Source organism: Gadus morhua, chromosome 4 (assembly GCF_902167405.1).
Source record: "Gadus morhua chromosome 4, gadMor3.0, whole genome shotgun sequence".
NCBI classification, from domain to species: Eukaryota; Metazoa; Chordata; class Actinopteri; order Gadiformes; family Gadidae; genus Gadus; species Gadus morhua.
In genome coordinates, this window is record NC_044051.1 from 29231270 (window position 1) to 29302927 (window position 71658).

Genomic DNA, 71658 nt, shown 5'->3' on the forward strand with positions numbered 1-71658 from the left:
TTTAGTGGTCATTAAACGATGGATGCCTTTATTATGAAGGAACACCTTCACTTGAGTGCAAAGTTCACTTTTACTTTCTACTTAAATCATAGCACTGTTTTCTAAAAGGGCTCGGAAGGAATGTATACTTTTACTTTGGTAAAGGATTCATTATCCTCTGTTACAAGGTTCAGTGATTTGGTAAGACAAGGACAGAATAGGAAAGAAATAGATAGGTGGAGAAGCGTTGTTCGACTGACATATGACAATGATTCACGGCCTGGCTGATTTAATGCCATAAAGCTTCACAGTTCACCTCACTCCACTCAAGTCAATAAGTACACCAAACAAGGAGAAACTGTTAAAAACAATGAGATAGCTATACACCTATGGATGCAGACTCATAGTAGTGTACAAACTTTGTAGTGCGCCGTTTCCTCTGCAACAGATAATTACAATAACATCATAGACAAGTGAATATCAAGTATTTCATTCATTGTGGCAGGGTCTGAATTAGCAGCGATGTCCCCCCGCGGCTCCCATGGCAACCAAGGAGACCGCCCCCACAGCGCAGGTGACCCAATTCCTGGTGCACTTCCTGTTTGGACTCAAACCTGTTAAAAAATGCAGGCACTGTGTTAAGCAGAACACATAGGCCATATTCCCCCGTTTCAGAGAGAAACTACTTTCCAAAGTAGCTTCCCAGAAAAGGAGACGTGGTTCGCTTCGGCCAGCGGCTCCTGAACCCGATCCCTCAGGGCCCTGGCGGTGCTCCGCCCGGCTCGGCCCACCCACGACCTTTGACCTCCTGCTAGCGCAGCGTCTTGTGCCAGAGGTCAAAGCAGGGCACCACGTGGAGCCGTACGTACTTCTGCCCGCCTGAGGAGCACTCCAGGCAACCGTACACCGTCTCCCGCCGCTGGCTGCCCATGCCACACAGGGAGCAGGGCCCCTTGGCGATGTTGTGGTTGAGGAGGTTGATGCGCGTGTGCGAGCCCTCGCGCAGGTACGCAGAGGAGAGGTCCGTCATGCTGGCGGCCTTTTCATAGTCGTCTGTCGCCCCGTCGTCCATGTACGGCTCCGGGTATGTCAGCCCCTCAAACGCCCTGTCGTCTGACCCACACGTGCGAAAAGACGGCACGAGGGGGGGTTAACGATGTGCAGGGTTAACAAGGTTCAAGGCGAACGAGGTGCAAAGTTAACAAGGTGCAAGGTTAACGAGGTACAAAGTTAATGAGGTACAACGTTCACGAGTTGAGCTGATAATTGCCTGGAGTTGATAATGTGGGGTGGGGGGAGGGGGAGGACACTCAATCAACTTTGCCTGTACCACCGAGAAAGGCATTTAAGTCACATCTTACGGTCAGGCGGCAGATGCACGTCTCCACAGCAACTGTTAGCAAACAAATGTGTTAAAATAGATCCTAAGCGAGTCGATTGGTTTCGAGGGGTCCTCCACCGTTTGCTATTGGTTGCTCACCTGCCCTGAAGGGGTTTCCGTAGACGATGCCGGACAGAAAGCGGCGCAGGCGGCCCATGGAGAAGCGACCCAGGAATCCCCCGAGCTGCTCTCGCATCTGCTCGCGCTCAAAGCCCCCCGGAGACTCCGTCGCCACGCAGATATCTGTAAACACTGGACTATGTAAAGGGCCGTAGTGTAGCGTCCTGATCTTTGAAGATGGATCCACTGATCCCCCGAACAAAGAAGTAGAAAGTCAAAAAGGGAACTCGTTGGTGAAGGGTTAAGGTCTATGCACACCAGATTGGATTTATTCAGAGCGATAAATGGGATCGGATACCCTCTGATCTGAGGACAAACGCGCAGGTTTAAAAGTCCCCGGCTATTGGTGTCCGGTCAAAACACTGACATAAATACCTGGCTTTACAAAATTGCGCTTATACCCACTTTCCAGCTGATCAAAAAGAACGTCAAAGCAAGTATAGTAGAGCCAAGTAATGATCTCATCAGCTATGTCAGCTACAGCAAGGTCACTTGGTGATCTGTAGGCCTTTCCTATTGGTCGCCTGTTTTTAAACCAGCTCAGAAATTGACACCGCTCTGGTAGAAGTAATGACGGATCATCGCAGCACAATTGTTTCTGGGTTCAGATTGCAAGAGTCCATTGATATTAGTGTTTTGAATTATTCATCATTATTCAATCAGTAATTCCGGTCCGTACCGAGGCGTCCGTCCAGTCGGATGTAGAGCTCGCAGATGCTGAAGGCGATGGTGGTGTGGGCGGGGATGACGATGGCCTTGTCCCGACCCTTTGGGTTACGACCGTCGTCAATCTGGAACTGGACCGAACAATGGCAGACCAGGCCAAGAGACATGGGCAATATGGAGGGAGGGGGGGGGGGGAAGAGAGAGAGAGAGAGAGAGAGAGAGAGACACAGAGACATGGAGGAAGAGAGAGAGAGAGACATGGATAAATGACTGTGTGTGTGTGTGTGTGTGTGTGTGTGTGTGTGTGTGTGTGTGTGTGTGTGTGTGTGTGTGTGTGTGTCCCTTCCTGGGTGTGTGTGTGCGTGTGCGTGTGTGTGTGTGTGTACCCTCATGGTGGTCCCTCGCATCCCAGCGTGGACAGTCAGGGAGCACTGGCGCGTGGTGCGGATGCTCTCCATGACGACACAAAGCACGCTGCGCCCACTGTCCCTGGACTGGCGGACCAGACAGTGGTCCAGGTCCACCTTCCTGGAACCAACAGCAAGTCAGCTCACCTGTTAAGGCTGCTTGGGAACTCAACGTAGCCACCACTCATGGGATCCACCCCACCCCTCTACTTATCGTATGGTGTACGTCCTGAACTGACGAATTGCTGTTTCATCTTCTTCTGACAAATGTACTCATTGTAAGTCGCTTTGGCTAAAAGCGTCTGCTAAATGCCCTATATGTATCATGGCATGATGAAAACATTTCAGGTGACTTTTATACTGTCCAACTGGGATTCCCAGAAATCATGAAATCATCAACATTTGGTTAAAACTATTAAAAGGGCACTTGACATATTGTAAAATCAATTAGCCTTGAATTTTTTTACGAAAAATCCTTTACTGAGTCAATCAGTGCCTCAGAAGACTGTAAGATAACGAGCAGCTGTTAAAAGTCGTCCACCATGTGAAGATATTCACGATTATCTCGATTCATGACAATAACAATAATGGAAATTCACCAGAAGTTTTAGTTTTACAATGTCCAATACATTTTTGTATATTCCTATCCCAATTGGCCACTACATTTTCATGAAAAAGGTTGGACCAATGCACTCAGCAGTTCAACTATTACAAATGTTTTCTGGATTTTTCCTGGAAAGAGAGGTACAAAGCAGTGCTCTCTTATGCTGGAAAATTGTTGAGCGTTACGGTTCACAAATGACCATAGAAAACACAAACACAATCCTTGTGTTTGTGATCCCATCGCAAATCCCATGTTTTAGTCTGTCAGCACAATCAATGTCCAAATTACGGTCTGGTCAAATAACGGCCCTATTTAGGGCTAAATCAAGTTGGATTTGGACCAATCCGGAATCAAAACCCCATTCAAATTAATTACTAAGGTAAAAAAATTAAAAGTACAGCATTTAACATGATGTGTAAGCACCATCAAAGACGGAACTTAACTAGTCAAATAAGATAAATACGGTGCGATAATATGCAGCAGACCTGCTAAGTGAATAGGGAAGGTCTCGCAGGCCTCAGTTGGGATGTTTAGCTACCTGGAGTTGAGCTCCCGCAGTAGTGTGGGCACCTCCACCTCGTGTTTGGTCACGATCCCGAAGGACGCCTTGACCGCCACTGAGTCGGAGCCGCGGATGTTGAAGCCCACGTCGTTGATCAGGTGGTTCCCTAGCTTGCCGGTCAGAGCCACGTCCGACTTGTCCTCGTAGTTGAGTAGCTGGTAAGACGAGACACCTGCGGAGGGAGATGGATGATTTAGAGGGCAGTATGTCCCTAGGTGGGTTGCCTCAGGGGACGGGCACATTTGTATCTTGGGAAAGTTGTTATGTTTTAAAGCTGCAGTATAAGAGTAACGTGGTGCAGGTTTGAAAACGTAAATCAATAGGCTAAACGAAAACATAAATTGTCCTAAATTAATACATATACAAATAAATAAATGCATATAACATAGGCAACATCCTGTTGAATAAAATAAAGGCTATCACTCCAGTCAATTAAAGATGATATGATCTGCCATTCTGTCAAAATGAAGTCAAAACTACCGACCAAACCAAACATAATTCCAAAAAATAACTACATAGATAGGGGTCCCAAAACGGAGACTTCCGGTATTTGCAGGAGTCAAGTCAAGTTTATATAGCACATTTCATATGGTATACACAGACTTGATGCACTTTAAGGAGAAACATAGAAAAACACGAACAACCTTAGGGTGGTTAAATTGACATTAAGAGTCAATTCAATTGAAAGAATGTATGCGTTGAAGTTAAAATGATAGTTAGTTAGTAAGTTAAAGAAAAAAGCAAACACACCAATTTGGAAAGGCCTTACATGTAACTAAAAGCTGAGGCAAACAAATAGATTTTTTAGTCTGCTTTTAAATGAGTTCACTGATTCAGAAGATCTTAATTCAGACGGTAGGGATTAAGGGAATCACAGGAGCACCCTGCTCGCTACCTGCCGTGATCTCCTTCTCCCCGACCAGGATGTCCTTCAGGGAGAACGCCGTGGAGGCGAACTTGGTCTTCTTCCAGAAGTGTCTTTTCTTCCGCTTGGCAACAAGGCCGAGCGGCTGGTAGCGGTCCGCCTCGCTAAGGCTGGGCACCGGGATCAGCCTCCCGGTGTCCCCCACCTGCTTCACAAAGTTCTTGGTGGCCGCGGCGAACATGTTCAGCGCGGACGGAGAGCTGTCACCGTGTCGAGTGGGCCGTCATGTGAGAGCGGCAGTCCCCCCGTCGGTACGCTGAGCCTCGAGACGAGGCGCACGGCAACCGGTGGCTTCCTACCTCACCTCTAGTTGGGCTTTTAGGACTTAAACACATTCAATTATGCAGGTACTCTGTAAGGTAATACAGGAAAACTTGGCACGAGTGAACCTGATATGTCCCGGGCCTTGCAATCACGTGACACACAGAGTTTGAACCCAGCATCTTGACTGATGTCCCCAAACCATTTGGTATAAGCCAATGTAAACATAATTCACACTTATTATTATAACCTAAATATAATATAGGCCTAGAATTAATTAGCTATGCAAAAGAAAAGCTTATGACGCTGTGTGTGTGTGTGTGTGTGTGTGTGTGTGTGTGTGTGTGTGTGTGTGTGTGTGTGTGTGTGTGTGTGTTTCCAATTTCTCATGGGCTGTTTGAGGTCTATTATTGAATCTTACGAAGTCACTCTGATTGAAAGAGACTTACAGTGCATGTGATTAGGGTACAGGTAGGGGTTAGTTAGGGGGTATCTTGCTCAATAGGTTGCCTACAGGTTAGACGGTGGACACCGGGGATCGAACACAGCCCCTTTCAAGAGGTAATACACGGTTCCCCTACACATTTCAGAGGAACGTCTCTTTTTAAAGAACACCCTTGTGGTTTTAGTCCATACTGTGCTTTTGCATTTAGATCTCTGCGTTTATTTTAGTTTTGGTTAATGTCCGGCTCGGCGTAGCAGCAGCAAAAGAGAAAGTACAAATAAAAGGGACTGGCCGACCAGTATAGCGGCCTCCTCGCTCTGTAATCACTGCTGTGTGTCGCCCCGCTGGAATCAAACCACATCTTATGTTTCCATGGATTCCAGGCCCGGTCCGTTCTGCTTTAGTCCTGGGAAATTGCTGTGTAGCTATTTGCAGCATGGTTGAAAATGTAGGCCTACAGTAGATAAATATAAAATGGTATTTTCATTTGTAATTGTACCACACATTATTGTGTACAGGCATTCATTCATTATAAATCTCATAAATCTTATTATAAATCATATATCACTGTTTTATACATTGCTGAGAATTAAGGCAAAACTTTTTGGAGTCTTTACATTACATATTACATTATATAACATTCCATGCAGTTACATTTTTGAAATACCTCCACATCCATTTTCTTGGTCTCTGAGGCCTTCACGTGCTGGCGGCCATGTTGTTTGCGAATTCAGATAGACACCGACTGCGTTGAGGGCTCCAGTTGCCACTTAGGGGGACTGTGGTTTATGTTTTGATCATTCAATTTCAAAGCCTTTTATTTTATTACCACATGAGTTTTGACCACAGGCATCCATCTTAATTACTTTTTCGATAAGTATATATATATATATCTTCTTATCGAATATATAATAATAATTAAAAGGTACTAGAAAGTAAAAAAGTACTTAGTTGTGTAACATCTTATCCTAGCTATCTTTGTTGTATACGGGGAATAGGTTAACCTAGCGATTGTTTGTGCTTGGCACTTGGTTCTATGAACATCCTTACTGTACCTACTGCGATGTATTGTTTCTCCTTTTTCTGACAAATGTATTTATTGCGGGTCATTTTTGATAAAAGGTCTGCTAAATGCGCTAAATGTACCGTAAATGTAGATGTAAAATCTAGGGACCCTGACATTGGCCCCTGCATATCCATTCATTACTTTTCTATCACCAGGGGCTCCCTGTCAGTATCTGGGGATACTGACAGGGATCCCCTGACAATCTTGTTGCTGTTCAAACCACGATTATCCACGGATATCCGAGAGAGATTGTTATTCAATGCAAGCACACCAAAAACAAGGTTTTATCAGGTCATCGGGGGTCCCTGAGTTAATTCTGGATACTGGCCCCAAAAGTGTGTTTCATTCAAGCACATGTCTGTATGTTTATGTGTTTCTGAAGGCAGTTGTAGCCCTCCACTACTACAGGAACTCTGGGGTCTCCTGGGACCGGCTGTACGTTCTCTGATGGATCAACGAGAAACCCTTCTGTTGTCCTATTTGGCACAGAGGAACACACACACACACACGCGCGCGCACACACACACACACACACACACACACACACACACACACACACACACACACACACACACACACACACACACACACCACATGAACACACCACATGAACATGAGCAAGCAAACACACACACACACACACACGCGGAAGCACACACACACACACACGCACAAGCAAGCACACACACACACACACGCTCGCAAGCAAACACACTTGCAAGCACACAAACATATGCACGCAAGCACACACACACAAACACGCAAGCACACATGCAAGCACACACACAAACACACACGCCCAGGCACGCACACACACACACACACACACACTTGAGCAAGCACATACACACACACACGTACACACACACGCAAGCACATGTAAGCACACATGTATGCATGTACACTCATACATGCATATACTGACAAACACACAAGGAAAACAAACTCCATACATGTATGTCTAAACTTGGATCTTCATTGAATACGACATGGACCCTAAGTAAAGTCTCTTTGCATTGTTGTGTTAGAAGGTAAAGTTGCCTTCCTCAAGGAAATGTTTTAAGGTACTGTTGGTTCTGCAAAGTTCATCATCTGAGCTCCTTGTTACACGCAGGCTGTAAACCAATCAGAAGCCACAGCTTGACAAATGTCGGCCAGTAAAAGAAAATGGGGACGAAGAGTATGGAGGTAGGCTGAGAAGGATTCTATCCAATGCATCCGTTCTACCTTATTTCCCTGCTCCCCAGAGCAAGACGAACTGATGTGACTCCAAGTAGAAGTATGGAAACTACACCCAAACAATATCGGGAACCTGTGAAGTCCATGATATTTAATACACTGAAGTTGCCCCTGCAGTTGCTTTCCCCATTCCTGAAGTTAACCGTGGTTTCCTGAATTTACTGCAAGACCAGGATGATGTAGACCGGAAGTCCCGCCCTGTCTCGGCAGCACGCGTCCACCCCTGGAACCATCTTGCTGCAGCCATTCCGTCCTCAGACAACAGTGCCAGGGGCGAGGCTATCTGGAGGTGTTAGAAATTCTAGGGGGCGTGGTTATGCCTGTAGGTGGCGTGGTCATGTTTATGGGAGAGATAAAGGGGGAGTGGCTATGTCTTCCTGGCTCTGTATGTAGGAGCTATATAGATGGATGTGGCTATGTCTGTAGGGAGATATAGGAGGGGGCGTGGCTATGTATATAGGGGGCGTGGCTCTGTGTGTAGGAAGGATATGAGGGAGTGTGCTGATGTGTGCGTGGAGAGATAGGAGGGGGCGTGGCTATGTCTGTAGGGGGCGTGGCTCTCGGGACCCTATTAGAAGGCAGATGAGTTAGCGGGAGGTGCTGTCGATTAGCGATCACCTCAGCATCTTCTCTGACCTGCAGGCGGAAGGAGGAAAAATTTGGCTGGCCAAGATGACTGGTTACAGTCACTTTCTATTCTACAAAGTGTTGTGTTTGGTGATATTTCAACCCAGTTAGCGACCGCAGGTTTGATTCCCACCTGTACTCCTGTGCTAAATGTCCTTCTCTCACTCTCCTTCTCAACGCTTTCATCCTGTCTTATGTCGCTCTCCTGCTCATCAAGTCTGTAATATATAATGAGAGGAAAGAAAGAAGATATATGGTTCTTCTTTTGACTTCGTCAAAATCTGAAGAAAGAATTTTCGATGAGGTAACTCTTGACATTGCGGGGGTGACAAATGGCAGATGTGTGTTTGTTTTGGATGGATTTATCTATTTCTAGAAGCCTGCCATACAATTATTTTTCTTTCAGGTAAATTAAGCCGATCCCATCGCTTATCTTTATGTTTTTGTTTTCCTTCTGTCGAGCAGTGTGGCAGAACATGTAGTTAAAAGCCTTTATGTGGATGAAATAAGCCAATCTAAGCAGCCTTACCTGGCTGAGTCTAATTGGACCTTGGTGCTTGGTGAGGCTGCACACCTGTTGCACATTGAGTTATCAGTTTGCACAGGTTCAACCAGCCATCGCCACACACACTCAGCGAGGTCTCCTGCAACATCAGCATCACATATAATTATCCGCAGCTGTACAATAAACCAGATTTTAACACCACCACCACCCTGTTACACACCAACTAGGTGCATTGTAACATTGTCTTGTTGCACTGGCGCCGAATGTGCAGCCTTTCCAGACAAGGACACAGAATGGTGATCTTGGAAAACCGGCTTATTGTAAACGTTTGTAGACCATGATACATGACCTGGTGCTACATGTTGTAATGCAGGAGATCTCTCTTAATGTGTGTGATTATGGCTGGTTTAACCTGTGCTGGTGCAGGTGTGCAGCCTTACCAAGCCCCAGAGTCCCATCAGTCAGACTCAGGCCAGGTGAGGCTGCTTAGACCAACCACCATCCACACCCATGTTTGTGGTTTCCTTCCTGCACTTGATATATAAAGGCGGGGTCTTTCAAGTATTCTTCATATGGGGTAGGGCTGCCGGTTAACCTGTAAACAGTGCTTCAATTCACATTCTGTAAGCAGTGTTACATGAACGCTTAATGAGAGAGAGAGAGAGAGAGAGAGAGAGAGAGAGAGAGAGAGAGAGAGAGAGAGAGAGAGAGAGAGAACAGGGATTAAAATTAACGACATGACATCTTTATGTTTTGTGGTGTGATAAGGCACTTTATTGCATGCAATGGTTACATTTAGTGAGGTTGAATGAGACCTGTACTAAATTCTACTGCTGGAACACACTTTTAGACTTTTACGACGTTGAAGGACATAATCATTTTAAGGCCATAAATGCCATGTAACGGTTTTGAAGATGAAACTTTGGGCCCATTTGCTAATGTTCTCTCCTCGGCCTGTAATTAGAAACGTCTCTCTAGGCAGCAGTGGGCCCAAAGAGGAGGAGAAGGAGGAGGAGGAGCAGGAAGGTCTAAAAACCACTGACATGATGAGAGAGGAGACAGTGAAAAAAATGAGAAATAGAGTAAGGAAAAGAGTGAGAGTTGAGGGTGTGTGGACGAGAGAGGGAGAGGAGAGAGAGAGAAAGAGAGAGAGGTGGTAAAGCAAAGGCCAGCGCAAGAGAGAGAGAGAGAAAAGTGGGAGAGTCTGGGGTGAAAGATCAAGGGGAGAGAGAGAGTAGGGAGAGCAAGAGAGAGTTGGTAAAGCATAGGCCAGCGAGAGAGAGAGAGAGAGAGAGAAAAGTGGGAGAGTAAAGGGCCACTTGAGCGAGAGAGAGGGAGGGAGAAAAAGAGAGAGAGGTGAGAGTGAAGGAAGCTGAAGGGGAAGAGACCACAGAGAGTCCGGAGCGAGGGAGAGAGAGAGGACCTGCTGCACTGTGTCTGGTAATCACTCGCCCAGACGTCCGTTCCTCTGTGGGAAACTGTTTTAGATCCGGATGCTGTGACTTGGTCCATCATCTCTCTCTCCTCTCTACATTCTGCTGTCAGCCCCCCGAGTCGGACATGGGGCCCCCTCCGTGCGCTAGGATTACCTGTTATCTGGTGGCGCTCACCTTTGCCCAGGTGGTCACCGGCCAAGACACCAAGACAGGTAGGAGAGTGGTCATTTGTACTTTATTTGAGCCACACACAGGTCTGTCTCAGTGAGGAGGAAAGCACTTCTTTCCAAGACTTGATTACAGCCTCACACATTTATAAACAACGCAAAACAATAAGAACAATACAGGCATACACATACACATAGTACAATGCCATTTACAATGAACTGGGTTTAAAACAGGTGAGAACTATGCAGCGAAAAACCTCCTCATCAATGTGGGATTTGACCAATGCTTTAAACATGTTCAGAGGCACGAGCCCCTTCAGAAGATGATGATGATTGGCTGGTTGGTCGGAGCCCACTGTTGCTGTTATGTTCATCCATCGTTTCCTTCCTGCCATGCCTACCCATGTCATTTTCTGGCAGTTCATAAGTTACGCTCCGCTGGTCAGCAACCCAACAATGGAGGATTTTTGGTCATGTGGTTGGGAAACCCTCTGCACTCCGGGGACGCTTTGATTCCAAAGACTCGGGTTGACAAGAATCTTATCTTGTCTGTAAAGGTGGGGGGCCTGAGTCCTTTTATATTGTCAGCATTAATATTACAATAGAAGGATTATTTATTTCACTAGTTAAAGGTCAATGTAGCACCTTAGAATAGAGAATATGTTACCTTTGAATAGTAACTAATAGAAACATTCAGAAGTGAATGATGTCACTAAAACTCTGCAGTTCCCTCGTAGGGGGGGAACCGACCCAAAAGCCATGGCCCACAATGTTCTCCGACCTCCCCATCGCCATCGCCAACGCTGTGCCAGCGTGTTGTATATGCGTGGGCATGCACTCGCGGCCAGCTGGTGTATTTCAGCACCGGTTTCTGAAGGCCAGAGCTGTAATGATGTGGGTGCACAGAGGGGAGCAGAGGCTAAAAACAACCCCGTAATTTTGGTCAGCTTGCAGGCCAGCGGCAGAACGGGCACGCCCTAGCCAGATTCCCCTGGATAACATATATAGAGGTATACTCAGTATATATGGATGTGTTGAGGGGCAGAGTAGTGGTGTGCCAACTCCCAGCTAAAAGGCACTGGGTTTGATCCCCAACGTCTGCAATCTACATGTAGGCCTCCTTGAGTGAGATGTCTAGCCCCCCCCCCCCCCCCCCCCAGTCCCGGTACCATTGCCAGGGAGTCGTACACCTTAACCACTACTGAAAGGCCACTAGTATGCGGAAAGGTACTAGGGTCGATATCTTGTCCACCTGTAGGCATCCTTGAGCTAGATACCCCCTGTAACTATACCAGCTTGTAATTGACTAATGAATCCACTGTATGTCAATTTGGACTTACAGTGGAGCACTGCTAAAGTGACAAACTATTGTATCCATCTATACTCCATTGGCTATACCTGATTTCCTTCTGCTGAGCAGTGTGGCAGAACATGTAGTTAAAAGCCTTTATCCTTGTCTAAAAGCTGTTTTGTATCCACTTAATCAAAAAACAATCGCTACAGAAGCTCAGGCGGTTGAGTCGGGTTGCGGGTTCCATCCTCATCTCATCCTGGCCCATGTGTCATTGAGCAGGACAGTGACTCTATGGATAACTAGTTTGTATTTCTCCATGTCCGTTATCTGTGTTGGTACAGAAAGTCTTGGAAGAATGGGTTATCAATTGAGTCCCGTGGAGAAGAGAAGTGAGGGTTCCTCTCTTGTTAATTGTTGTCAGCTGGCCTGTGTGGATGAAATAAGCCAATCTAAGCAGCCTTACCTGGCTGAGTCTAATTTGACCTTGGTGCTTGGTGAGGCTGCACACCTGTTGCACATTGAGTTATCAGTTTGCACAGGTTCAACCAGCCATCGCCACACACACTCAGCGAGGTCTCCTGCAACATCAGCATCACATACAATTATCCGCAGCTGTACAATAAACCAGATTTTAACACCACCACCACCCTGTTACACGCCACCTAGGTGCATTGTAACATTGTCTTGTTGCACTGGCGCCGAATGTGCAGCCTTTCCAGACAAGGACACAGAATGGTGATCTTGGAAAACCGGCTTATTGTAAACGTTTGTAGACCATGATACATGACCTGGTGCTACATATAGCAATGCAGGAGATCTCTCTTAATGTGTGTGATTATGGCTGGTTTAACCTCTGCTGGTGCAGGTGTGCAGCCTTACCAAGCCCCAGAGTCCCATCAGTCAGACTCAGGCCAGGTGAGGCTGCTTAGACCAACCACCATCAACACCCATGTTTGTGGTTTCCTTCCTGCACTTGATATATAAAGGCGGGGTCTTTCAAGTATTCTTCATATGGGGCAGGGCTGCCGGTTAACCTGTAAACAGTGCTTCAATTCACATTCTGTAAGCGATGTTGCATGAACGCTTAATGAGAGAGAGAGAGAGAGAGAGAGAGAGAGAGAGAGAGAGAGAGAGAGAGAGAGAGAGAGAGAGAGAGAGAGAGAGAGAGAGAGAGAGAGAGAGAGAGAGAGAGAGAGAGAGAGAGAGAGAGAGAGAGAGAGAGAGAGAGAGAGAGAGAACAGGGATTAAAATTAACGACATGACGTCGTCCCGGGGATGTAATTAATTGTCATCGGGAGGATCAATATTCTACCTCGGGACGAGAATTTTGTGGGCACTGACTTCATTTTTCGGTTTAAGTTTTCAACACTTTCTGCGAACCCTGGAAAAGACTTATGTGAAAAGGTAAATGGAAAAATGACTGAGCTTCGTTCAATTGGCTGGCGTGCTTGCGTTTGTGTTGATCCATGTGGCGCAGAGACTGCTTGCAACAATGGTGACGGCCTTTTTACACTGCCAAGCCGGCGATTTCACCTTCTTATGTCAAGTTTCCTGTGTAAAACCAAGGGGGTAAAATCCCGTGTTCGTCATGGCGCGGGCTTTCTTGGTTCACTAGATAAGTTAGGGCTGTGCACGGAGTCTAGACTAGAGACGCGCGGATGAGCTGTATTGTCATCCGTACCCGCTGCCTAATATCAATATCCAGCTGAAGCAATGTTTTTCCCGATCATCGGGTGACCAGACGTCCCACTGTTGAGTTGCGTGTTCCGCGTCCCAACAAAAGGCATGCTAAAATGTCCAACCACTATGAAATGTCCCCTTTTGTCAGCGATTACATAGCCAACGTGGTCTTATTATAGCCCGATCATTAACTAAAAGCCACATAGAAAGAATAAAGCATCCAGCATATTTCAACAATGTGTGTGAGGTTATACGCAGCAGGGATGATCGCACAGTGGAATGCTAATGGGAAACCAGCGGACGAGCGCTGGGCGGAGAGGTTTGCACATTTCAGACGCAAGGAGATGATAAAAAAAGATATATTTCATATATATATGTCAGTTTGCCATTTGTCTAGTTAATATGTTAACCCACTTAATATTTATTTATTTAAACCGCGACCCGCCCGCAATTCCTCCAAGTAGGCTATTACTTTTTTTACGCAATCCACCCAACCCGTGGCGTGGATTATCCACGGTGTCCGCGGGTATGACCGCCAACCGCGCATCTCTAGTCTAGACCTCTTTAGAATAATTTGTTTTTATTTTTTTATGAATGAAGACACCTGCATGCCCCCCCCCCCCCCCCCCGGAACTGCGGAGCCATCACATTTACATCAGAATGAAACCCAATAAACTGCCAATGTGTGTAAGCTCCGGGAGGGTAAATTGGGGTGCTAGCTCAAGCAGGCAATTTACCAACATAATGCATTGTGTTTTTATTATATTATCAGTAAGTAGCCTAAAAACTCAAAATGTAATAAAGATTCTTGGGAAAATTCGGGACGATTCGTGACGGTTCAAAATGTTTTTCGGGACGTTTCTGGGACGGTGGTGAAAAAAGTTAGTATTAACCCCTGAGAGAGAGAGAGAGAGAGAGAGAGAGAGAGAGAGAGAGAGAGAGAGAGAGAGAGAGATATTTTATTAGATATTGTTGTTATGGATAAGTCTTGTTGTTATGGATAAGTCACCATCCATAACTTATCCAATTGTTGTTATGGATAAGTCACCCTGTGATCACTTCTTTATATCAGTCTTTCTTTTTGACATTAGCTTGTAAACGTTCCCAAAACATTCCTAAACCTGAAAGCAATAAAATCGTAATACAACATCATAAAAATAAACAATTAGACAGTGAGATTGGTATATATGTGTAGTCTTGCAATGTATCCCATTATAGTCTATACTATAGACTATAGACTAGTAATGATTGTAATGGGTGATACTTAGTCTCAGACAGTATCACACAGCCCCCCTGGAACATGGAGCCCAGCATCCGCTAGGAGCCTAGTGTACCATAGTGTAGCATAAAGCATAGAACCACAAGTGCACCTTAGCATGTCAACAGGAGCAGCATATAGCATACACCTGGAAGTGTGCCGTAGCCACAGCCTAGAACCAGGAGTAAAGCATAGAACAAATTATTAGCCTCCTAGCATAGATGCCTTACAGTATGTTCACACCAAAATAGAGTGGGTGACGCGACTCCATACAAAGTCAATGCAAAGACGCGTTTGTAGGCGAATTTGTCGCCAGAAAAACCTGAGGCGCGAATTGAGGAATGGCGCGGCACAAACGCCCTCTTAGTCATATTTTACGGTTCAACTTGTATTTAGGCTAAAAAACTAGTCTGATAGATGACTTAGGCAGACAGGGATTATAGAAGCACTCTGATTGGAATAGGAAATAGCCAATGTTTTTGCCAAAAAAGGACACGGGCATTTAGGCTATGATGGTAACGAAATGGTAGACTAGGTTGGAAAGTACCACGAGCGCACCGGGACAATACGGGACTATACGATAATAGTATAGTAAAGTATAGCATAGCACCCACCCAGGAGTGTACCATACTATATTATAGGATAGTATAGATATGCACCCAGGAGTAGGGATGTCCGATATTGGCTTTTTTGCCGATATCCGATATGCGATATTGTCCAACTCTAAATTTTCGATTCCGATATCAGCCGATACCGATGTCGATATTTGGGTTATTTTTCCTCAAACCTAATTTAGGTAACATTACATATCTCCTGTTGTGGAATTAACACAACATGCTTAATGTTATTGTGATGCCCCACTGGATGCATTCTTGAATGCAACAAGGCTTTCCAAATGTTAACATTGTCTGTGCAAAATAAGAAAAATACTTCAACTTAATTTAAGGGAAAAGTGCCATGTTTATTTTTATTTTTTTAATGGTCTCAGACAACAGTTTGGATTACACTCTCCCTGAGATAATCTTGACAATGCCCACAACAAATAGGGCAAACTTGACTTCACAAATGATAAAACACTGTACCTGAACAACTATGTGCAACATAGCAGTATGTTTCTTTAACTAAAACTCAATAACCTTAATTGAATAAATGCACAAATATGAGTCAATTACAATGTGCACTGTACTGCACAATTTTGAAAACATTTATTTGAGCTATAAAAAAAAAAAAATCGGTTTTAATGCAAAAAAAATCCGATACCGATATTGACCGATATTACATTTTTATGCTAATATCGGGCCGATAATATCGGTGGGCCGATAATATCGGACATCTCTACCCAGGAGTGTACCATACCCCAATAGTATGGCATACTATAGATATACACCCAGGAGTTTACCATACTATATTCTAGAATAGTATAGATATACACCCAGGAGTGTACCATACCATAATAGTATAACATAGTATAGATATTCACCAAGGTGTGTACCATACCATAATAGTATAGCATAGTGTAGTATGAATATACACCCAGGGGTGTACCATACATAATAGTATAGCATAGTATAGACATACACCCAGAAGTGTACCATACCATAATAGTATAGCATGGTATAGTATTGATATACACCCAGCCACCCAGCTGTGTGTTTATGTGTCAGTGTGTGCGTGCAAGAGAGAAAGAGAAAGATACATAAAAAATAAATACATAGAATGTGTGTGCATGAAAGAGAGAGAGAGTGTGCTCGCGTGCATGTCCGCGTGCGTCTACGTGTGCCTGCGTTTGTGTGGCGGCTGGGTGTGGCTTTCCTGTGCTCACTGCCATGAAGGCCGAGGAAGCCACAGGCACTAGGAGACTCCCCAGCTATAATCCAGTGCTTGTGGTTCCCCTGAAATAACTCACAGGGCTGTGATCCAGGCCCCGGGGAGAGGCCCTTGCCACATGATGAGTACCTAGAGAAACGACACACATTTAAACCCCGTCTGAATGCCTCACAGCAGGTGGGCACATGTCGGTCGGTCGCCCTTTTTGCTTTCCCTTTTTTTGTCTTTATTGTTGTGTCTGTCTTTCTCCGACGGTCGGCCTGTCTGTCTGTCTTTCTTTCTTGCCCCCTTGGTGTCTGTCCACCCTCCAGTCTCTCTGTCTGTCTTCATGTCTGTCTGTCTGTCTCTCTCCCTCTCTTCTTGTTCTGTCTGTCTGTCTGTCTGTCTGTCTGTCTGTCTGTCTGTCTGTCTGTCTGTCTGTCTGTCTGTCTGTCTGTCCCTCTATTCTTGGTCTGTCTGTCTGGCTCTCTTTCTGTCTCTCTTCTTTTCTGTTTGCCTGTCTGTCTCTCTCTCCCTTTCTTCTTTGACTCTCTTTCTGCCCATCTCTCTTTTTCCCTCTCTCTCTCTCTCTCTCTCTCTCTCTCTCTCTCTCTCTCTCTCTCTCTCTCTCTCTCTCTCTCTCTCTCTCTCTCTCTCCCTTCTTGTTTTGTCTGTCTGTCTGTCTGTCTGTCTGTCTGTCTGTCTGTCTGTCTGTCTGTCTGTCTGTCTGTCTGTCTGGACATTTCTCATCTTTCTCTCTCTTCTTTTCATTCTGTCTGACTTCATTGTTTTGAATAAATTGAAGAGAAACATCAGTTTCATCAATGTATATGTAAACGGCTATGATTGTTTACTGTTCATACAGGAATTTACATAAACTAATTTCAATGCATTTGGATTTATGTAGTCTCGTTAACCTTTAACCTACTTAAACCTTTACCATACAGCCCCCCTCACGTTTTAATTGGGCCATTACGATGGATTTGATCTCAGACAGGGGGGGGTTCCTATATACACATGCTATATAAAGTAAATTATAGAAAACCATCTATAATAACATGACAGTAAGCAGTATAAAGACAGCCGAGGTGTATATTTGAGTTCTTAGGGTAAGACGCCTGCCCATGTGAATTAGTCTGGCGTGTAAAGTATAGTTTAGGTTCAGGTGCTGTGAAATAAACGTAGCAGGGTGTTAAATGCATGCCTGAGCAACCCACACATATTTAAGTAATAAGATAAAAAGGTATAGTTAAGATGTACAGAGATTGTTTAATCTCACGGCTATGCTTCAGTACGTCTTTAGAACGTTATGTTATCGCCCACACTAAATGGCTGATTATTGTTATTGTTATTATGGATTACTGACGCAACAGCAAGGGCTTTCATTGGTCAGCTCACTAAAACCCTATGCAGAACCGAAACAGGTTCACACCCATGTCAGCCCTTGACTCACTGACACACTGACTCACTGACTCACTCACTCAATCACACACTCACTCACTAACTCAAACAAACACCACACATATTTTCACAGCATATTCATTCATTTAATTATTTCCTCCTTTTTTTGTGAAGAGTTAATCTAGTGTCATGGGTGTATATCTACAACCTGGGTTCAACAAAGGTTGAACCCAGGTTGTAGATATACAACTAGAACAAAATAGTAAACAGCGCAAAGATATCTGAAAACCAAGCATGGACACACAGAAATAACAGGTGAATACCATGTCTGCATCAGATACCACCAACATATTATTGTGGGTTCTGCAGATCATGCCTGGCAATAAACACATTTTATTATTATAAGCCCTGCTGCGCTAATACAAACTCGCTTAGCATGACTCAAGCCGAATGGACTCCCTCAACAACAGATGGTTGTTGGCATGGCACTTTATATTCCCTTAGCCATTAAAATCCACAAGCCACTAAGGGGGAATTTGAATTAAGACCCCTAAGTCAGTCTGAAGCATTCAATCCCTTAAGAGCAATTTGAACAATTCAACGCTTCACGACTGCTTCACAGAAAGTTGCTAATACATGCCAATTTTTTTGGGTGAAACCAAAGGCATGCCGAACAAAAGGGGATGACCCAAGCTGTCTGTAGTGCAGTACATGGTGCAGTATTAATGAGGTTATTTTCATAAATACAGTCGGATAACACTTATATTTACTGCCCATGAATGGGCCCCCCATGGAGGGAATTGCGAATAAGAGGTGGTAATGAGAAGTACTCTTAGTTGCTCACGGCTAATCTTGATTTAGCACATTTAGGGCCGTAGGCGAGCGTCCCCTGATGCACCTACCTTCTGAAAGGGTTAGTGTGAGGTAGTGGTAAAGTAGCATTACTAGCTGAGCTGAGCTAATGCTAACCTTATATGACACTTGCTAAATATCGCTACACTACACCAAAACGATTCAAATGTTGTTTGAAATTCAAATTTCATGAGAACCATAATCACACGAATGACTGTTGCATATCATATGCATATCTTGCATATCATATGTTATCTGCTCTATATAAGGCTTTTGCCTTTGCATTTTCTTGCACTCCACATACGCTCAACTACACATCATGAACTTGCATGATCTGAATGTGATTATCTCTGGTACGTATTTGTATCTTAGGGCACATTGGGGCACTTTAGGCTCCCCCCAGGGTGCTGCCTAAGCTAACTGTCTGTGGTTATTCAGGTAGAAGTGATTTGTGGCTGAACAGACCATAGTGTAGGATATTAAAGAGTACATTTTTTTGTGGGGCAGGAGAAATTGATACATTTACTCCAGAAGTTGAAATGCTTAATGGTGGGGTGAACACAAAATCGTTTTTGTGTGTTTAAATTTGTGTTCATCTATGCCATCTGGTTTGGGAACATTTCCATTAGATACTAGATTAGGGTAAAAAATGTATTTGTAACACTTGGGATGGGTACAATAAGACAAAAACAGAAAAAGGTTTCATTAATTAACTGTTAGGGGAGCGATAGCTGCTGGACCGAAGAGCAGAACACAGAGACAGTACAGGAGTTGGAGTGAAGGTGAACAGGTTTATTTGGTGTAACCAGGAGTGAGGCAGGAGGCAGGTAGGAGAGTGGGGCGCATCTGGCTGGAGGGAGTGAAGCAGGCAGGCTGGAGGTGTAGATCCACAAACTATAAGCAAAGAGAACAAAGGTGAGGCACAAGATTTCAACAGGAGAACTACTGGAAATTGTATATACTGGAGACAAGGTATGAATAACTACCACGATGTATCCGAGTATGATCTGGGGTCTCATTTATAAAACTGTGCGTGGGATCGCTACTAAAAGTGTACGTACGCCCAAAAGCCAAGTTTTGCGTGCGCCAAAAAATATTCAGATTTATAAAACCCTGCGTACGCACACCGTACGCAATCTTTTCTTTATAAATCACAGATTGCCTACAAGTGTGCGCAGCTGAATCAGCTTCACGTTCCGCCCTGTACACGCCCCTTTTTAACCATAAATGGTCAATGCAAATGACCTCATGAATTCGATCTGCATACAAAAACAGACTCAGATGCAAGTATTATGTCTTGTCGGAAATAACGGCAGAAGTACTGAGAAAAGCAAAAAAGCAAAATTTCAAGGAGGTTGAAGTGGAGACACTTGCGGGTGAGATGGAGGCCCGAAAAGTAGTTTTGTTCGGCGGTCACGGGATTGGGATCACCAACAACAAAAAGCAGAGAGAGTGGCAACATGTTGCTGCAGCAGTGAACTCTGTCAGTAGCACGGAGCGCACAGTCCCAGAATTAAAAAAGAAGTGGTTTGACATAAAGTTACATATTTTTATGTAGCCTACCAACAAATCGTTATGGTCCCTAAAGACCCTCTCCCTCCGAATCCTGCCATTTGCATGGTCTGCCAGAAGTGCCATATGGTGCAGCATTACCACGGCGCTCACCTCTGTATTTATAGGGTTACGGTAATAAGACTGACCGAGAACACCTTGGATAATCAGTTTGTAATCACCCACGTAAAATGTTCTTGAACATCACCCCTTTTTAATGCCTGATTTGTCATGAAAAGCATCAAGAGTAACGGACAACGATTGTGATGAGGAGTGTGGCTTGGTTTTCCACACTTGGGATTTAATTGACATTTGATTACGTGTTTACAGTGTCACATAAAAATATTATGTTATTGACACATGTTGGACAGATGCTTTATTCCATACAGTTGCGCCGTCAGTGGACAGTATGGAGTGACGGGATTAAATATAGAGATTTTTTTAAAATTTATATTCTAAGGAGATGTTTCTGGAGTTATAACTGAGAAATAACGCAGTTGACTTAAATTATTCTGATTACATAGATATAACGCATGATACGGGTTGAAATTAAATTAATGAAGGGCGATGATGAAACATAATCGTTCTTCTCACTCTACAATTCTTCGGTCTGACTTCAGTTCACCACCACACCATCTGTGTCGCCAATTCTCCTTATCCTCTAAACTATGCGTACGCATGGGTCAGAGTTTGCTTAGGGCTGCGCACATTTTCCCGTGAAGTTGGTTTTTTATAGATCACAACCTTGGCGTGGAAAGTCACGTACGCCAATTTCAGCCCCGTTTTGTGCGTACGCAACGGTTATAAATGAGACCCCTGGCGACCACTGCAGGGAAACCAGGTGTATTTGAAGGGGAGTTGATGAGCTGATGCAGGCCAGGTGTGAGCAGTTGAGAGTGGCAGGCAAAGCACAGATACAAACAGGGGATGAGGCCGACACAGGGGGAGAACACACAGCACCACAACTGTGACCACGAAAATTAACCATTAATTTACATTAGTTGATACAGGAATAACCATCATTGTAGCATAAGGGTATACTTTATTTGACAGGGTTAATTCATGTTTTCATATAAGTGTTGAATAAATTTTTTCATAAACTTTCCTGCGAGAGGGGCAGTTCGCCAATGACAGGTGGCAGGTATTCTCTTTTGGACACTGCTCTAGATGTTTTATCTATGTATGGCATGTTGCCAGGGCCTTGTAGCATGTTGTGGTGTAGACAGCAGATATCCCACAACTTTGACCGTCAATAATGGATGATCGCTCAGACAAACTCATCTCTTTCGCTGATATGAGTTGCCGAAGATGCAACTGGGGGAGATGTTAATTAATGTGTGTGTGGGTGTGTGTGTGTGTTAGAATCAATTTTTGAATTGATTCTAACCTGTCAATCAACCTTTTGTTGTACGTCAATGTGTTAGAATGTTACCAAGATCTGTTTTAGCTTTATATTATCATTAGCTACTGCTGCGGTTTCTTGCAACTGTGATTGATTTAATGATTCATTGAAATTTGGCCTAAAGTGTGCAATAGTTTCATTTTAAAGAATCAAACCCCAGATATACAAACAGTGTCAAAAACCCAGTTCCTAACTTTCACAATACTTCAATGGAAGGGCTTCTTCAGCGTGCTATAGGCTCAATCACCTTTGTTTCATTCAACGATAGATAGTGACTTAACAGACAATACGCATGGAAATCTTCATTTTTAGTATTTTATGAATGTGTAGGGTACTTTATAAATAACCATTCGGTTTAGGATGTAAAGAAGTTTGGATCTAAACAATATCTGAGGTTAACCCTGGTTTATTTTCATTCTGTATCTCAAAGATACGTGTACGGAAAATGGCAAGATGTATGCCAACAATGAAAGGTGGAACCCGGAGCCTTGCCGGACGTGTGTGTGTGAGACGGGGAGCGTGTTTTGTGAGGACGTGCTCTGTGAGGACACAAGCCAATGCAGGTCTGTCGAGATCCCGGTGGGGCAGTGCTGCCCTGTGTGTTCAGACGCAGCAACAACCCCAAGTGCAGAGGACAATACAGGTGAGCATGATTCCTCTCATTTGTTGAATGCCTTTTCTTTTATTCTGCAGTGAAATTAAGAGTGAATTGTATAATGCATATTTCTTATTATGATATGAATCATGATTATGATAGAAAAATATTTATCCGTCCATGCCACAATAATTCTGCGGAAGAATCAATAGACTTCTATCATACTGATTATTTTGTAATATTTTTAGAGCTAATGTAATGTTTTGTTTCTTAAAAAAAAGATTGTTGTGAGTTTCTTTTACTTTTATGGGGTTAGTAATAAACATAGAGGAAAGAAACAATAACTTTGTTAATAAGCCAAAATAAAATAAATTGACACCCCTTTTAAAAACAAAAAATCACAAAACAAAATGGCGGATTAAAGCTGTTGACACCTCCCTCCCCCGGCGACAGTCGACACGGGGAGCCTGGCTGCAAACTGCACGGTGGACGGCGCGGTCCACAGCCACCACGACGTCTGGAAGCCCGAGCCCTGCCGGGTGTGCGTGTGCGAGAGCGGCGTGGCTCTGTGCGAAGACTTGCAATGCGAGCCAGTGGGCCACTGCCCCAAGGTGGTCACCCCCGACGGAGAGTGCTGTCCAGTGTGCGAAAGCTTCGCCAGCGCGCGTCGCACCGTTGGTAATGGGGGTCGCTGTTATTGTTGACAATGACAACGAATAGACGAGAGTAATATTGGAATGTATTTCATAATATTAATTTTTTGCCGTGATACAAAAATAATCTTTCTTGTTTTTCTTCATTTTAGAAATGATGACCGTTAAGGTAAGATAAAATAAAAATGATTCAAGGCGATGAGAATTTCCTTTATTGTTATTTGTTTCTGAGTGAAGCTTAAAAATGTGTTACAAAATTGCTTATTTGATGAATAACTATTGAATTTGATTTCAGGGACAGAAGGGCGAGCCAGGAGACATCCCCTACGTAAGTAAAGTTACTCTTGAAAACATTCAGCAAACTTTTTAGGACAATCTATAAAAGACCCTTCCCTGTCCATTTAGTTATTAAAGGTCCACTACTTTACCGCCAGGTGTGACATTGTGTAGAAAGAACATTCCGGTTCAAAATCTCCCCCTTAGTGACATCACATGTGGGGGTGTCCACCCACATATGTGTGATGTGATAATTTAAGCTTCCTGCCTACCCAGTGGACCGTACCTACTGGTTGGCTGATCTAACCCATCATACATCTGGGTATGAGACCTCATACATCACGTGTGACTTCATTATAGAGTGGATTTCAATGGCTTATCGACATCATAGTTGGTGGTTGAATAGAGGGCCTTTAATGATTAGACCATATCAGAGTTGTCATTTAGTAGATGCCTTTCTCCAAATATATCTTTTGGTTGGCAGAGGAACACCACTAAACATCAGACTGCCTACCATGGCTGATTTTCCCCGATGATGTGGGGATATAAATGTGGTGTGCTCGGTGTTTGTTAATGACCAAGTGGGTTTGGTTTGCCTTGTCTCATCTCTGTTAATATCTACAGGTGGTGGGGATGCCCGGGCGTCCTGGACCCATGGTAGACCTCAAAAACTCTCTGCAACAAAAAGCAAATTGCTAGCTTGATCCATTCTTTGCTAACGGATCAGATGAATGTGTGGAACATACCATAGTGTAGCCTCATAGCATGAAACCATAGCATTTTTTAAGATGGTAACCAACCAACATTTCCACTGCTGGAAATTAACTAGTTATAAGTTTGTGATTAAGACCCAGGAAGAAGTTGGTAAGCACATACATTTGATTTGATCTCTTTTGTGTTTTGTGATTCAGGGCCCACAAGGAGCACAAGGGCTCAAAGGTCGCAGCGGCTTCAAGGGCAGACGGGTATGTTTGATTTCACACGAAAACCTTTATATTGTTATAGTATGTCCATGGGCAAAAATTGCTTAAACAAACCAAGATTTTCACATGCCCTTTAATTATTTGAATGATGACCATAAACCCGGTTAAGATCAGTTTATTGGTGTGCGTGTAAACTTCTTATGTTTTGTTCTTTGTTTCATTGTGTGACAGGGCACAGAGGGACCTCAAGGTTTCGATGGAGAGCCAGGTGTCCCGGGGAACCCTGGACAAGCAGGACCCCCTGGCCAGCCTACTCACCCCGGCGTAAGTCATACACATGGGTTCAACAGTCCTTGGCACCTCCTCCTACGCAGCTCGAACCTGCAACCCCAGGATCAGAAGTCATTAATATTAGAACCAGTAGAGCCACATATTTTAATTAGAAAAGGGCCGTTAGAACTGATCCAGATGGCGATGTGATGTGGTGGTGGAGGTTTTTGCTTAGGGAGAAATGTGCGATTTTTCTGATCCGTACATTTCTCATAATTTCAATCTCATTATTTTCTGGTTTAAGAAAAAAAGATAATGCTGTACTTCAGTATTATAGCAAGCATCAAGAGGTAAACTATTTTCATCCCCTTATTGTATCTAAAATCTTTCTCTAAAGGGCCAGTTGGTTTCCCAGATGGCTGCAGGTTTCAATGAGAAGTCCAGTCTGGCTGGCATGGTAACCGCAACAAGGGTAGGAGATTGACGTTAAAATAATTCTTATGATCACTGTTTTGATTGTTTTTTTGTTTTGTTTTATCTTGTTTTTGTTTTATTTATTTCTTATTGCTTATGTTTATTTATTTTTACACAATGTCTTGTTTTTTTAAAAAAATGTATGATGACTATATGCTCTGTAAGGTGACCTTGGGTGTCTTGAAAGGCGCCTCTAAATTAAATGTATTATTATTATTATTATTATTATTATGATCTGTAATGTTTATTATCTATTATATAATAATATCGATTTATATTCTTTGTCACAATCATCCATTGTCATATATATATATATAGTATGTTTCTTTACAGAATTAATTACATTTCTAGCGCTTTCTACCACAGTTCACCGCCACATTATTTTTAAATCTTGTATACAGGGTGAGCCAGGATCAAGGGGACCTTCCGGGACGCCTGGGCCACAGGTGGGTTCTGAGGTCTTTCTAAGGAAAAAGAAACTCACATATATTTAGCTTCTTTATTTAATTTTTACAATTTTAGGAAGGCCTTGGCATAAATAAATGACGAATGAATTGTATTATATTCTTGAGCATATACTTGAGCATATTGAACATTGTCTTTTGGTGTATTGATGTCCAGGGCCCCAGCGGAGCGCAGGGTATTCCAGGAGAGGCTGGAGAACCAGGCTCCATGGTAAACCGACATCTGAATATAGCACTTAACACATTTTAAATCACACAATATTGAATCCAACCCTACCCCCTTGACCTCCTCTTGCTTGGTATTCTAAAAAAAAAAGAGAAAAAGAATGAATTCACAGTTAGCTGCTAATATCCATTTAACATCATCCAAACTACCGAGCTAAAATGCTCGAAACGATAAAGCAGTTAAAATCCAGACAAACTCGCTTAACATGCTCACGTCCATCATACAGCTCCATCCAAGACAACAAACAAACTAAATGCTTATTTGGTCCTCATATTAATTTAAACAAGCTCCATTAAACCAAACAATCCAAAGGAACAAGCAAACACAAGTGTATAAACCTAGCTAAGATCCAGGACGGGCAACTGATGACTGAATGAAGGGACTTTGTTACCCGGGACTTGCTGACAGTGAACCGTATCCCCCTGCAGGGTCTCAGTGGACATAGAGGACCCGATGGACCCCAAGGGAAACCTGGAGCAGATGTAAGTCCAATAGGCACCCACCCCTACACACAAACGCACATATACACATCTAAGGTCCATTACTGTGACGGTTAATTAAACAATAAGTTATTTTGGACTCACTCAAACAGAAAAATGCTTGTCTGGGCATTCAGCGTGCCTGTAAACCAGAGTCAGACTGCTTACAAGTGTCAAGCCTGCTTTGAACTGGAGTATTTAGCCACCTTGAAACTGGAGTCTGCCTCCTCGCAAATGTAAAACCTGCTTGAAACCGGGCACTTGCAAGTCTAAAGCCATCTTTAACCAGAGTCAAACTACTTCCAAGTCAATTGTAAAGCGTACTCTGCCAATAAAGCTGATTGCGATTATGATTCGATTGAAATAATTCCCTTTCCTCTAAAGATGAACATTCCTTATATTTTCCTTCCCTACAGGGAGAGTCTGGTCCGGCTGGGATGACGGGATTAGCGGGAAACCCTGGATCTACGGTAACATGAACTATGTTACTAATGTTAGCTGAAACACTTCCACCCATGTCCCTGATGTGGGAATAAGTCAGTTGGCTGCAATGGGTCCCAGCAGTGTTTCCCAACCTGTGGGTCAGGGACCCCACCACCAGGCCCCATGAATAAGGGAATTATGGGGGATATAATGTTGGGTCGGCTTAACTCAGGAAGTAGAGCAGTAGTCTTGTGTCCGAAAGGTTGCTAGTTCGGTCCCCAGCTGAGTGTTGATGGGTCCTTGAGTACGACACTTAACCCTAACTGCTCCTGACGAGCTGGCTGTCGCCTTGCATGGTTGACTCTGCCGTCGGTGTGTCAATGTGTGTATTAACCGATGTAAGTCGCTTTGGATAAAAGCGTCTGCTAAATGCCCTAATATACCTTGTATTGACCCAGGATTTCAATCAGGTGTCCTGTACAACTGTGTCATACTTCTGTCCTGTGTGTGTTCACAGCCTTTTTGCATAAAGGCCCTGAAAGCTCAGACACATTTACACAAGATGAGCCTCAAGGTGTTTTGGCGGGAAGAAGTGACAAATGTTTGTGTGTCTCATTAGGGCGCAAGAGGATTCCCCGGACTCCCTGGGCACCCTGGGTTGAAAGGCCACAAGGTATGCGTGTGTGTGTGTGTGCTTGTGTTTGTGTGTGTGTTAGGGTGTATGTGGGTGTGGGTGTGTTTGTGGGGGGGGGGGGGGGGGGGGGGGAAATGGAGTGTGTGTGTGTGTCTTTGTGTGCGTGCGTATGTGGGGGACATGGAGCGTGTGTGTTTGTGTCTGTATTTGTGTGTGTGTGTGTGTGTTTTTGTGTGTGTGTGGGGATATGGAGTATGTGTGTGTGTGTGTGTGTGAGAGTGTGTATGTGTTTGTGTGTGTTGGTTTGTGTGCAAATTAGTGTTTATGTGGGTGTGTGTGTTTGTATGTGTGTATGCTTGTGTGTGTAATCATGTTTGTGTGTACATATGTGAACTGCCTTTAAGTGTGTGTGTGTGTGTGTGTGTTTGTGTGTGTGTGTGTGTGAGTGTGTGTATTGCTGTGCACATGACCTGTACACGTCACCTCTCCACAGGGTGGCACTGGTCTCGTGGGCCCGAGAGGAGAACTTGGATCCTTGGGGTCAAAGGTCAGAACAAGTCTCGCTAGCAATAATGGATCGATAGAGAGCGAGAGCTAGAAAGATGGCTGAATGGAGATATAGTTGTTAGATACTATTAGTATTAGATTAATTTGTTCGCTAAATTGAGTTCAAATTGTTGTTCAATTTCTTTTATATTGATAATCGCATCAAGAATCCAACCTTTTGTGTGTGTGCGTGTGCGTGTGCGTGTGCGTGTGTGTGTGTGTGTGTGTGTGTGTGTGTGTGTGTGTGTGTGTGTGTGTGTGTGTGTGTGTGTGTGTGTGTGTGTGTGTGTGTGATACAGGGATCGTCTGGCGCAGCTGGAGGAATGGGTCCTCAAGGTCCTCCGGTAGGTGCAATTATCAACTTTACCAATTTAAATTCTTAATACCTGCTTGAACCAATTATTACCCAGCTGAAATAATTAATACCCCTCCGAACCAGTTCACACTTTCCTATATTGATTATTACCTGTCTTAACCAATGAATGCCCACCTGAACTGATGAATATCTGTCTTAACCAATCAACCCCTGCCTGGACCAATTAATACCTGTTCTAACCAATTAATACCTTCCTGAACCAATTAATACCTGTCCTAACCAATCAATATTGACCTGAAGAAATTAATACCAGTCCTAGCCAATCAATAGTGACCTGAACCAATTAATACCTGTCCTAGCCAATCAATAGTGAATTGAACCAATTAATATCTGTCCTAGCCAATCAATAGTGACCTGAACAAATTAATACATGTCCTAACCAATCAACACCTTCCTGAACCTGGATTAATAATGGTCTCAGTCCATTTATCGATTGATTACAAAGCAAATCAATGTCACTTCCAGGGTGCCGCAGGCCTTCAAGGAGAAAGAGGCAGGATTGGACCAACAGGACCTGTGGTAAGGATTACTTACTTAATGTATATATCATAATGTCTAATAAAACCTGTATTACTCACTTAATATATTTTTATATCTAATAAAACATGTACTGACTTATCCATAACAACAATATCTAATAAAATCTGTATTACTCTCTCTCTCTTCTCTCTCTCTCTCTCTCTCTCTCTCTCTCTCTCTCTCTCTCTCTCTCTCGCTCTCGCTCTCTCGCTCTCTCTCGCTCTCTAGGGGAAACGTGGCCCATCCGGTGAACTTGGTAAACCAGGTCCCCTGGTAAGAAATAAAAACAACTAATCACATTCAGTAAAATAATGTAATGTGTCCATTACATTGCATATATTCTATATGGTTATCTGATGTTTAAATTTGTGTATATTATGTAATATATTCTAAAAACGCTATATATTCATTTCTACAGGGTCCTATTGGAATCACTGGCATGCCAGGTTTCCCCGGCAACCCTGGAATGAAGGTGACGTCATATCGTCTAACTCATCTCACAACGCGTACACACAAAGCATCCATGGATATATTCACCAGAAACAGTCAACGTATCTCAATTTTATGAAGTGGTTTGACTTAACTTTTATCTCTCTTCGTAAAACTAACTACATTTTGTGGAATATTTCCAAATTTCAATTGTACAAACAGTGCTGGAACCAATCAATCTTTACAGTTTGTGAATACTATATTATACTATAATATAGTATTATACTAATATACTATACTTATACTATACTAATAATGTTAGTATTATAAGAACTATATACTATAATTATTTTAACAATAAGACATAGAGTTCTTCAGCGTTAACTATTGGCAAACTATCCAGGATTTATAAACGGATCCTAAATTGTGTCTGCTGTCTGCTTCCTCCCCTGTGGTGCAGGGTCAACAAGGGCCGACCGGCTCAAGAGGCAGTGAGGGCCCCCAGGGGCCGCGGGGAGACGGGGGTCGCGCTGGGCCACCCGGTCTGAGTGGGAATCAAGTGGGTTGTTTGCGCTCTATCATAGTTAACACATTATAGTAATATTACAATCATTACTATCACAATAGTCTTTTATGGTTCATTACGATCACCAGTATTATGTAGATCATGACGAACACGATCATTTTTACGATGATTATTATCACGATTGTTAAGACCACGTTATTTATAACAATAATTATAATTTTTTAAATCATAAGGACCACAATCATTATTACCGTCATTATTACGATCACACTCATTATTGCGATTATTACGATCACGATCATTATTAAGATCCCGATAATTTTTAAGATCATTCCGATCAGGATCATAATCATCATGCTATCGCGTTCATCATTACAATAATCACAATCCCGATCAATATTAAAGACCGTAGGGAATCCAGGACCTGACAGCAATCTTATTTGTTTGTTTGTTCTCAGGGAGCCGCAGGCCAAGATGGAGCTCCCGGCTCCAGAGGCAGCTCAGTAAGTACATTCTCTCAGCGCAATGACAATCTACATTATTTATGTTACAACATATTCAAGATTACAATAGAATACATTTCATAATAGAATGCTTATATTTGGTTGCTGAGCAGATGTTTATGTTAAGCAATTGCTTAGAACTATCATATCGTTAAAAAATGTTTAAACTCCTGCACAACCTAGTCTAGAAACTACAAACTGGACAGAGTGCAGAGTAAATATAAGTAAGCGTGTCGCTGGATAATTCTCATCAATGAGGCATTTTTATCATAAAATTGTCTGCTGTTAAGCTCTTTGAGACTCTAAAATACATTTAATTGATTAGCATTTTTACACATCCACTAATGTTATGTTGTTGTTGTTGATACTAAGAATATGTGGTCTTCCTTACTAGGGTCTTGCTGGCATTCAGGGGCCCGTTGGTCTGCCAGGACCTGTGGGGCCCCCCGGCCCCCAAGGGACCACAGGAGTACCTGGACCCAATGGCCAGCTGGTACTGTTCCTGATTTACGCCGAACACTGCCCACCATAGCAGTAAACAATAAAAGTCAAAGTTTAATTCAGCTTTATTATAAATTTCTTCACATCAAACATACAAAGAAATCGAAACAATGTTTCTCCCTATCCCACGGTGAAAGAGATAAAGTGCACCGGCACAACAGATAAAGATAAAGTGCACAACCGATAAAGTCAAGTAAACAATAAAGTGCACAACAGATAAAGACATTTACAAATCTAAAAATACACAATAAAATATAAGAGAGCAAAAAACTATCAAGTCGAGTCATAATGATAACCAATGGTGATGCTATGTATGCATTCCATGTTTTTCCATAGCCAATCACACTGCATTCATATACATGTGAATAGGCAGCAGGGAGGGTTAGGAGGCATCTAGCTCTATGGGATGATTAAAGGTGAGGCTGCGGGCATTGGGAATCAAACCCAACATTGCGACCCCCTGATTCCAAAGTAAATCAATGTATTTGATCATTGATCGCTGTCAATTATTCCATAATGACCATCAAGTATAATCAAATCCTGGTTAGTCCAGGTTTAAAACATAGAGGAAACGATTTTTCCTTTGATACACAGTAAGGTACGCGTGGGAGCTTGTGTGGTCTGGTTTAAAAAACCTCACCCAGCCTCAAAGTCCAATCAGACTCGGACCAGGTGAGGCTGCCTAAACCAGCCATAATACACACACACTCCACACAGTATGTCTTTATGTTTACAAAATAATATTGTTGACTTGATGGTGATAAAGATGATGACGATGCTGATAATGTAGAAGGTAACGGTCATGTGATCTCCCCTTCCTTCCTCACAGGGTGATGGCGGACTTGCAGGGTTCAAAGGGGAACCTGGACTGAAGGGGGAACTGGTGAGATATTAAGGATCTGAATCCAGATGGTCATGGGTCAACCTTAGCCATGCAGCTTCATGCTTATGCTAAATCTCAAATACATAGCACTTTCTATAATGCATTTTTTAACTTTGCCTGTGTTTTCTTTGACTTATCTATTTTTTTACTTCATTTTACTATATGGCGATGTGAAGTACTTCACGAGTCTGCCTCGTGTTTGAAAAGGGCTATACAAATAAAGTTGCCTTGCCTTGCCTTCCCTAATAGTTGAAACTAAGATTCCTCATACTCAGTCATTAACAAGCATCTAACAGGGTTAGCAAGACGTCTATGGTTTCTGTGTCTATGGGTTAACTGATGAGTTGAGTGTTCATTAATACATCGATTGTGTTGTGATGTCCCCACAGGGTGATACAGGGGCCCATGGGGGTCTGGGGCCGATGGGTGAGGAGGGAAAGAGAGGACCCCGGGGTGACGGTGGCTCGCAGGGCGCGTCTGGACCTCAAGGAGAGGCGGTGGGTCTCACAGCCACATTACCACCTAAAACAGCACTTCTCGAACCATGGGTCAGGGCCCAGAGACAGGAGCCCTGACCCTAGTTATAGCAGATCATGGACCCTTTAAATACGTGATACGTGATATCTGCTCATAATTTGCGGTTAACATTTCACATGTTAAAATCACGTTACACACCCACTTTGTTCTGACAGTAAGGTTCATTTAGCAATTAAAGTTCCCAGGCTCCTGGCTCTTTCATACATGTGAGAAAGGCTGCCCTTTAGGACAGCAGGAGTAGCTGCAAGGTTGCTGGTTCCATTTTCTGTTTGCCTGAACCTTAAATGGGAACCATCCCACCCTGCTAGTGTTTCATATATTTATTTTCTGTGTATCTATGAGTACTGCTTCATACACATATTGTCATGAAAAAAATCAGAGAAAAATGTATATTTCTCTGATTCATACCGATGGAGAATGTCAATCTTGGACCAATGACGTCCATGGTCCAAGTGTTTTGGGATTTCAATGTTATGCCCAATGCAATTTGGTTCACAACAGGTATGTCTTATATTAGTAAATAGCCAAGCCTGGGTCCAAGTGCGATTCCCCTTGATTGTCCACACCTTGCCTACACCCCTCACTGCCCCCAATGAGCTGGTGGTTTGGTGACCAGTGGGTGCTTGCATGTGTTCAGCATCCCCTAGCGGCTGGAATGGAAATACACCCTTGGCTTGCAGAACATTGAGCCTTTTCTCTCCACCTTCGGTGTATATCTTCTGTGAAGGGTTGATGCATATAAACTATTTGTATGTTTTATTTTCTATTCAACATATTTTAGCAAACTGGATATTGAATACGTTAATTAGATATCTTTCTGTGATCCAATATGTGACTGATGGATGTTTGGGGTTTAAATTTGTTGTTGTATGTTTTTTGTATGTTTGAAATGTTATGTTTGGTGTTGCACAGGGAGCTCCAGGAAACCGAGGATTCCCAGGTGTAGACGGTTTACCTGGACAAAAGGTAGGGAGATTCATGACCTCCTGAATCAATGTTGAATCTGGATCATGATATTTTTATATATATAAAAATAAATCAGTTGTTGTACTGCATTGTATTGTTTAACGTACAGTGTATCAAGACAGTATCGCCGTCCTCCCATTGACTACCGGGGCAGTTGAAATGTTCACAAGGTCATCATCATGACCACTTAGACCATATCAATGTTACCATCATCGCCATGACTACCGCGATGTCTAAACATTTGAATGTTACCACTTTTGTCGTCATGACTACCACAACGGTTTTGCGTTACCATTGTCACCATGACTACCATGACCGTAGAATGTTTCAATATCACCAACGTCACCATATCTGCCGCGATAGTCCGATTGTCGTACCACCGAGGTTGCCGTGACTATGCGACCGTTAACAGTTTGGATGTGTGGCTGGACGCAGGGTGCCGTGGGAGAGAGAGGAGGCCCTGGCTCCACCGGGACCAAAGGCTCAGATGGAGACGAGGGACGGGCCGGAGAGCCTGGTATACCTGGCGCTAGGGTCAGTACCCCCTCCAACCATGCATTGTTCTTATATTATCAGATCATTATGGGATATTGCTGCTACAACACCCTCATAATGCTGTGCTTTTATTTACAAGAGTACACCAAGAGGTCACATGCAAACCACTACTGCTACTCTACAACGTAAAAGTCTTCGTCACCACTCATTCCTGTAATCAAGGTTCAAAAAAGTTAAAGTGATTCAGGTCCATGAAGTAAGGATCCTGCAGTAACCTAGTTTCACTGTTTAAAAGTCCTGCATTTATACACACATTTCCTATGAAAAAGTCCTCACAAGTCCACACCAGCACCCTGTTAACGAGCTAGTGGAAGGACTGGATTGGAATCTGCTTTTACTTCCTGTGGCACAGGAAGTGAGGCGGGTCAGTGCCCAGGACGTTTACCTGTTGTCTTCCTGCAGGGTCTGACCGGAGAGGCTGGCATGCAGGGATCTGAAGGGAAGCCAGGACCCATGGTAACCAGTCTCCTGCTGCTACTTGGGGTCCTTTGTTTGCTTTAAATTGTTTAAATGTAACGTGCAATTGCTTAAACCAGTGAAATATAATTGAGCAATTTAGTTGTATTTTATTGTATTTCATTTTATGTCATTTCAATTACAACTTTTGAATTTTAGTTTGCACATAAATTCCTAAATTTTGTCAGTGTGTTTTAAGTTAAATTCTCCATCTCTCTCTCTCCCCCATCCCCCCTCTTGCCACCTTCCCTCTCTCTCTCCCCCCCCCTCCTCCTCCCGCTCTCCCCCAGGGGGGTCCAGGAGAGGATGGGAAGCCGGGTCCAGCAGGTCCTGTCGGCACCAGGGGAGCAGCCGGACCCATGGGGGGTCTGGGACCTAAAGGCTTTGTTGTCAGTGACACTCGCACGGTGATACTCACATCTTGGCAGCTGTTACCTGTCCGCCGTGTCTCACTTCCTGTTGGTTTTTCAGGGCGATGCTGGTAAGGGTGGAGAGGCGGGAAGCGCGGGCTCTGCAGGTCATAGGGTATGTGGTCGTTGTTGTTGTCGTCTTTGTGTTATGGTGTTGTGATATAATGTGTTATGTTGTCGTTGTTGTTGTTGTCCTTTTGTTGTTGTTGTGGTGATGTGTTATTGTGTTGTTCTTGTCGTTGTGTTATGGTGTTGTTGTATTGATGATGTGTTATGTTGTTATTGTCGTTATGGGGTTGTTGTGGTGATGCGTCATGTTGTTGTTGTGGTATGGTGTTGTTGTGTTGATAATGTGCTATGTTGTTGTTGTCATTATGGTGTTGTTGTGGTGATGATGTGTCATGTTGTTGTGTTTGTTATCGTTGTGTTATAGTGTTGTTGTCAATGTGTTGCTGTCCAGATGACCTCTAATTTGTACTTTTCAGGGAGTCAATGGAAAAGATGGAGAGGAGGGCGCCGCTGGCCCAGCCGGTCCCGCCGTGAGTCCACTCAGGCCCCCATATAGTCCACTCAGACCCCCACATAGTTCACTCTGACTTCTACAGAATCCACTCAGACTCCCACATAGTCCACTCAGACTCCCACATAGTCCACTCAGACTCCCACATAGTCCACTCAGACTTCAACAGTCCACTCAGACTTCAACAGTCCACTCGACTTCAACAGTCCACACGACTTCCATATAGTCCACGCAGACTCAATCATAGTCGAGTTAGACTTCCACAGTAAACTCTGACTTCAATTCAGCTTAGACTTCAACATAGTGGACTCCGTCTTCAACATAGTCCACTCAGACTCCCACATAGTCCACTCAGACTCCCACATAGTCCACTCAGACTTAAACAGTCCACTCAGACTACAACAGTCCACTCAACTTCTGCATAGTGCACTCAGATTTCCACATAGTCCACTCAGACTTCAACACAGTCCACTCAGACTCCCACATAGTCGACTCAGAATACAACAGTCCACTCAGACTTCAACAGTCCACTCAAACTTCAGTAGTCCACTCGACTTCTACGTAGTCCACTCAGACTTCAACATAGTCCACTCAGACCTCAACATAGTCCACTCAGACTTAAACATAGTGAACCCAGACTTAATCATAGTCGACTTAACTTCCACGTCAACTCTGACTTCAACATAGTGGACTCAGACTTCAACATAGCCCACCCTTACTTTAAGTCGACCCAGACTTCAAGACGGCTCAACAATTCAACATTTGACTAAGTCACTCAATGCACAAGTAGATATTGATTAGTCCAGCTAGACATACTACTCCTTCCCTGTGTTTTCATATCTGCTCCGTCCGTCTGAATTCCAGGGAATTGCTGGAAAGAGAGGAGAACAAGGATCTCAGGGACCACACGGATTTCAGGTACAAAACAGATCTTCTTTGAAACGCTAGCAGAGGAAGTACTAGTAGTTAGTAGAGGAACCACTGTGGAACACCAGCAGATATAGCATGGGGACCACTATGAAATGTTAAGCTTATAGCAGCAGAGGAAGCACTGGTAAATGTATGCTGATGTTAGCTTAGGGAGTACTGGGAAATACTGGGAGAAATTTGCAGCGGAACCGTCAGGGAAACCGTCAGAGCAAAACGAGTTGCTCTGTTTTCCAGGGTCTACCAGGGCTCACAGGCCCACCCGGAGAGTCAGGGAAACCAGGAGAAGAGGTAAACAATGTCAACATTCACAAATGTACAATTAACATCGTCCATTATATCATTATTCATTCTATTTATAATTGTATCACATTATAATAGGATATTGATTCGTTTTTTATTGGTCTTGTGCTATCTACCATTTAGTAACTTGACCTGAACGTGTATGCGTTGCAGTGCATTTGACTCTAGGTGTATTTTTCTCGGTAGGGCCTTGCTGGGGAGGGAGGAGCCAATGGCCCAACAGGTCTCAGAGTAAGTTCACATCAAACGGTTCATCCCTCGTTTACTAATACAAATGAAGGAATTCAAACATTCCCTGCAAATTAAAACAATGAAAATCACTAATTCATGCGAAAGAAATCAGCCAATTCAACCCATTGATGCCCCGATATCAATAAATTCATTATAATGAAATCCTTCATTCAATAGAAATAAAATCAATAAATTCAACCAATTAATACATGTAAATATATAAATAACATTATAATGATGAAATCAATCAATGAATACAAAATAAAATTGAAATAACATTAGAATTATGAAATCAATCATTAAATACAAATTAATATTGAAATATCATTATAATGATGAAATCGATCATTAAAGGGGACCTATTATGCTTTTCGACTTTTATGACCTATAAACGTTGTTATAATGATTTATAGTCATGTTTAACCATGCACAAAAAACGATGTAGATTTCCGGGAAACTCGCTTTCAGCCTTCTCTGTCAACGCTCGGTTTCGTCCTTCTCCGCCCCCTCGCCCCCCTCCTGCCAACCCAACTCCGTTGTGATTGGTTACCTTCCTTGAAGTGCGCGCGCGGGCAGATTTGACCAGGCATATGGGGGCGTGGCAGCAGTGCCTCTACGTAGATGATTTCCCGGAAATGTGAACAAGTGAATCGCAAACGTTGTCCCGAGTGTTTAGCGCTATGCACAGCTACCCCAGACTGTCAGCAGGGAATACGTTGAAATGCATGTACGTCATTATTTGACACTTTAGTATGGTTAAACATGACTATCAATCATTATAACAACGTTTATAGGTCATAAAAGTCGAAAAAGCATAATAGTTCCCCTTTAAATACAAATACAAATATAAATAACATAATAATGATGAAATCAATCAATAAATACAAATGAAAATAACCTTCTAATGGGGAAATCAATCAATGATAACAAATTAGAATTAAAATTACATCATAATGATGAAATCAATCAATTCACACCAACAACCTTGATCTTGTCCCTCCACTTCAGAATTTGTGAATTGTGGGATCCTCCTTTCATTCCGGTTGCTGAAGTGTTTCTTCCTCCATTCCCCTGTAGGGCGAGCGAGGCACCCCAGGGGAGAGAGGAGATATGGGCTCTAATGGCCTCGGAGGACCTAAGGGAAGCCCAGGATCCCCCGGTCTGGACGGGCCCAAGGTAGGCCAGCTCCAAACCAGCTATCCTCGTATTCTCACCCACGGCTGAAACGGCAATCACAGTTGAAACGAACACCGGACGGTTTTCCGTCACGCCGCGCCTGCAAGCAGTTTTACCTAAAACCCAGTAGTCTCACCTGTTGGTGTGTTTTGGTTGTAAAAGCATTTTTTTAAGAATAAATATCTATTTAATAATCATGCAGGCTGACAGTATTAATGTCTTGATGGATTGCCTGCATTTCTTGGCCTTTTGGTCATCAGGAGTTGGAGTATGACTGGGATTAGTAAGCGTATCGTTAACATATGCATTTTATGCTGATTGTATATGAACACAGACCTTTCTTTAAACATCATATTACAACTTTATATTTTGACCCGTTCAGGGGGCCTTGGGTCCTTCCGGCAGCGTTGGTGAAGGGGGGCCCCCGGGCCTGCAGGGGATGCCTGGAGAGAGGGGCGTACCGGGCCCCTCTGGCCCCAAGGGAGACACAGTAAGTAAGACTTAAAGGTGGTATGATCTGAGGGTTAAAGAGAGAGCAGAAAAGAGCTGAAGAAAGTACGATTTAGAAAACTCAAGTCTTAAGTCTGAACTTGTATTCCAGGGTTCGGTCGGAGAAAAAGGTCTGGAGGGCAAAGCTGGATCTGATGGAGCGAGGGTGAGTCCCAGGCCCGCTTGGTTCTAACCCTCACCCTAGGGGAACCGCACTCAGACACACCCTTCTGGTCGCACCCTTCTGGTCGCATCGTATGCTGTAGTACAGTTCCCAGAGGATTTGGATTTTAATATGTAAAAGCTATATATTTAGTTTCACCGATATGGAAAGAGCGCAATGTGGAAACATAGGTACCTTTATGTAACTGCTCTATTGAGCGGCACACTTATAACATTTGATTTGTTATTTAAAAAGGTTTCAGTGCATATGGAAGGAAAATGCCATTGATAATGGAATGGAATGAATGGAACAGCTGTCTGTTTTATTTATTTACATAAATATTATGGGGAAATGCTTTAATCCAAAGCGACTTACAATAAGTACGTTTGTCAGAAGAAAGAGAAACAACAATATATCGTAAGTGCCAAGCACTTACAATCGCCAGGTTAACCCATTCCCTGTATACAACAAAGATAGCTAGAATAAGATGCTAGACAATGCTAAGTACTCTTTTCTTGTGAGGACTTTGGGAGAAAAAAGATAGTTTATGGTAAAGTTAAAGGTGGGGTATGGGATTTGCGAAACGCCAGCAGATTTTGAAAATACACAACTGAAATGGTCCTACCCCTTCTTCCTCAACGCTGACTCTGACTCCTACCATTCCAAGTCATGGACGCGCAATCATGCACGAGCGAACACGGATGCGCGAGAGCGAGCCATTAGCTAGTTAGCTAGCTCCAGTAGCCACCGCAGGATAACAACAGAAGGTTGCTCTGGGTCACGAGCTTTGAGTACGTGCACGAAGGGGTCGCGCAGGGAGCGGGGGAGTGCAGTACGACCGTTTGATTGACGTACTTACTGTCCAATGCCACTCGGTGGGTCTGGAAATCATTGGCTGGAGTTTTTCGAGCCCTGCCCGTTGCACAGATGATTGACTTGTTTAATTTTCATGTCAGTACTTCTAACTCAGTGGCTGTAAGTGGGTTATGATAAGGATTTCAAGTAATTTTGCAAAAATGGCCAAAAAAGAGAATTCCATACCCAACCTTTAAGTTTAGATTGTGCGTGAACAAGCCCATTGTTACTAACTATACTAGATGGCAGATGGAGTGTATTCATATATATGTTTACTGATATTTTGTTTGGCATTTAAAGGGATTAGTGGGTGGTGTTGGACCAGTTGGCCCAGCAGGTAATCATGGTGAGAAGGTAAGGTCAACACACTTTGTCTTTCCTCTTTTATAACCTTGATCAGCCTTCAAACACACATCACTAGGATACTATGCATTGACCTCAGTTCGAATTACAATTTAATTTCAAATTTGCTTTATCCTGCTTTCAGAATAAAATGCTAGGATGATATTAACAAGCATATTCTCTCTCACACACACACCCACACACACTTGTTGTTTCAGGGCGAGACTGGCCCTGCCGGCCCCCCTGGGAGGAGAGGATCCAGAGCGATGGCGGTCAGTAACTTTTATTTTGAAAATGTGTCATTGTCAGTGCTATGATCCAGAACTAGTATGTACTGTGTATAAATAACACTACTACTAATAAATATTTCCTTCATCTCACCTCCGACAGGGGTCTCCAGGTGAGCCTGGACCGACCGGGGCCGTCGGGTTCCCTGGAACTTCAGTAAGTTCAGCCACGTTATCCTCCAGTCACATCACACTACATTATCTAGTTAGCAGACCCTTTTGTCTAAAGGGACTAAAAGTATGTGCATTCAAGATCTTCAAGTGGATTTGGGTCAAGATATAACCCAAAAAGTCCAAGAATCCATAAAATTCATAAAAAAAACTAAGCAAAGCAACTGCTTTTAAGGCAAGGCACCTTTATTTATCTTGCACCTTTCATTCACAAGGCAGACTCAAAGTGCTTCCCTTAGAAACATCGCCCCACAATAAAATGAAATAATAAAATAAAATAGATAAGTAAATGAAAACAAAGGCAAAGTAAACAAAAAATGCATTGTAGAAAGTGCAATGTATTTAAGATTTAGCATTAAGGGCTACAATATAGAAATGATTCAGCAAGATGCAGTCTGAGCATATGGGTGTTCAGCCTGCAGTGGGCGATGGGCAGGGTTTCAGCTGTCCTGATATCATTGTGAGCTTGTGCCTTTGTTATGGAGCCAGGACTGCAAACATTTTGCATCTACATTTTGTTGAGCGGCTCCTGGGGTTCTCACGAAGTGAGGGAGGAACAAGTCGTTCGGTAGTCATGGCGTCCAGCGGACAGGCCGGGGTGTGTGGTTTGACCATATGCTGGATGTGGACAACACAAGAACAACCTACAATGATATTTTGTTCTAACACAACAACAACAATGTAGAAATGAGATTGGGCCTTAGGCCCAATCCCATTTCTACCCCTTACGCCTTCCCCTTACCCCTTACCCTTACCCCTTCAAAACAAGGGGGAGGGGTAAGGGGAAGGGATAAGGGGTAGAAATGGGATTGGGCCTAAATGTACTCAGTCTGTTCCCAGCAGTCTTTGAAACAGGATATCTCAAGAAGTCAAAATTGCACAATGCAGCTCTTGGTCATTATCCTCCAATAAGAGCAGCTCTAGAGCATTATCATCCGATCACAGCAGCTCTAGGACATTATCATCCAATCATAGCAGATCTCGAAAACTATCCTCCCATCACAGCAGCTCTAGAACACTATCCTCCCATCACAGAAGTACTAGAATACTATCCTCCCATCACAGCAGTACTAGAATACTATCCTCCCATCACATCAGCTCTAGAATACTATCCTCCCATCACATCAGCTCTAGAACACTATCCTCCCATCACAGCAGCTCTAGAATACTATCCTCCCATCACAGCAGCTCTAGAACACTATCCTCCCATCACATCAGCTCTAGAATACTATCCTCCCATCACATCAGCTCTAGAATACTATCCTCCCATCACAGCAGCTCTAGAACACTATCCTCCCATCACATCAGCTCTAGAATACTATCCTCCCATCACATCAGCTCTAGAATACTATCCTCCCATCACATCAGCTCTAGAATACTATCCTCCCATCACATCAGCTCTAGAATACTATCCTCCCATCACAGCAGCTCTAGAACACTAGCCTCCCATCCCAGCAGTACTAGAACAGTGTCATCCAATCACAGCAGCTTTAGAACATGATCCCCCAATCACAGCAGCTCTAGAACACTATCCTCCAATTACAGCAGCTCTAGATAACACAAACACATATACACCCTACACGTTCACATGCATCCATCAAAACCATGTATGATGTACACATAAAGAAGAACATTTGTGAACTTCTCTAACATTTTCTTTTCGTTTTCTTTTTTTTTATCCCCAGGGTCCTGATGGTCAACCGGGGGTCAAAGGTGAGCCAGGTGAGGGGGGTCTGAAAGGAGAGGGCGGAGCCCCAGGACCCCAAGGGACTGCTGGGAAAACAGGCGGACAGGTACACCCCCAGACCCCGTACCGTGGTGCAGAAGTACTACTAGTAGTATTTACCATAGCGTACCAGTACTAACAGTTGTATTTACTATTGCATAGAAGTGATAATAGTATTTACTGTGGTGTAGCAGTCCTACTAGTACTATTAACTAAAGTTTAACCTGTTTTATATGGTCTATGTGCGTATCACCCACACCATAGCTCCACTGGCCACATTGTATTTTACCTTGACTTACCTGGTATACCGCAATACCGTGATACTGCCACAAGCCTAGCATTTACTCTGGTGTAGCATTACTTCTATCCGATGTATTTACTACAGCAGTATTACTATCTGTTGTATTTACTATGGCAGTACTTCTATCTGATGTATTTACTATGGCATTACTACTATTGGATGTATTTACTGTAGCAGTACTACTATCTGATGTATTTACTATGCTGTTACTAGTATAGTATAGTATTACTACTATGTTGAATAAACAATGTTTTAATTATATTGAAATTGCTTATGTGTGTATGTGTGTGTGCTTCTCTGTGTGTCTATGTTTGTGTGTGTGTGTTTCTGTGTGTGTGTGTGTGTGTGTGTGTGTGTGTGTGTGTGCTCCTCTGTGTGTCTATGTATGTGTAGGGGCCCGTTGGTGTGACTGGGTTGAAAGGCGCCAGGGGAACACAGGGGGCAGCAGTGAGTCATCCTCCTCCTCCACATCACACACCTCATGACGTCATCATGAGGTCATCGTCATGACGTTCATGACCTCACACATTTCTTTAATCCTCTCTTCTCGTTCCCCACCAGGGCTCTGCTGGATTCCCCGGGTTAGCAGGCGGAATCGGGACACTTGGATCAAATGTAACGTATTCATAAGAATAGCTGTGTTTGTTAGTGTGTGTGTGTGTGTGTTAAGGTATGTGTTATTGTGTTTGTTTGTGTGTTGAACTTCTTATACTAGATGTGTGGGTTTGTGTGTGTGTGTGTGTGTTTGTGAGTGTGTGTGTATGGATGAGTGGGTTTGTATTATGTGGGTTTGTGTGTAAACGTTTGTGCGTGTGTGTATTTTATGTGTTTAAGTGTATGTGTGTGTGTGTGTAGGTATATGTGTGTTTGTGTGTATATAAGCCTGTGTGTATATATACAGATGCAGTACATGTGTGTGTGTATTTACACATATGTATCTATATATCCGTGTGTATACACATATATATACGTGTGTGTATGTAACTTAATTCCCTGATATTAAATCAGACTAAGGTCGCTATTAATTTTCATGTCCGATAAACCTTTCCTTCTCTTGTCTACCAGGGAGCTTTGGGGCCAGCCGGGCCCCCCGGCCCTCCAGGGAAGAAGGGTCCTGGGGGCGTCGGCGGGGATAACGGGGCCCCTGGTCTTCAGGGAGAAGAGGGCCCATCTGGCACCCCAGGGACCGCCGGGGAGAAGGGAGACTCTGGTGAAGACGGACCCCTGGTACAGAAAACCCTCAAGATATAGCCCACATCCCTTTATATAGCTCCCATCCCTTTATATAGCTCACATCCCTTCATATAGCTTGCATGCCTTCATTGACCTAGTATTCCTATAGCTCACATCCCCTTTATTAAACCTAGTCTTAATATAGATCTCATTCCTTTCATATTACCTAGTATTGACATCCCCTTCTTATATCATGTGTTTTCCCCGGGGGGGGGGTTGTCTCTTGGCCCTGTGGTCTTCGTTAAAGGGGATGTCAATACTAGGTAATAAGAGCGAAAGTCTCAACACGGGGAAAGCTGAGCGGTAGGGCAAATCTGTGCACATTCACGTGGGCGGCAGCCGCTTCCTGGTCATCAGCCGCTTTTGTAACCGCCTCCCCTCTGCCGCCCTTCCCTCATTGAAATGAAGGGAGGCGGTAAGTTGCCGCGCAGCGGTGTGAAACCGGCTTAAGGGTTCCAGTTTGCGGTTTCAGTTCACACAGCTATTGTTTTGAACAGTATCACTGATGCATTATTTTTCTTTATTTTTTGTACCTGATGGAAGTATGTCTTCTTTCCCTACGAGACTTTTGGACTTTGTTAATGCATAATAATTAAAAAACATTTATTTAAAAATATATATCTATATCTATATAGATATATATTTTTTTTATACATTGGTAGTCAAGGCGGGGCCTTATTGTTGTTTAGGTGGCCGCCTTAACCATACAGTGCTAGGGGAAACACTGATCATCTTAAAACCATTCCTAAACCTTAGTGTGAGGTTATGATTGTGTGAAAACAATAACATTCTGATACACAACCATATCATTCTGAAACACAATCATAAAAATCATAACATTGTGACACAAACCCATAACATTCTGACACACGGTAATAACAATCTAACACATTACTATACCATTCTGAGAATCACAGACTGTTATATTGTGGTTTGGAAGGCTATGGCTAGGATTCAACCTCAAAGTATATCTAACCCCGACTCCAAACAAACGTCTCAATGTGTGTTTTGTGTTTTTATCGCCAGGGTCCGGACGGCCCCCCAGGTCCCTCAGGCATCTCTGGGCAGAGGGGGATTGTGGGAACTTCTGGTGTCCGCGGGGAGAGAGGCATGCTTGGATTACCTGGTCCCGCTGTGCGTTGGTTCAGTTGGTTTTAGTTTTTGAAATGATTTTCTAAATGGAGACTACCGGTGGACTAGCATACCCAGACTGCGGTCCTATTGGTCGAAATGTGAATCCCAACTGATCTTGCTTGGTGAACGATCAGCCAAAACGTAATTTCCTATTAATTGAGAGGTGAAAGGGGAAAAAGTCACTTAGAAGAACTTAAACTTAATCTTAATAAATAGTTATCAGTAGAGGTTCATGTCAACCAGTATAAATCTGATCTCCACTGTTATACAGAAGTAAATCTATTTAGTTTGTTTCCTTGCATGTCTGTATGATTTTTCCAGGGTGCTCCAGGGAAAGCGGGGAGCCAAGGAACCCAGGGCAGTAAAGGACCCGGTGGAGTTGCTGGTTTACCAGGGGCCACTGGGCCCAGAGGAGACGCCGGACCGCTGGTATGGCCAAACAACCTGATTCATACGATAGTCGTTTTAGACGTCCCTGTTATTTTCCGTGGCTCTCAGCCACGCTTGTTAGTCGCCTAAAATAAACGTGACAACAAAATTACTGAATGTCATGTGAATTCGAGACGTTGAATATAAAGAATAAGTCTGTGATTATTTATAATAATAGGAGAATATTGGCTGTCCTAACATAATAAGAATTGTACATACTTTTGGACAAACAGACACATTAATTACTTATGATTCTTATTTAAAGAGCGTTCCCCCGGAAACTGTAGAAACTTCACTCGAATGTGAACGTGTTTCATTTACACAAAGAACTATCCGACTTGATTGACAAAGGTCAAAGGCGTTGTCATGAAAAATCATGGCAACCCGGGGATGTTGACGGTTTGTTTTGGTTTCAGGGTATTGTCGGAGCCGAGGGGCCACCTGGAAGGGATGGCCTCGTAGGGTCCCGGGTAAGACTGTGTGTGTGTGTGTGTGTGTGTGTGTGTGTGTGTGTGTGTGTGTGTGTGTGTGTACCAATATAGATTTGACCTGTGTTTGTGTTTTATTTTGTGTGCCTTGATATTCTCAATTGTCAAGGTTGTGCGTGTATCTGTGCCTGTAATGTGTGTGTCTGTATTGACGGTATTTAATTGTGTGCATGTGTTTCCAGGGTGACAGAGGTAGTGCTGGTCCTGAAGGTGTGGCCGCAGCAGCTGGGTCCCCAGGCCCTGAGGGGTCCGTCGGGACTACTGGAGGGCCCGGGCCCCGGGGACTAGATGTGAGAACCACACAGAGGAGAGAGAGAGAGAGAGAGAGAGAGAGAGAGAGAGAGAGAGAGAGAGAGAGAGAGAGAGAGAGAGAGAGAGAGAGAGAGAGAGAGAGAGAGAGAGAGAGAGAGAGAGAGAGAGAGAGAGAGAGAGAGAGAGAGAGAGAGAGAGAGAGAGAGAGAGAGAGAGAGAGAGAGAGAGAGAGAGAGAGAGAGAGAGAGAGAGATCAAACAGCATAACTATGTTATTTTTGGGCCTTTAGAGCATTAATCCTAGCGGTGTGGAAATTACATGAAAGACATTGTTGTTAAACCTCGGTCCTTGTGGAGTGCAGCTAATCTAACTCCATATGTGTTCATACTGACCCCTGGTTGGCAAATAAAGTGCAGCGCAATCTTACTGTACGCATAAACACTATGACTAGCAGGTCTCTACTCTATGTTCGCTTGAGGTGGCCTTTTCTTTGGGCGCTGTCTTTTCCTCCTTTTGCTGATCAGCAAATTAACACAGTTGACTCAAAAGCCAGCAAAGGCCTTTTTTTTCGACAAAACCTCCAAAAAAAGTGAAATAAAGAGCTAGAATACGATTAGAAAATAAAAAAGACATTGAGGCAGAAACACCACGTACCAACCAACCAAAGTAGATGTTGCCCCATTTAATGAGCAACTAAATATTGCAATTAAGCCACGGAACTGGCGCCATCGCAGTTACGGCTCAGATTTCAGCCAAACAGAGTCAGTACCTGCGTTGGTTTGTGTTTTCAACTACACCTGTGGTTCGATTTAACATAATTTTATGTTCTAAGTTTGATTCTTTTTTTTTTTAAATGTGTTCACTCTATTATGGGATGTTTAGGGGGCGAGAGGCCCAATGGGACCCCTCGGCTCAGACGGTATTCGAGGGAAAGTGGTGAGTAGACAAAATTAAAAACCTAATTGTATGAACATTTAATTTACATCATATATTGTGTTTTGTGTTCCATGCTAGTCTCGTGCTAGGGCAAAAGGTGTCCTAGGGCAAAAGGTGTCCTTCCCTCTTCTCGATAAAAGCGGTTAAGCAGTTCAAATAAATTTCTAGGGACCTCAAGGGCCCCTGGGAGAGAAGGGCCTGCTGGGAGAGACCGGAGAGAGAGGTCAGAAGGGTCACAGAGGGTTCACCGGACTGAGCGGCGCCCCAGGAATCAGTGTAAGCTACCCTGTTTTACGCATACTCTTAAACACCATTATTTACGGTTTTCAGAATAGACACCTGAATAATGGTAACATAACAATATGAACTAGTATTCATTCAATTTACTACTTAATTTAGCTTATAGAAGAAACGTTAAATATGTAAATGTGCCTTAAGTGCTATAACCTTAAGCTAAAGCTGGCAGTTTGTTTTACTTTTCCCTGATGGACTGCGATAGGTGGAATCAACTTGTGACATCACAAATTGTTAATCAAGATGTTTCTTTGTTTTGTTTTAGGGAGCCACTGGAGACGACGGAGCTCCGGGAATTGTTGGACCCACTGGACAAAGAGTAAGAGATAAAACCTTTAGAGAGGCTGTTTGGTCGTCACAAGCCATTGCAGCATATTTCCCCTGTTGACATCACAAGTGGGAGTGTCCACTCAGATGTATGCTGGATCGATCCAACCCTCCCCCAACCCGTTGGAACAGTCCAGCAGGGAGGGGACCGGGACGTGGATCCAATCATCATACATCTGGCCAATGACATCATATATTTAATAAATGTCTTGTGTTTTTTTCAAATTCACAAGACAAATTTCTCCTACGGGAGACAATAAAGGCTTATCTTATCATATCTAAATAGGGACCCTTTAAGAGTCTAAATCATCCACATCCAAAACAATCCAACAACGCTCATGGCATGGTGTCTTTGGGAGGACTCTGTCAAGGCCAAAAACAACCCACAGAGTTATCTCGGATTGTTGTTGTCGGACTTGTTGCGTGACGGCGCATGTGTTGTACAGAGTCAATCTGACACGATTCCTCCCTGGATGTCCAGGGCCCCCCTGGAGTGGTGGGACCCCAAGGAAAGGAGGGAAACATCGGGCAGCAGGGACCCATGGGAGCCCCAGGTTCCCGCGGCACCAGTGGTGACATCGGGGCGGAGGTGAGGCCCCAGCTAGATACCCCCCAAGGAGAAACACTTGACTAAACAGATGTGAGGTCTTGAATTGAGTTAATGTTCCTTCACTCCTCTTTCGAAGATGATATCAGATGTTGTATTACTTACTTGGATTTTGTTCTTTATTCCTCATGGTAAAGGTTGAGGGTTAAGTGTAAACATAAAAAGGGATGAGGGTTGAGAGGTAACGCTATAAGGATAAGGATACAAGGACAAATTATTATTATTATATCTACTTTAACTAATTGCACTACCACTCATAAAACGGGTCAAGGTAACGTTTGACTTTGCTATGTAAATATTTCTGATGGTTTCTAGTGTCACCTTTCGGGACAGTGAAATCTTTGTACCTTGTGTGTCAGGGTCCGCCCGGCGACGCGGGCCCCACAGGACCCCCAGGGCCCCCGGGACCCTCCACGGCCGGTGTGGAGGACCTCCTGTCCAGCCTCTTCGACTATGACTCCAACGTCGGTTCCCTCGACGATTTTGCGGAAGGCGAGGCCGCTGCTCAGTCCCTCCCGGAGTTCAACAGGGACGAGGCGCTGGCCAACAACGCATCCGACGTGCTGCGCGCCGACACGGGGGTCCACGCCACGCTCAAGACCCTCGACGGAAGGTTGCAGGACCTGCGCCGTCCCGACGGCAGCAAGACCAACCCGGCCAAAACCTGCCAGGACATCAAGCAGTGCTACCCCATGAAAGCGAGCGGTGAGCCTCCATTCTGTTCGTATCTGTTGATCTTTAGCGATCCGTAAGAGAAGGCAATGTTTACGATGGTGGGAATGTTTAGCTCAGGAACTGGAGCGGGTTGAGTCGTAACCGGAAGGTTGCTAGTTCGATTCCCTGCTCAAGGTGTCCCTGAGCAAGACATTCCCTAAATGTAAATGTACTGCTAGCCAGGGATGCTACCTTGCTTCTGGCATCGTGCTTGGTGATTCCTCCCTGGGATGTAACCACGGCAAATTTGTGCTATTATCATTTCATCATCCAAATGTGGAAGCACAACGAAATGTCAGCATCTCAGTGCATATGTCATTTACAATCCCCAAGCTAGCGTCCAGCGCTAGTTTCTGCACTTTAATTCCTTCATAATGAGTCGCAAACAGGGAATCAACTCAGCTATAGAAGGGAAACGTTAACGCAGAGTGCGATGACCCATGTAGAGAGCCGTTCAAACTCTTTTCATTCAGTCTAAAATAATTACACATAAAGAAATAATAACACAATAAAGAAAAAAGTACTACTAAAAACAGACAGACGTAAGTCTGAAATCTGAAATCAAAATTGTTAATCCTTCAACTATTGATTCCCTGATCCGTGGATGTGGTGCAATGGTTGGGATCAACCGAGTGATTTTTTTTGTTTGATTCAGGAAACTACTGGATCGATCCGAACCAAGGGAACAGCAGAGATGCCATTCAAGTGTTCTGCAACATGGAAACGGGCGAGACCTGCATCTCAGCCAACCCGCCCAGTGTCCCCCGCAAGACCTGGTGGACCAAATCCATTTCCAGCGCCACCAAACCAGTGTGGTACGGAGCGGACATTAGCAGTGGCACACTGGTGAGTGACCTCAATGCGTTTCAAGAAAACCACTTGGTTCACTTTTGACGAAATGACCAAGACTTCGGTACAAACCACGATTTTCAAGTGAGGAGCAGATCTTGTGGTATCTAGAGCGTTGTCTAGTGAGCATTATCTGCACCTTATGACAGATGTCTGATCTGGCTCCTACCCTCCTACCTGGCTCCTTAGGTAGGATCCTAAACTTAAAATTAGTTCTGAATTGCTCTCTACACTTTTGATGTATCAAGAACTCGCCACGATTACATAGCAGATATTGTTAAAAGAAGAAAAGAGCTAAATGTCTTCACATTTAGAGTACCTCCCATCGCCCTTTTTGTACTCCACAAGCTCCTCCCCCGACAAGTTTTCGTCTTCCCCTCCTTGGAAAATCGGTGGTTCAACTGTAAAATGTATTTATTCTTCCGCGTTAAATGCTTAGAGAAGAATAGCCTATGACATCTTAGAGACTCAGGCACAAGTCTTTAAAGGTCCCATATTATACCACCAGGTGTGAGCGTGATTAGCCATTACAAGCCGTTTTGCCAAAAATAATGGCTAATCACACTCACACTTGGCGATATAATATGTGACCTTTAAACACAAACCGAACAAACGTCCCACTGTTTTACCTCCGGTGATATCAGTTTGGATACGGAAACGCGGGGGAGCCATCGAACGCGGTGGCGGTGCAGATGAAGCTCCTGCGGCTGCTGTCCAAGGACTCCCACCAGAACGTCACCTACCACTGTCGCAACAGCGTGGCCTACAGGGAGGCGGCGGCTGGCGGGCTGAAGAAGGCCATGCTCCTCCGGGGCTCCAACGGACAGGATCTGCGGGCGCAGGGCAGCGCTCGCCTCCGTTACAGCGTCCTGGAGGACGGCTGCTCGGTAAGAGCCGGCTGCCGGACAGGGAGCATGCCGCGTACCGGGCTGTTCAAATAGGCCTACTGAAAATATATTAAAAAGCAAGCAAACAGCGTACAATGTAATCGTGTTTTATTTAATTAATTTTTAACATGTTGCTATGTTTTTTATGATCTTAAGCATTGTGAGCTTAGCTATTTCGTCAATGTTTCTAAACATAAACATAATAGTGCAATGCAGACAAAGCAGGTGTAAAATCCGGTCTTGGTCGCCCAATGATTGAATCTTAACGTTGCCTTGTAACTAGGACAGAGAGAGCCTGACTGTGCTGACCCATGGTTGTTTCTCCTTGCCTCTGCAGACGCCCAACGGTGAGTGGGGCAGAACTGTGTTTGAGTACCGGACCCAGACCAACGCCAGGCTGCCCATCGTGGATGTGGCCCCAATGGACATTGGCAGGGACGATCAGCAGTTCGGTTTAGAAATAGGACCTGTTTGCTTCTCATAGAGCGACCCCCCCCTCCCCCTCCCCCACCATCACCGTCCCTGAAAATCAACGATTCATCAAAGGATTAGAAGTAGCTCGGTTTGAGGAACAAAGCCAGATGTTTACTTAAGAACTCTGAAACCAGCTTTGTTCAAAAGGCATTTGGTGTGGTCTGGAAGGAAGGAGGACAGCCTTCTTTTTTCTTTTGTGTTGAGCATGAACTCTCCTCGGATGGGGATGAATCCGGATGGTTCTAGCTCTGTTTGACGTAACACAACACTACTCTCACAACATGGATGTGGATGAAAGTAAAAGTATTAATTATAATTAATGCTGCAATGTCCATTCCAGTTTGTATTAATTGTATTTCTCTAAGTCTTTTATCAGAAAAATATATACAATTTATAATGCCTTTGAATGGTGAAGGTGTTCTTCTCTATCAGTCTGATGTGAAGCTCCGCTCGGTCTGTAAATTCTGAAATGCTTGAGGCAGGGGTAAATCAGGGGTAAATCTTGAGGCAGGGGTTAATCGAGACTTGACAGCTAACAGGCTAATGCCAATGGCCCTATTATGGACACCTGCCGAGCAAACTGCAGAGCTTCCATGATTTGGCCTGTTCCCCAGTGAAACAGGATATTGGAGAGATAGATGAGGGATGAGTTTCAACCTTTCACAATTTTATTTACATGGGAGAGCTTCCTGCCCATCCAGGCATCAGGCTTTTCTATTCTGAATGCGGGATGTTTCACAGTAAAAGCGTTTGTGTGAATCAGTTGTAACAGAGTTTATATGACAGTGTAATACTAAATGTTTCATGTACATTTTTAAGCCAATGAGTTGGAACGGCTAGCTACCTAAATTATTAACAAGTCTTTAGTAAATTAAACAAATGTCTTTATTTGTTATTTCCGGAATTTACATTGTACATTGTGGTTTTATGTTAATTGCTGTTTCTGTCTATTGATATTAATAAAACAAACGCGTGTCTTACTTGAGGCTGACTATCTATTCCATTTGCACACATGCACACACGCTGTATCACATTTCTGATTGTGTCACTTCTCTTGCGTCACTTTCATTTGCTGTGCTTCGCTGGCCACAAAATTACGGAGGGAAATGTGGAAAGGGAATTTTATCAAGTGAAAATTATCTATTGCATGCACTAGTTGAAAAGCAGAACAACGCACTGACATCATTCTATTAGAAATTAATGAATTTCTTCTGACGTTTTGAAAAAAAAAAATATCTCGGTCCCTGGCTGTGATTGCAGGAAGCTTTTTTGGATGCTTTATTTATTTTTACGACACTTTTGTTATAACCAACCTTAAACTAAAAATTCCCTATTATAAAAAAAAATACGCCTATGTATTTGTATGACAAACTTCAGTTAATATATCGGTGGTAGGTCTGCTGCTACATGGGCTGGTTTAAGTGGTTTATGTCCGAGAGATAAGACTTTTGTAACACCAGTATCATTAAATATGAAATAACCCGTAAAAGTACTGCTAAACGTAGGGACCATGAGGAGATCCCTAGATCAGCTGGAGGAGAGACTGAGCATGGAGGTGAAGCAGCTGCCTGATGCTGAACTGAAGAGGATCCAGCAGTATGACGTAGACGTGACTCTGGATCCTGATACATCTCACCCCCAGCTCATCCTGTCTGAGCATGGGAAACAAGTACACAATGGAGATGTAGAAATGAATCATATGCTGTCTAGATGTGCACAAAATGCATTGTCCAATTGCGGGCAATTACATGAAGAAACAAGTTCCCCCACTTGAAAAAAACCATAACAGCACAGGTCTGCAGCAGTCTCTGCTATATATTATGTATCAGAATCAGAATCTCTTTATTATCATTGCACAAAGTGCAACGAAATTGGGGTAGAGGCTCTCAAAATAAGTGCTTTTTAAAACAAAAACTAAATGAGAAAAGGGTTATTTTTTAAAAATATATATAGAATGTTAAAGAACTCAAACTAATACATATATTTTAAAATGTCGGCAAAATGTAAAGGTCAGATTGGTATGATAATGCAATAATTTATAATTCTGCATTATTTATAGAAATAACAGCTCTGGGGTAGAAACGTATTTGTTTTTGATTTGATTGCCCTGTAGCGCCTCCCAGAGGGCAACAGTTCAAACAGGTTATGGCCTGGGTGGGATGAGTCTCTTAGGATGCTATGAGCTCTCCTGAGGCAGTGTCTATTGTAGACATCCTCAAGAGAGAGAAGAGGACATCCAATGACTTTTTGTGCCATTTTTATGACCCTCTGGAGCGCTTTCCTCTCAGCTGCAGTGCAACTGGCAAACCACAGCGAGATGCCGTAGCTTAGGACAGTCTCAATGGTGTAGCGATAAAGGGTCATCAGCATTTTCTCCTGAAGATTGTTCTTCCTGAGGATCCTTAGGAAATACAGTCTCTGTTGGGCCTTTTTCATAAGCCCCTTGGTGTTTATTGTCCAGGTCAGGTCCTTCTGAATGTGTATGCCCAGGAACCTGAAGTTCGAGACTCTCTCCACGCTCTCCCCGTTCATATAGATGGGCTGAATGTCCGGCTTAATCCTCCTATAATCAATGATCAGCTCTTTGGTCTTTGAGGTGTTGAGGATGAGGTTGTTCTCCGCACACCATGTAGACCAGGGGTCTCAAACTCAATTTACCTGGGGGCCGCTGGAGGTAGATTCTGGGTGAGGCTGGGCCGCATTAAGTTTTCCACAAAAAAGTACAAATATCCAGTCTTCTCAAGCTCTACTATTAACAGTTCTGTAACATGAATGCTTTTTTGCACCGCAACTTTCTCTGTGCATATAAGACACGTTGGGATGCCCCTGTGCTCTAAAAAAAAGTATTCTGTCTCCCACTTTTCCTGAAATAGTCTGTGCTCGTCACTAACCTTTCTATTCACGGCAGGTTTGAGAAAGACATGACTGGGGCTGGAGAACAGGATATATTTTCCTTCCACTTTGTGTCACTCCGGAATCACGTTTCAACCAAGCGACTAATGTTGCTTATTCGCGTTAGCAAACTTGACAACAAGCCCCTCCGGAAGGGGTCCCAACCCTTTCACAGCAAAGGCTTTATTTAAAAAAAGATATAGATATAAAGCCCAGGGCTTTATATATGGACTGGGTTTGGTGACAACACTTGGGGTGGGGCATGTGTGCACAACCATTTCAGCCACTGGTTGATGGCAATGATAATTTAATTCCCACTCTTTCACACGTCGATATTGCCTCTCCCACTGGACACACAGGAACACACACACACACACACACACACACACACACACACACACACACACACACACACACACACACACACACACACACACACACACACACACACACACACACCTACCGACGTATCCAGGCCCATGCAGTTATAAAATGCAATCAAACATGTCAGAACAGACATTTTCTATAAATAGCCTACCAACGTTTGCAGTGAAAAAAAACTGACGCACATTTCATGCTCAGGGATATGAAGCTCCACAACTTCAGGAACTCGGTTGCTAAGCGGTTAGTTTCAGATGCTTCAGTAAGATCGAAATACATCAGAGGAGTCACACAGGAGAGAACCCGGTCAGGTGCATGGTGTTTGGAAAGAGATACACACAGAAAGGGCGTATCTCCAGTGCACACAGACTTGGGAGAAGCCATACCGTTGGCCTAGCACATTTCACCTCTGTCTTGTGCAAGGTTTTTGTGCGCAGCAAGCTTTATAAATGAGGCCAACGGGCAAGCGCAGCGACTCGGCAAAAAAAAAAAAAAAATAATAATAATAATAATCATTTAAACGTGCGGGCCGCACTAACACTTAACTTTGATATCAAGTAGGGGGCCACAAAATATCGTCCCGCGGGCCGCAATTGGCCCGCGGGCCGCGAGTTTGAGACCCCTGAATAGACCTCCTCTCTATATGCAGTCTCATCCCCACCTGAGATGAGCCCCACCACTGTTGGTGGTCCCACTGTTGGTGGCCCCACATAAAGGTTTCAGACATACTATAGTAGACGCTGTATATTCAGGTCATGTCATCCACACAAAAAAGCTCAATACCTTTTGAAACCATTTGATTGATTTGTCTAAATTCTAAACCATTACTTTGTGTTTTTTGCCAAAATCTGAAATCTGAAAAATTCCCTTAATTGTAATTTTATATTTTCATACGACGCACGGCAGCACAAATTTTCACCACAGACAAGATAAGGTACGGTTTACAGAATCAATATTTTAGTAAAATGTATATATTGAATATATATATATATATATTATATATTATATATATTTATTACACGTCTTTTCAACGTTCCGTTCACTTGCATGGGCACTTCACAACTTCCGGCGGTGAATTATTTTTTGATAATTCATTGGCAACGGATGAATAATGACCGCTGTCAAGGTAAACAAAAGGACTTTTTGGCTTTGGTAACACTCCGCACGTAGTCCGGTAACTTGTCAATGTAATAAGCGGGATATGTATCAACCCAAGCGCTGTCGGTTGCTAAGCGACGACGTCAACGTCTTGGGCGGACTATTTCTCTGCTGATCAACACTATGAATGCTGGTAACAAATACATTGTAAATAAATTGTTTCGTTTTGGGAAGTGTAATGTGGTTTAATAAGCGGGATAATGTATAGAACTTTGCCGGTCATTATCGTAAAATAAGCCCCTTCATGGCGAAGCAAGACACCTCCGCTGCTCGTCGGTGTCCTGTTCGCCCTGTCGGGGCTTATTTTCTCGATAATGACCGGCGTTCTATACATTATCCCTTACATATTGCTGTCAGTTTAACACATTATTAACGGCGTTCATTTTTTTATCGCACAATTAACGCTCTTTTGGCTTGTCAAACGTTGACGTTTTTTCACCTGCTGGCTAGAAACAACTAGTCACGTTAAAAAAACGACAACACCATACCGGATCTAGCTACACCCGAAACAAAACAACAAGCACGCCGCGCAAACTTGTTGGGGCAAGCAAGGATACGGAGCGGGTGAAAAACTCCTTAAAAGTGTGTGTGTGTTTGTGCGTCACTCTGTTTGAGCCTGGGCCTCGTTTCCCGAAAGCGTCGTTAGCCTAAGTGGATCGTGAAGTGCGTCGAAAGGGCATCGTAGAGTTTTCACCGCGTTTCCCGAAAGCATCGTTGGTAACGAACGTCTTGAAAACGCTCGTAGCTAACGAGTACTCCAGGGGTACTCGTAGGTACTCGTAGGACGCTAAGAGCATCGTCAGCCTACTATAGCCTCAGTGGTGTCACCATCGGACATTCCGTGTATTGGATGCGTTTTATTAAAACGCATTGCGCCTTTATGTTCTTAGTTTGGTGATTAATAAAGATTATTAATTAATTTATTAATAAAGATGTTAAAATGGCCAAAATAAAACGGGACAGTCCAGAAAAAGTTTGCGCAGGCAGGGCACTCAAAATGTGTCAGAGAAAGTGGGGGGATTTTTGCAGACTGTGACAGGCTACTCATGAAACATAGCCTAAAATAACCCCAAAAATTAAAAAAAGACGCGATCACTCTTCGGCGTGATTCCACACCAGCAGCGTAATCTGGGAGGCCGTCCCGAAACGGTTCTTCCTCGTCCTCGTCCTCGTCCTCGTCCGGTTCACCCAACGCCACCCCAGCCTTGGCTGCAATGTTGTGCAACATTGCTGTCACGCAGATCACAGCCACGACTTGGCTGGCGCAAACTGGAGCCCTCCGCCGGACTTGTGAAGGCATCGGAAGCGCAACTTCCACCTGCCGATCGTGCGCTTGACAATGCACCGGGCCAGACGGTGGGCTTCGGTGTACCGTTCCTCGTAGACGTCTCCGGGGTTAGCCACTGGGGTGAACAGGTGAGGCCTAAGCGGATAGCCACTGGCTCCGAGGAGCCGCCACTCTCCCCTGGAGGCTGCAGCCAGCCGTCCGATGGAGGACTCGCAGAACACGAAGGAGTCTTGACTCGTGAGTGCTTCCAGGCCATCTCGCTACGACATCCAGGATGATGCCCTGATGGTCGCACACCACCTGGCAGTTGACAGTGGCATATCCCTTCCGACAGATGTAGACGTGGCCATCAACGTGGGGCGTGAGAATTGGAATCAAAGTTCCATCCACGAATCCGGCCACTTGTGGGATGCGGAACGACCGAAAAAAGTTCTCTTGGGTCGCACCCATCTCGTCTCTGCTGTGGAAACGGACGTGTCGCGGTACGAGACGAAGGAGGCTGTATGTCACTACCTGGACCGATCTGCACACTGACGCCTTGCACAGGCCCTGGCCATCTCCTACCACCTGCAGGAAGCTCCCTGTGGCGTAGAATCGGAGGGCGGCCAAGAGCTGCACTTGCGGTGTGAGCGCAAAGCTCCTCCTTGTAGCACGTCTGAGGTCTTGCCTGATCGCCCCAAGCAGCTGTCTGATGGCCTCCCTCGGCAGCCTGTAGCGCTGTATGACTTCGCGTTTCTAGAGGCCTTACCCTTTTTCCGGAGGGTCTTTTACAGCCAATCAAATGATCAATCAAGGAAACTTTATGCGGAATCAGATTAAGTCGGCTCTCTTTGCTGTGCAAAGCATGTTTCAGAAATCAGCCCATTAAGATAAATATAGTTGTCACACAAGCTATTTTTATTTTTTTGTCATATGGAATTATTTCAGGGGGGAAATGCCGTGAAACGCACAGTGCATTCAGGATTAGGACTGATATATGTCGGCTTAAGCCTAATCAATTGTATTTTAATGTCTTTAGCATTCATATAATTGCAGTCTATTTTTTCGTAGGCTACTCTGCTGTTGTCCTTGATGGGGAGATATTTTAACCCTTTTTAACACAATTTTCCTGCGACATTCCTGCGTCTCCCCCTCCTACGGAGCCAATTTCAGCACCGTGTCAGTAGACAGTTACAATCCTACAACGTCGTGAGTGCAGCGAATGCGCGTTCACGTTAAGAGGAGTTTCGGGAAACGCGACAAAGAAATTATCGATGGTTCGAAAGATCCATCAGGAGAATGATCTTACGAGTGAAGATCCATCGATATCGGGAAACGGGGCCCTGCACAAGAGTTCAATGTTGTCATTAGCTGTTACGTCTTTCTGACCAATCGCAGTTCAAGGCCCGCCTGGGCTGTACCACTTCGGGAGGGGCCGCTCAGTTACTCCCCTCCAGACAAAATCGACTTGGTTGCGATGTTGACAGTTTGTGAGTGTTTGTTGAGTGAGTGAGAGGTTGCGGGTGCACAGCTCAGGCTGCCGGACGGCGCTGCAAGGAACTTTTACAAACGCAATATTGTTATCCCGCAGTATCAGCCCGACAGCCCCGAAACGTTAACAGCCCACCGGGAATTCTCCCGACTCTCCCGATTACCACTCCGCCACTGTGTGTCTGTGTGTGTGTGTGTGTGTGTGTGTGTGTGTGTGTGTGTGTGTGTGTGTGTGTGTGTGTGTGTGTGTGTGTGTGTGTGTAGGCATTATTCGATAGCCTGGTAATGTGTATAGGCCTAGTACGATAGGAATATTCATACTGGTTTAAATAATAAATGTTATAGTATTTCCCATCTTTGCTGAGCAAGAGTTTTGATCGAAAGTTCAGTGATTCAAACATATAAAAGCCTGGGCTATTCAAGTTTTGAGGTAGGCCTACCACTGTCATGCATGATGCACCTACCCGACGTCAAGTGGACTGGGTTGAATTCACTGCGGGTCACTCTTCTTACTGTCCTTCTCAACACTCTCTGATCTCACTAAAAGGCTAGCAGCAGGAAATCAAGGGATATTTAGAATAGAAAAAAAGTTGATTGATCGCGATTAATTGCGAGTTAACTATGACATTAATGTGAGGTGGAGGTCTTCTCAAAGGGTGCAGTTCTATAATACACACAGACACCCACACACTAACATTACAATACATATCCATAATAGATCCATACACAAGTCCAGTATCTCGTGGGAAAAGGAGATATGATAAGTATATCATTGATTCAACTATTCTGTAAGGCCACTGCTATCCATTAAATTTAAATAACAGAATCTCGTTGGTATAATTGTAAACAGTGCGTTTTCATATACATGTTGTAAAATTGTAAATTGTCAATGTCACTTTATTGTCTACACACGGACGTGTGTATTCTCAGGAGGAGTTGTGTTTTGTTAGAAACAGTCAGCAAGTATACATGGAGAGTCATAATCGTGTAAATAAATGATTAATACCTCAAGAGGACTAGTTAAATGCACAAACAGTACGTGGGATGAGTTACCATTTTCTCCCCCTACTAAACCAGTAAAGACTAGGGGTCAGAGAAGGAGGGACAGGTTTCAAGGTAACCCAGTGCACGAGACAGTTCCCATACCTTCACTGGAGAATGGCGAGCAGGTCCCAATCCCAGCAAACATCAGGGAATTGCACCACAACAACCAAATTGGGTCGGTTATATGGAAGAGCAAAAGTTTAGGTTTAGGCAAGGCATACTGTACTGCCATGGGGAAGAGGATAAGCAGCTGGTGGTGCCAAGGGATCTCAGGGTCATGTTGCTACAGTTAAGGAACTCTAGTCCATGGGCAGGTCACCTAGGCAAGGATAAAGCATGGCAAAGGGTTGCAGGGAGATTTTATTGGCCAAACATGTATGTTCAGCTAAAACAGTAATGCAGGTATTGTCCCCAGTGTCAGCTGATAGCACCAGGAAAGAAGGGTAACAGGGCACCTTTCATCCCTTTAGCCATTGTAGATTTACTGTTCAGCCGAATGGCAATGGACATTGTGGGGCCTAGCTGAAACTATCGTCTAGTATAACCCATTTATTTTCGTAAAGTCTTTAAATTTCGACTAGACTTATTTTTTACGCAAAATGTCAAAAAATTCGAAAAATATTAAATTCCTTAACAAAAAGGGCTGTCAAGCGATTAAAATATTTAATCACAATTAATCGCATTATTGTCATAGTTAACTCACGATTAATCGCAAATCTTTTTTCTATGCTAAATATCCCTTGATTTCTTTGACCCATTAATTGTTCTAATTTTAATGCTCTTATCAACATGGAGAAGTGCATCGGCTTGCCTTGTGCAAATGTTTTCTTATTGGCAACATTGGCATATACTGATCAAAACAGGAAGATACAAAAAAAAGCCTATAGTACAATTTAACGATGAACATACAAACATACTGCCTTGAGCATAGCAGTCAGGCTACTGCTTCTTTGTTTTGAGCCAAATAATTTTTATTTTATTTATTTTTTTAGTATGAATTTGCGTTAATCGTGCGATAAAAATATTAACGCCTTTAAAATCGGATTGCGTTAACGCCGTTAATAACGCGTTTAACTGGCAGCCCGAAAAAATATACATTAGTTATCAATAGTTTAAATTCATTACCAATTGCGTATTTATCTAATAATATTTTCTAGTTATCTTTTAATATGGGTATTTACCATACAACCAATATATAATATCAAATTAAACATTCAATTGTATATAAATACCATATCAATATATACAAAAACAAACATACCCATACACACTATGTCAAACACCTCCATCATCTTTGTACCTCCTGAAAATCTTTCCTTTATATTTCATTTTAAACTGGTTTATGATTGGACAAGGCATTTCCCCTTAAATTATAAACCCCCTCACGATCACTGAATATTTTTTGAATATTTAAAGGTAATGTTTTCATTTTAGTACATGCTACAGTAAACCTCCTAAGATGGCGCAATTTGATTGGTTCGCTATCTCGGGATATTGAGCAATGTCCCAATATTCAAGGCATTGGAAACATTATAAAGATCATTAATATACAAGATGAACCGTTTAGGACTCAACACTGACCCCTGGGGGACGCCATGCACAAGCAATGTTCAAACATGATGAAGACTACACAAACGGCTGCATTTTACTCACATAACTTTAAACCCCATCCAATACTATAAATACTCCTACTGCATTTATTTTTTTTTCAATGGCGTTTGCTATTACCTCAACTGATTATATTATTTTGTGTGATGTTGATCTGTTGGATCTGAGTAGTTAATAATAGCCACTCCCTGGGTATGTTTATGAAAATAGGAACTTCCGGTTGGGGGGAGGGGGGGTGGTGGGGGTGTTTATGACGGCACTTCCGGATGGTGTTGTTAGGTCATGTATAATGTCTGCGTTGTGCCTTATGGGTCATCTAGAGTGCGAGCCTGCTAGGGGTCATGTGAAGCGTTGTATGGCCATGTCTCTTCCTCTCTTTGCGTGTGTTGTAATCAGATTCCAGGCAACGTTTTGGGGGTATGGTGTTGTTCTTCCCCCCTCTGGCTAGCGTCGCCAATAGCCTTAGGGTTACATGTTTACCATCTGGTAGACAACCACATCCTCCATAAGCCAGCCAAAGTGAATTTGTGTGTGTGTGTGTGTGTGTGTGTGTGTGTGTGTGTGTGTGTGTGTGTGTGTGTGTGTGCAACCCGGTATCACGCCAAGGCGTAAGGATACATACGTGCGTCCACATCGCAAGGCGTGTTCAGGTTCACGCTTTGCCTGACCAAAGCGTCACCCTGAACACGCGTCCTTCTCCATTCGAAATGAATGGGGGAATAGCACCAACAGGGGGCGATACGTTCTCCTAGCATTTGGTGAAATTGTTACGTAGCCATATTAATCGTTATTATCTGAATGGGAAATGCAATATTTTAGGACAGATACACCATTAAACGTTTTTCCAATGACATTTCTAGCGAGAAATGTACATTTTCCTTTCATAATATTCAGTCAGTGGTTGTGTCTGATCTTTAGTTTTATAGTTATTGGGAAGATTTTATCGGCTCGCTCGCATGTTTCAACGACGTGACGTTACTAGGGACGCTGCTTTCGCTAAACTAGCAGCTCACGTGTTTCCTGCGTTTGTGTTATTAAACCGTTACTTTATGTAACTTTAAATGATATCATCGTGTTAGAAACACGTATATCTGAGAGCAGGGGTGAAGTATTGTTTAGATTGCTGTCAGGTTAGCCTGCTGCAGCCACATCCTCTCGGTACAGTTGTTATCATTTAGCATTAACTAAGCCTGGCCACCAGCGAAGAAGAAGAAGCCGGTCCTCGCCTCCGTTTCTATTCGCGTGCTTGTGCGTGCTCGTGTGCTCGTGGACTCGTGAAACGTCATCAGTCGGGGGGGGACACGTTTGTTGATGGGGGGGGAGACACGTTTGTAGGGGGGGGGGCACGCTCGACAACGAGAGTTGGTTTTTATTGAACGCTCGACAACGAGAGTTGGTTTTTATTGAACGAGACTTCAACACGGAACAGCTGCACGAAACGATGGTCACGTCACTCTCGGTGACGGTGTCGACAATAATGAACACACGAACAATGTTAATAGAACAACACACAACCACATAACATCCCGAACCCATTAACCCCACTTAATCCTAACAACAAAACAAGTTAACAAAAGCCCCATTTGTCAACTGAGAACCCCAATTCCCAGAATCCCCCGCGGCTCCGGAACACGGCGTAGCTTATATTAATCTTTATTATCTGAATGGGAAATGCAATATTTTAGGACAGATACACCATTAAACGCGTTTCTAATGACATTTCTAGCGAGAAATGTACATTTTCCTTACATAATCTTCAGTCAGTGAATGTGTATGATCTTTATTAATCTTTATTATCTGAATGGGAAATGCAATATTTTAGGACCGATTCACCGTTAAACGTGTTTCTAATAACATTTCTAGCGAGAAATATACTTTTTACTTGCATAATCTTCAGTCAGTGATTGTGTCTGATCTTTAGTTTTATAGTTATTAGGATTTGATCGGCTCGCTCGCATGTTTCAACGACGTCAGGTTGCTTTCGCTAAACTAGCAGCTCACGTGCTTCCTGCGTTATTAAACTGTTACTTTATGTAACTTTTAATGATATCATCTTGTTAGAAACACGTATATCTGAGAGCCAACCCAGTCGCCAAAAGCATACGTTGACAGTGTACTTTTCGTGAACACTGGATTACGTCGCATTTCAACATAAAATAGCGTGTTATACACACACACACACACACACACACGCACGCACACGCACAGACACAAGCACACACACGCACGCACAGACACAGATACACACACACACACACACACACACACACACGCACACGGTGCATTTCGCTGCTAAAACAACAACAAAAAAATATTCCCTCAAATATTATTACTTTCAAAACGTTGGCCAAAATGGCCAATAATATCATTTTTTATTTGGGATGCTTCTAGGACATTTTGGGTGGATTTTGAACGGTATGTGGGGGGCACGTTTTTTGCAGGACCTGGCAACCCTGCGCTGTTGCCCGAGATCTGGATCCACCCCGGCGTGGTGCCGTCTCCTTTTGACCTTTTGACCCCAGACTTCTGGGGGAATCGCTGAATCAATTCATTAGTCAATCAGAAGAATGTAAATATCTTCCCGGTGGCGTAAGAGGACGAACAAGGTGTCCTTCAACATCTACGCTTCCAGGAGATTGCAACGGTGCCACACTTGAGCATATTCAAACATGTTTAATGGTAGTAATTAGCTGTCGAAATTGGAGGCCTTAATCAATACTGAGCAGCTATTGATTTGCTTCCCGATAAAGATTTGTCACAAATGACATGTTATTTAGCATCTACACGTTGAGCTGAGTCCAATGACACCAAGAACGACACTCTAGCTAATGGTAACATGTATTTTACATGGTACACCTAGGTCTAGGACATGATCTCGGTGTAGCAAGAGGCCGAGCTTGATCTCATTGGACTCAGCTTAACGTGTAGATGCTGATTAACATGTAATTTGTCAAAAATCTCCATCGGGAAGCAAATCTATAGCTGGTCATTATTGATAAAGGCATCCAAAATCGACAGCTAATTACTACCCCGAAACATATTCAAATATGATCATGTGTGGCACTGTTGCAATCGTCTCGAAACGTAGATGTCAAAGGACACCTTGTTTGCTCTGTTGCACCACCGGGAAGATATTTTCATACTTCTAATGGATTGATTCATATTTTAAGGTTCTCGGAGTGAGACTTTAAGTGGCTGCAGCAGAAGTGTTGAGACGAAAGATGATATCAAGAGATTTATAGAATATTCCCATTCACATTATGATTCTTCGTCGTAACATCCGACCAAACATCCTTTACATTCACAGAGCGAAGATTATGAAAGTCCAGGCTCAGCAAGTGCTCCATCTCGTTGCCCTGAAATCTTAATACCTTATTCTAGGGCCTAACTGGGACCTCCGCACCGAAACTTGGCCCGGTCGGACCCCGAGGGAAGGAAGGGGGGGCCCTTCCTGCCCGAGACTTGGCCCGGTCAGACCCCGAGGGCAGGCCCCCCCTTCCTGCCCTCGGGGTCCGACCGGGCCAAGTTTCGGTGCGGAGGTCCCAGTTAGGCCCTAGAATAAGGTATTAAAATTTCAGGGCGGTAGGACCTTCCTATCTCAAAAACTGTTTTTCCACCACATTCTGAACCATTAGGTCTTGCAGGCTACACTTCTGAGAGGCTTTGTCCAAATGACACTCCATTTGGGAAAACTTTTTTTTTTTTCTCTAAGGGCTAGAACTCCAAATCTCGGATATGTCGTACACGGGGCCCCGGGAAATGTGTGTAAACATTTTAGCATCCCTAGCTATCTCGAAAAGGTCGGCAAAGGGGCGTGACCTCCAACAGTACAGTAAATGTACATAAGACAGAGGTTAGTTTCTAGTCCCCATTTTTTGTGGGATGGAGGTGTACATTTGTGGCTAAAGGTGTGTAGACACAGCTGGCCTGTGGCCACGTTTTTGAAGTCGGGGGTCAAAAGGTCAAAAGGAGCCGGCACCACGCCACTTATGAGATAACAAAAAGTTAATGTGTGTTTCTCTCATAACTTTTTGTCATTATTAAAGAGAGGCCTGATTCTCAGATATGCATGTTGGATGGCTAGGGTGTAGGTCTGGGAAGAACTTCAGGCCAAAATCTTGCAAGCGAGCCGCTGGGTGCAGGTGCAACGAGATGGAGCACTTGCTGAGCCTGGACTTTCATAATCTTCGCTCTGTGAATGTAAAGGATGTTTGGTCGGATGTTACGACGAAGAATCATAATGTGAATGGGAATATTCTATAAATCTCTTGATATCATCTTTCGTCTCAACACTTCTGCTGCAGCCACTTAAAGTCTCACTCCGAGAACCTTAAAATATGAATCAATCCATTAGAAGTATGAAAATATCTTCCCGGTGGTGCAACAGAGCAAACAAGGTGTCCTTTGACATCTACGTTTCGAGACGATTGCATCAGTGCCACACATGATCATATTTGAATATGTTTCGGGGTAGTAATTAGCTGTCGATTTTAGAGGCCTTTATCAATAATGACCAGCTATAGATTTGCTTCCCGATGGAGATTTTTGACAAATTACATGTTAATTAGCATCTACACGTTAAGCTGAGTCCAATGAGATCAAGCTCGGCCTCTTGCTACACCGAGATCATGTCCTAGACCTAGGTGTACCATGTAAAATACATGTTACCATTAGCTAGAGTGTCGTTCTTGGTGTCATTGGACTCAGCTCAACGTGTAGATGCTAAATAACATGTCATTTGTGACAAATCTTTATCGGGAATCAAATCAATAGCTGCTCAGTATTGATTAAGGCCTCCAATTTCGACAGCTAATTACTACCATTAAACATGTTTGAATATGCTCATGTGTGGCACCGCTGCAATCTCCTGGAAGCTTAGATGTTGAAGGACACCTTGTTCGTCCTCTTACGCCACCGGGAAGATATTTACATGCTTCTGATTGACTAATGAATTGATTCAGCGATTCCCCCAGAAGTCTGGGGTCAAAAGGTCAAAAGGAGACGGCACCACGCCGGGGTGGATCCAGATCTCGGGCAACAGCGCAGGGTTGCCAGGTCCTGCAAAAAACGTGCCCCCCACATACCGTTCAAAATCCACCCAAAATGTCCTAGAAGCATCCCAAATAAAAAATGATATTATTGGCCATTTTGGCCAACGTTTTGAAAGTAATAATATTTGAGGGAATATTTTTTTGTTGTTGTTTTAGCAGCGAAATGCACCGTGTGCGTGTGTGTGTGTGTGTGTGTGTTTGTGTGTGTATCTGTGTCTGTGCGTGCGTGTGTGTGCTTGTGTGTGTGTGTCTGTGCGTGTGCGTGCGTGTGTGTGTGTGTGTGTGTGTATAACACGCTATTTTATGTTGAAATGCGACGTAATCCAGTGTTCACGAAAAGTACACTGTCAACGTATGCTTTTGGCGACTGGGTTGGCTCTCAGATATATGTGTTTCTAACAAGATGATATCATTAAAAGTTACATAAAGTAACAATTTTAATAACACAAACGCAGGAAGCACGTGAGCTGCTAGTTTAGCGAAAGCAACCTGACGTCGTTGAAACATGCGAGCGAGCCGATCAAATCCTAATAACTATAAAACTAAAGATCAGACACAATCACTGACTGAAGATTATGCAAGTAAAAAGTATATTTCTCACTAGAAATGTTATTAGAAACACGTTTAACAGTGAATCGGTCCTAAAATATTGCATTTCCCATTCAGATAATAAAGATTAATAAAGATCATACACATTCACTGACTGAAGATTATGTAAGGAAAATGTACATTTCTCGCTAGAAAAGTCATTAGAAACGCGTTTAATGGTGTATCTGTCCTAAAATATTGCATTTCCCATTCAGATAATAAAGATTAATAAAGATCATACACATTCACTGACTGAAGATTATGTAAGGAAAATGTAAATTTCTCGCTAGAAATGTCATTAGAAACGCGTTTAATGGTGTATCTGTCCTAAAATATTGCATTTCCCATTCAGATAATAAAGATTAATATAAGCTACGCCGTGTTCCGGAGCCGCGGGGGATTCTGGGAATTGGGGTTCTCAGTTGACAAATGGGGCTTTTGTTAACTTGTTTTGTTGTTAGGATTAAGTGGGGTTAATGGGTTCGGGATGTTATGTGGTTGTGTGTTGTTCTATTAACATTGTTTGTGTGTTCATTATTGTCGACACCGTCACCGAGAGTGACGTGACCATCGTTTCGTGCAGCTGTTCCGTGTTGAAGTCTCGTTCAATAAAAACCAACTCTCGTTGTCGAGCGTTCAATAAAAACAAACTCTCGTTGTCGAGCGTGCCCCCCCCCCCACAAACGTGTCTCCCCCCCCATCAACAAACGTGTCCCCCCCCGACTGATGACGTTTCACGAGTCCACGAGCACACGAGCACGCACAAGCACGCGAATAGAAACGGAGGCGAGGACCGGCTTCTTCTTCTTCGCTGGTGGCCAGGCTTAGTTAATGCTAAATGATAACAACTGTACCGAGAGGATGTTGCTGCAGCAGGCTAACCTGACAGCAATCTAAACAATACTTCACCCCTGCTCTCAGATATACGTGTTTCTAACACGATGATATCATTTAAAGTTACATAAAGTAACGGTTTAATAACACAAACGCAGGAAACACGTGAGCTGCTAGTTTAGCGAAAGCAGCGTCCCTAGTGACGTCACGTCGTTGAAACATGCGAGCGAGCCGATAAAATCTTCCCAATAACTATAAAACTAAAGATCAGACACAACCACTGACTGAATATTATGAAAGGAAAATGTACATTTCTCGCTAGAAATGTCATTAGAAAAACGTTTAATGGTGTATCTGTCCTAAAATATTGCATTTCCCATTCAGATAATAACGATTAATATGGCTACGTAACAATTTCACCAAATGCTAGGAGAACGTATCGCCCCCTGTTGGTGCTATTCCCCCATTCATTTCGAATGGAGAAGGACGCGTGTTCAGGGTGACGCTTTGGTCAGGCAAAGCGTGAACCTGAACACGCCTTGCGATGTGGACGCACGTATGTATCCTTACGCCTTGGCGTGATACCGGGTTGGTGTGTGTGTGCGTGTGCGTGTGGGTGTGTGTGTGTGTTTTGATGTAAAATGCGTTCAATATTATTATATGTAACCTCTTAATGCATATATATATATATATATATATATATATATATATGTATATATATGTGTATAGAGGTCATCGTATTATAGGGGGTATTCATAATGTGATATATCAGGGTTAAAAAGAGGTGTTCACCATATGCGGGTTCCGTTTGTGGATCACTTAGACAACATATTAGGAGTTATCATGATACTATTAAATGATGTTTTAATAATTTCATTTATTGTAAGATATATGTATTAACCATACTTATCAATAGTAGATAGTCTATTGTGTGAATGAGTAGGCGTAGGCCATTGGTGTCTAGGAAATGTGTATTATCAGTGTGTCTACTGGACAGGATGTCGTGACACACGGTGACGGTAAGTATACGACTCCTAATGATGTGTGGACTTGGTCTGCGACCCTCTGGTTAGCGTCGCCAATAGCCTTAGGGTTACATGTTTACCATCTGGTAAACAACCACATCCACCATAAGCATGCCTAAGTGAATTTGTGTGTGTCTTATTGCTATTCTGTGTGATTTAATATAGGGCCTACGTTCTCCTCTACTTATGGGTCATCTAGAGTGCGAGCCTGCTAGGGGTCATGTGAAGCGTTGTATGGCCATGTCTCTTCCTCTCTTTGCGTGTGTTGTAATCAGATTCCAGGCATTGTGTTGGGTGTATGGCGTTGTTCTTCGGCCCTAGGGCTAGTGTCGCCAATAGCCTTAGGGCTACATGTTTACCATCTGGTAGACAACCACATCCTCCATAAGCCAGCCTAAGTGAATTTGTGTGTGTGTGTGCGTGTGTGTGTGTGTGTGTGTGTGTGTGGGTGAGTGTGTGGGTGTGTGTGTGTGTGTGTGTGTGTGTGTTTTGATGTAATAATGCGTTGAATATTATTATATGTAACCTCTTAATACATACATATATATATATATATATGTATATATATGTGTATAGAGGTCATCGTATTATAGGGGGTATTCATAATGTGATATATCAGGGTTAAAAGAGGTGTTCACCATATGCGGGTCCGTTTGTGGATCACTTAGACAACATATTAGGAGTTATCATGATACTATTAAATGATGTTCTATTAATTTCGTTTATTATAAGATATATGTATTAACCGTACTTATCAATAGTAGATAGTCTATTGTGTGAATGAGTAGGCGTAGGCCATTGGTATCTAGGCATGCGCACTAACGGTGTGTCTATTGGTCAGGAGGTCATGACACCGGGGGTAGGAGGGTCGGGTATACTGGTGATTATCTATCGGGGGTATCTATCGACCCAGTGCAGAATGAACATAGCCCTGATCCTCCAAACGTCTGAGAGCTAGGCTAAGCTAGTAGACTCGTCATAGCGGCTGCAGAAAAAAGAGAAGAAAAAAAAAAAAACAGCTACTCCAACCTGCGCAACTATGCCTACTGACTGTAAGTATTCATATGAGTGTAATATAATATTATTATTATTATATCATGACTATGACCATGTGTGTACGCGGCCCATATCTGATTGATACATAGTTTTTCCGCAGTGATTTCTGACGTCGGCTATGAGAGCGTGAAAAGGCATCAGGGTCCACGCGCACGTAAGATGATTTTATAGCAGCGTATAATATATAGATCCCTCTCACTCTATCATTATTATTATTATCGGCTATAATATATGCATAGAATAACCGCTAAATCGTATGTTTCTGAGGTGTAGCAGGTGCATATGATATTCGGTTGAATAATCAAAGAACAATACTCGGAGATCGGACCAATGTGGAGGCCTGTGGTAGTTATGGTGAGTTATTAGTACACACGCTATTTTCATACATGTATTACATCTATTTTATTGTGCATTTAATAATGAATAATAAAAAAGACCAGCCATCCCTAACCCCTGTATACTTTTGTATTTTCTGTAGTTTTTTTATTGGTTTACGTATAGTGCCTATCGTGAATAGTGTGAAACAGTGGACCCCTGGATCAAACCGTCTAACCAAGAAAAACCTTAAAAGACCGAACCGTGCTCTGCCTCTACCCTGCTCGCCGCTAACAGTGGTGCAACAGCAGATCCCGTATAAAAAGGGACGCAAGGACACCGCTGATAGTGTTTTAACTCCAGAGAATTTTAACTTGGTTCTCCAGGCAGTCATAAACCCTCAAATCGCGCAGCCAGGGACCGTATGGTCTGAGTCCAAACAACAAGTGGTCGGGGCGGTGGATGTGCATGTGTCTGCGCCGCCTGCAGAGACCATTACTGTACAGCCGGATGGATGCATTCAGCATGGTAGGAAATTAAAGAAAAAAGTATATGCTATAGAGGTGGGATGAACATGCGGGGTGTGATAATGATTATGTCTATTTCTTTTTTCTATTACAAACAGTCCTTGGTGACCCTCAGTATGCACCACTACCAGAACTGACCGATGAGGATATCGAGGCTCTCGCCGACATTCCGTTGTGGCCCTCAGCGCTGTTGGAACAGCTCGACTTCACTCCAGCTCAGTGGATAGACCCTCCAGCTACTTCCGTAGGGGGTACCGCCAGGGCAGAACCAGTAAACCATCAGCCTGCAGCCCCCGCCTCTGGATCACTACCCATCATCCAGGCCTCTATCCACGATCCGCCAGGCACTGTGAGTCCCTACGCCTACGGGGCAGTGGCTACGCTCCTACCTGTCGGTGCAGCGGTTGCTGGTGAATACATTGCGGGTGGGCCATGTACCAAATGTTGTAAGGATTGTGCTGATAAATTAACCTTGGTAACTACAGCGGCTGATGTAAATGCCTGAACCATTGGTCGTCAGTGTAAACTGGTTGCATTGTCTGTGAAACGTAATGACATCAGATTTCAGGCTATCGAAGAGCAAACGAAGCAGTCACTCAAGACACTCGGGGCCATCAAGGCCGAGATAGCGCGTGATCGTCGTGCTATTGCATCCCAGAAAGCCGAGCTAGTGCGTTATGGTCTGGCTATAGAATCAATACAGCAGAAGAATTTGGCTGTCGAGGCAGCAGTGCGTGTTAACACTCTGGCTTTGGATAGGGGGCCTAAGATATCTAATATAGCTCGGAAAATATGGCTAATTGAAGATACGGCGCAGGATAACATCAGGGCCTACAAGGCCCTGTCTGCCCGGATGACTGTTATGAATAATGCACTGGATAAGCTTACGATGAATCGTTAGTATTTGATTTGTGGTTTTGGGGTGTTCTTTTTATTTTTTGTTTGTTTGCTTTTTTCGTTTATTCTGTGGAGAGGGTATTTTTTTTTGTTTTAAACTGAACGTAATAAAACTTTTTTCTTTTAATATCTGACTAACTTTTTTTTTTTTTTTTTTTTATCTATCGGCATAAAAACTATAGCTGAACACAATGCATAAAGCTATTAGCCCCAGAAAAAGGAAATTCAAATCTGTAGACGTAAATCCCAAGAGACGGCGTAGATCTGATAGCGGGGGTAGCATTATGGATGTAGAACTTGAAGAGATGGCTATGAGGTATGATGCAACCGGCGATACGTCTCATTTGCTGGCTGTAGGACGTGTGGGGGGTGGGGGCATGTGTGCAGAAGGTGGTTTAGACATGCGGGAAATACGCGCCAACATAGCTAGAACTAGACGTGTGTTAATTGCTGCTGATGCATGGGGGGGTAGAATGACGGATGCACTAGACAGGGCTGCTATGATAAATGTTTCGAACGATCCATGTGTAGATTTAGACACACGGGATTTAGACACACGGGATGTGTTGTATGCGGCGGCATACACCAGAGATGTGCTTAACACTGTCGATGGGTGGCTGGCTAGTGCACAAGAGAGGCTAGACATAGCCGCTCAGATAGACATAACATCGTCGATAGATGTATTGCATGTGTCGCAACGTGACGAAGGGGATGGTGAGGGTTTTCAGGAACCCCTGGCTGCTGCAGGGGGTAGGACTGGTGACTCTATAGAGTCGAATATACAGGACGGTGGCGGTGTTGGTGGTGGTGGTGGTGGTGGTGGCGGTGTTGTTGATGTTGATGGTGACGATGGCGGTGCTGATGTTGTTGGCTGTGGTGATGATGATGGTGGTGATGATGGTACACCTGCGCCTATGGCGGCGGGTGATGATGATGACGAGTTGCATACTAGATTATTTCCCCGCTTTAACGGTTTTGAGGTTAGACAGACCATTGATCTGAGAAGTATATCCCTTGTAAACGTGCAAGAGGTCCCTGATTTGATCAGGGAGAGGCTGTCGGGGGTCATAACAAACTGCTCACAGAGAACAGCCGACGGTAGTGTCTTAAACGTTGTTTTGAGAGGGCCTTCATTGGCAGCTGATGTGCAG

The 71658-nt window shown here is 43.6% G+C and overlaps 3 protein-coding genes across 4 annotated transcripts; 2 read left to right on the plus strand and 1 right to left on the minus strand.

Annotated features, from left to right (window-relative positions):
* Positions 1-251: 251 nt before the first annotated feature.
* pjvk (pejvakin) lies at positions 252-5036 on the minus strand. Its single transcript, XM_030353031.1, has 6 exons — positions 4615-5036; positions 3696-3891; positions 2533-2674; positions 2160-2277; positions 1460-1603; positions 252-1092 (listed from the first exon to the last, which is right to left on the minus strand). Exons 1-6 carry the CDS (start codon positions 4823-4825, stop codon positions 791-793), a joined length of 1113 nt encoding a protein of 370 aa, XP_030208891.1. The 5' UTR covers positions 4826-5036; the 3' UTR covers positions 252-790.
* A 4929-nt stretch (positions 5037-9965) lies between these two features.
* Positions 9966-51358, plus strand: LOC115542646 (collagen alpha-2(V) chain). 2 transcript variants are annotated; one of them, XM_030354973.1, is made up of 56 exons: positions 9966-10227; positions 10333-10435; positions 22065-22277; positions 22683-22907; positions 23035-23051; positions 23178-23210; positions 23783-23815; positions 24070-24123; positions 24313-24405; positions 24749-24823; positions 25227-25271; positions 25447-25500; positions 25944-25997; positions 26411-26464; positions 27037-27090; positions 27545-27598; positions 27897-27941; positions 28439-28492; positions 28721-28765; positions 28911-28964; positions 29382-29480; positions 29906-29950; positions 30345-30443; positions 31281-31334; positions 31724-31831; positions 32784-32837; positions 33273-33371; positions 33795-33848; positions 34139-34237; positions 34320-34373; positions 34744-34797; positions 35643-35696; positions 35943-35996; positions 36195-36239; positions 37317-37415; positions 37798-37905; positions 38017-38070; positions 39223-39276; positions 39483-39536; positions 39655-39708; positions 41408-41515; positions 42143-42196; positions 42311-42364; positions 42815-42976; positions 44009-44116; positions 44438-44545; positions 44962-45015; positions 45216-45323; positions 46168-46221; positions 46390-46497; positions 46781-46834; positions 47324-47431; positions 47809-48154; positions 48819-49009; positions 49657-49899; positions 50237-51358. In XM_030354973.1, exons 2-56 carry the CDS (start codon positions 10348-10350, stop codon positions 50381-50383), a joined length of 4746 nt encoding a protein of 1581 aa, XP_030210833.1. In that variant the 5' UTR covers positions 9966-10227; positions 10333-10347; the 3' UTR covers positions 50384-51358. The 2 variants fall into 2 exon arrangements, with proteins under 2 accessions (XP_030210833.1, XP_030210832.1); XM_030354972.1 differs by having other exon boundaries at positions 10122-10435.
* Positions 51359-68751: 17393 nt separating this feature from the next.
* Positions 68752-70588, plus strand: LOC115541720 (uncharacterized). The gene is made up of 5 exons (XM_030353568.1): positions 68752-68764; positions 68869-68922; positions 69042-69122; positions 69270-69611; positions 69709-70588. The coding sequence occupies exons 1-5, from the start codon at positions 68752-68754 to the stop codon at positions 70113-70115; spliced, it is 897 nt and encodes a 298-aa protein (XP_030209428.1). The 3' UTR covers positions 70116-70588.
* The last annotated feature ends 1070 nt before the right edge of the window (positions 70589-71658 follow it).

Bases quoted from the DNA above. Each gene is read 5' to 3' on its own strand.
- pjvk (XM_030353031.1), bottom strand. From the start codon at position 4,825: ATGTTCGCCGCGGCCACCAAGAACTTTGTGAAGCAGGTGGGGGACACC. The intron at 3,892-4,614 runs GTAGCGAGCAGG...CTCCCTCCGCAG, and splicing joins GGAGAAGGAGATCACGGCAG to GTGTCTCGTCTTACCAGCTA. The intron at 2,278-2,532 runs GTACACACACAC...TGTTCGGTCCAG, and splicing joins TGCGAGGGACCACCATGAGG to TTCCAGATTGACGACGGTCG.
- LOC115542646 (XM_030354973.1), top strand. From the start codon at position 10,348: ATGGGGCCCCCTCCGTGCGCTAGGATTACCTGTTATCTGGTGGCGCTC. The intron at 10,436-22,064 runs GTAGGAGAGTGG...TGTATCTCAAAG, and splicing joins CGGCCAAGACACCAAGACAG to ATACGTGTACGGAAAATGGC. The intron at 26,465-27,036 runs GTAACATGAACT...GTGTCTCATTAG, and splicing joins CGGGAAACCCTGGATCTACG to GGCGCAAGAGGATTCCCCGG.
- LOC115541720 (XM_030353568.1), top strand. The intron at 68,923-69,041 runs GTAAGATGATTT...TCTGAGGTGTAG, and splicing joins GCATCAGGGTCCACGCGCAC to CAGGTGCATATGATATTCGG. The intron at 69,123-69,269 runs GTGAGTTATTAG...GTTTACGTATAG, and splicing joins GGAGGCCTGTGGTAGTTATG to TGCCTATCGTGAATAGTGTG.